Source organism: Pseudorca crassidens, chromosome 17 (assembly GCF_039906515.1).
Source record: "Pseudorca crassidens isolate mPseCra1 chromosome 17, mPseCra1.hap1, whole genome shotgun sequence".
In the NCBI taxonomy this organism is placed as follows: Eukaryota; Metazoa; Chordata; class Mammalia; order Artiodactyla; family Delphinidae; genus Pseudorca; species Pseudorca crassidens.
Genome location: NC_090312.1, coordinates 22,099,972 through 22,162,091, shown reverse-complemented (window position 1 = coordinate 22,162,091; position 62,120 = coordinate 22,099,972). Strand labels below are relative to the sequence as shown.

Below are 62,120 nucleotides of genomic sequence, written 5' to 3'. Positions count from 1 at the left end.
AGTAACAGCCTCTCTGTGCTTTCGGTTTCTCACCTGAGGATTGTTGTGAGGATTCATGAATACGTGTAGAAGCATTTGGAATGGTGCATGGCATGTTACAAGTAATCTAAGTTATTTTTATTACTATCTTCATTGTCATTATCACAATTATTCTCCCCTATAAATTTTTTTTTTTTCCCTAAAGAATGGCACCCTGAGCTAGACAAAATGCTCCTAGCCAGAGTAGAGGATAAGATTACCATCGTTTGATGTGGACACCTAGCAGTTTTAATCCAGCCCAGGTGTATGCTAGTTTTTCAACTGCCCTGGACCCTTCGAGGGTTTTAACACTATACAACACAACTCACTTTTAACCTTCCTATGTTGTAGCAACAGGTGGATAAGAAAGTGGGCAGCCTTGTGCTCCACTTATTCTGTGTCACCTGATTTTTGCTTGGGGCAGGGTTTAACTCACAGGCTGGAGTCCGTTAGCCAAGTGGTCATGGCAGCTGGAACTCAAAGCTTCATCAAGTGACTATCCTATTTTAATTGGGCAATTTTTTGTTTGTTTATTTGTTCTTTTCTTTGTGTTTTTTTTTTTTTTTTTTTTTTTTTTTTTTTTGCGGTACGCGGGCCTGTCACTGTTGTGGCCTCTCCAGTTGCGGAGCACAGGCTCCGGACGCGCAGGCTCAGCAGCCATGGCTCACGGGCCTAGCCGCTCCGCGGCATGTGGGATCTTCCCGGACCGGGGCCTGAACCCGTGTCCCCTGCATCGGCAGGCGGACTCTCAACCACTGCGCCACCAGGGAAGCCCCCTTTGTTTTTTTAATGGGGACTTTAAGAGGCTGCCATTAAGGATAGTTGTTGAAATCCCAAGCTAAGTAGGGAAGGGGTGCAAGCACTTTTATTATTTTCATTGTGACTTCCCTCAACCAATACAGATTAAATGTTTAAAACATTTAAATCCTTCCTGCTGGTGTGGCTTTTCATAAACTCAACTCTGGCAATTGTGTCATCATCTCCAAAAAACAAAACCAAAACCAAAAACCCACCCCCCAAAAAACAAACAAACAAAAACCCAACCAACCAACCAAACAAAAACACAGACTCACTCATTAACAAACTCTTTACAACAGAAAAATTCAATTTCTGCCAGTGAACGATTTACTTCAACACTTCGAAATAATTTAAGCGTATCAGCTACAAAGTGATCTAAAACTAATCGCCTGGGAAGAGTCTTGAGTCAGGTTAAGGATTACATGGATAAGACTACATTGCATGGTGAATCCTTCTTCATTGTTAATATTAAATTTCAGTTTAAATCTGTCTCCATTTCAAAATATGTTCAGATGAATATGCATTGCCACTTCCTGTCTTTCTTATATTACATTAGTTTTTAGAGTTTTTGTCAGTGGGACCACATACATTTCCTCTTAATTTGAATAAAAACAATTCTGTTTTACTAATTTCTAATAACAAATCTAACGTTTAAATCAACAGCTTATTTTTTTATCTAAGACTTTTTTCCCTCTATCTTTGAAGGATGGTTATGAATATGGGCTTTGGGTTCAAATCCATCTCTTCTACTTCCCAGCTGTTTTACCATATGCAATTTATTATACTTCTCTGGGTTTTGATTTCTTTATCTACAAAAATGGAGGCCATACTCTTTATGACTGATGAAAGAATTAAATAAGATCATATATATGAAATACTTAGCATAGTGGCTGAAACTGAGTAATTACTCAATAAATTGTGACTATTACTCTTGAACCTTCTAGCTTCTGAGTAATGAAATAGCTGGCAAGGTATGGCAAATATTTATCAAATATTCAGCTTTTAAGAACATCAGCAAATACCTAATACTCTAAATGCCCCTCTTAACTATACTTTGCTCTATGCCCATTTTGTAATCCTTATTTGATTACAATTGTAATGTCTCTTTCTCTCCAGTACTGAACTCCCAAGGCACTATCACTTCTTTTCTCTTGAACCATTTATTCTTACCCAGTAGCTCTCCACTGGAGCCCACTTTCCCTTTCATGGATTTCTTTAATATTTTCTTCACATATAACCCTAATTCCCTAAATCTGTGGATTTGATTCTTTTGAACAAGGTATATATTCTGTTCTGGCTTGAAGTCCCATCCTATCAACATATTCATTCATTTCCTTACACACAACGTTGAGCTAGTTAATTTTTCTTGCTACAGAACTTAGCTGCAGTTAATATCTCCTTTACCTGGAAATACTTATTTGGTGAGTGTGCAATTTTGCAATGTAAAATTTGCAATTTTAATAATTGTGAATTTGTTTGACTAAAACCACGGCAGGACAGATTTAAATTGCAGATCTAATCTTCCTCCAGTTGGAATACTCTGCTTTCCTTTCCTGCTTCCTCAGTTAATGACTTGTATGATTTGGGATAATCACTGTCTGAAGAACTGGATGCTGCCTCTGTCTTAAGCATGTTTATAAAGCAGCTGTGTTCTATGTCTTATTATTTCAGGAACACACACACACATTCACACAACTGAGACTTTTCATGAGATAAAAACTGTTACAGAAATAGATGATCAACACATAGTAACAGAGTTAAGGTTTAAACACAATTTCATAGATTTGTTTCTCTGAATTGCTAAACTTTCAAAACATAATGCTCTATGACATTAAAAAATATATCGTAAGTAGGAGGGGTTAGATTAAGAGAGGAATAAGGCAAATGGATAGATTTTCAGGAGTATTTCAATATTAATAATGGATGAGTATTAAGTATGTTGCACCAGAATTTAAAAATTATTTAAATAAAGAAAAATCAAAGTATAAAATATTTGTTGCCTGTGGTTTCTAAAGTTCATTAAAGTCCAGAAAGAGTGACTAGCCCCTTTCAGATTGTGGGCTAAATAGAGAAAAATGGACAGAAAATGACTGAAAAAAATTGTAGATTCTTGCTTTTCTTCTACTGTCAACAATATTTTTTTTATCCCTAAAAAGGATGGTAATATTTTGATCAAAAAGGGAACACATTTTAAGGACAACAGTCATAGTCAAAAATGTTATAATCAGATGCATTATATTTAAGAAGCGGCGGGATTAAAGACAAAACATTGGTATTCAATTCTTAATATTCTAGATATTAAATAAGTTAGTGATAACGGCATGTGTGAGAGAGGGTTTTATAAATCATAGAAATGGTAGATTTCATTCATAGTCACATGCTCAGCTTGAGGCATGTCATTTTGAATCAGGATTCTGCTCTGGAGAGGGGCTGCAAACATCCCTGTCAAGGCTGCACGGTCTGTTCAGACAGGTAGGTGTCAGCAAAGAAAAATTACTAGGGGCCAGGAGTGGCCTCAGGGATGTGCAGTTCTCTGGGCCTCATGGGAATGTGAATTTGTCAATGACTGAGGTTGAGGCCAGTGGAAGCTGCAGAGGCAGAAGCTGGGTCAGGGTCTATGATAATCACTTTGACTTTTCTTAGAAAATTTCATTATGCTAACAACATTTCCATGCTGGGAGCACTTTTAACTCCTTAGCTGGACGTTTTTGTCCTTGACTGTTTTGATGCATTTCCTCTACTTTTAAGCCCATGATCTCTTCTGTAATAATGAGGCATCTTTGGGCTTCCCTGGTGGCGCGGTGGTTGAGAGTCCGCCTGCCGATGCAGGGGACATGGGTTTGTGCCCCTGTCCGGGAAGATCCCACATGCCACGGAGCGGCTGGGTCCGTGTGCCACGGCTGCTGAGCCTGCGCGTCCGGAGCCTGTGCTCCGCAACGGGAGAGGCCACAACGGTGAGAGGCCCACGTACCGCAAAACAAAAAAAAAAAAAAAAAAAGAGACATCTTTGACAATAATGGGTGCTTACCCAAAAGCAGATGGATAGTGTTTCCTCTGAACCCCTCCAGTCATTCCAGAATGCAGGTGTTTTTGTTATAACGTAATATACATTGTTCTTTTCATCCTGCAAATTGCTTACTAAAAATAGTAGGGCAAACTGCAGGAAAATAGGGCTGGGGTAGAGCTCTTAAAACCAATGCAGAGAACAAAAATGGTAACATCTTAATTAAAAAATCCTTGCAAACTTCAAAGATGTTAAATTACCACTAATCAAGGAAGTAATATAGTAGATACAGTATAAAAATTAGGTGAGGGCTTCCCTGGTGGCGCAGTGGTTGAGAGTCCGCCTGCCGATGCAGGGGACACGGGTTCGTGCCCCGGTCCGGGAAGATCCCACATGCCGTGGAGCGGCTAGGCCCGTGAGCCATGGCTGCTGAGCCTGCGCGTCCGGAGCCTGTGCTCCGCAACTGGAGAGGCCACAACAGTGAGAGGCCCACGAAAAAAAGTAGGTGGAAGTAGCTTGATGGAAAAGGTGTAAAGAAAGGTAGAAGCTGCTAGGTTATGAGATAAGGGAAACTCCTGCAGTAAGCACTTGAAAGACACAGTGCGGGGCTCAATGGAGCCAAGAGCTGAGTGGAAGGAAATGGGCATCATGTACAGTCCTGTGTTAATGGGCTTTGCATTAACTGGATGGGGGCAAAAAATTAATGTGTTAGGGAAAAAAGAAATCACATCTGAACTAATGTAACTTCTGTGTCATTTGGAAATCATTCCCCTATCTGCTAACTGTAAGTGAGGAATTAATATTATTATAGAAACTCACACTGTAACAAAATAGATCAAAATTCTTTCCCTAAGACTAGAGTTGATGTTTTATTATCAGTGAGGCCTGATATATTCATAGTAGGGTGGAAGAGAGTGATTTTCCACTTTTAATGGGTTTAAAACTCATCCCGGTATTCTGTTAAATTGCAGATTTGCATTCAGCTGCTTGGGATGGGGCCCAAGAATTTGCTTTTTTTTTTTTTCCCTTCCTTTAGCAAGCTTCCAGGTAATTCAGAAGCTGTTGGTACGTGGACCACAGCAAGCGGAAAGGATTTTTAGAGAACAGACTTTGGAACCAGGTAGACCTGGGTTTGCATCATGGCTCTTTCCATTTAGTAGCTGTGTGACCTTGAGTAAGTTGCTTAACTTCATGAGGCTCAGTTTTTTCATCTGTAAAATCAGGCTACTTATATCTACACCTTCGCGGCTGTGGTGCTCATTACATGAGATGACATATCTAGACCATCTAGAATGGTGCTTGGCACATTGTTTGAGCTCAGGAAATAGTAGTTATTCTTTTAATATTATTGTAGTTACTATTAGTGATATTTGGATATCTAATGACATACTTATTTTCCTCAACACATTCCCCATTCATTTCTCCTGAGATCTGCTGATTTTCTCCTTTACTGTTGATCTTTATTCTATATTGAGTTCCATGACAAAAACTGTGTATTACTTCCCAATATCTTTCCCTTATTCTTTAGATTGGCATATGGCACCCAGCTAAAAGATAACATTTACCAACCTCCTATGCATCTAGGTGTGGCCAGGTTAATATGTCTTGCTCAGTGTTATGTGGGCATTCCTAGATTTCTTAAAAAGAGCAGCGTTTTCCAACTGGACAAACTCTTTATCCACTAGCTAATGGAAGGTAGGGTTCAAAAAGATGATACCAAGGAGTTGTTTATTTTAGGTGTGAAATGGTATTGTGGTTATATTTTAAAAGAGTGCCACTATCCTTTAGAGATTCATACTAAAATATTCACAGGTTAAAACATAAGATGTTTGGGATGTATTATAAAATAATCCTCAAGAAGTGGAAAGAGGAGTGGGTGAGGGGATAGAAACAGGATTAGCAGTGAGTTGACAATTGTTGAAGGTGGGTGAAGTGTACATGAGGAAATCACTCTCTCTACCTCTGCATATGTTTGAAATTTTCCAAAAGAAAACATAAAAAAAATTTTTTTAATGAAATCAAGACATGAAGAATAATTTTAATCTTTTTTTTTTTTTTGCGGTACGCGGGCCTCTCACCGTTGTGGCCTCTCCCATTGCGGAGCACAGGCTGTGGACACGCAGGCTCAGCGGCCATGGCTCATGGGCCCAGCCGCTCCGCGGCACGTGGGATCTTCCCGGACCGGGGCACGAACCCGTGTCCCCTGCATCGGCAGGCAGACTCTCAACCACTGCGCCACCAGGGAAGCCCTAATTTTAATCTTAAATAAGCAAATTTCCAAAGATTCACAGAACGTTTTTTTAACCAGCATTTATTCTAGAACATTTGGAATTTATAAAGTATATTTATATGTAACCATCCAATTCTCCAAGTTCTATCTGTTCTATTTGGCAATCTGTTCTATTTGGCAATGATTAATCAATTGGAAATGGGATTTCTCATTCATACATCTTACTGGTAGCACAAAATCAGTGACCTTTAGCCACACTTGGAAAGACAAACTGAGGTGAAATCTAATATTTTAAGCAACACATCAGTTAGTCTCTATGGTCTTCCATATTTTATCTTGCTTCCCGACTGTCATCACTCATTTCTTTCGCACAGTGAGACCATGAGTATCAGAGGCGAAGGTGGGTCATGGTATCTTCTGTTTAGGTTCTAACAGATCAATGGCTATTAATCCAATGCTGCCACCCTCTATGTCTGTCTGGTAACCATACACCACATTACCATTCACCAAGGACCTATTTGATAATTATTACATAACACTATTTTCAATATTTTAAAAACTTTCCTTTCTCTCTACATCCCCTTCCAGCTACGGCACCACTTCTCAACTACCCTTTACAGCAAAATTTCTTTAAAGAATTGTTCATGTTTTCTACCTCCAGTTCCTTCCCTTCCATAATCTTTTCATTGCAGTAAAATATATATAATACAGAAATCACCATTTTAACCACTTTAAAGTATACAGTTCAGTGGCATTTAGTATATTTACAGTGTTGTGCAACTATCACTATTATCTAATTCTAGAACATTCTTATCACCCAAAAAGGAAAACTTATACCCATTCAGCTATCTCTCCCTATTCCATCCTCCCTGCAGCCCCTGGACATCACTAATCTCTGGATTTTCCTGTTCTGGATTTTTTTTTTTTTTTTTTTTTTTTTGCGGTACGCGGGCCTCTCACTGTTGTGGCCTCTCCCGTTGCGGAGCACAGGCTCCGGATGCACAGGCTCAGTGGCCATGGCTCATGGGCCCAGCCACTCTGCAGCATGTGGGATCTTCCCAGAACGGGGCACGAACCCGTGATCCCTGCATCGGCAGGCAGACTCTCAACCACTGAGCCACCAGGGAAGCCCTGGATATTTTATATAAATGGAATTATGCAATATGTGACCTTTTGTACCTAATTCTTTAACTTAGCATAATGTTTTCTAGGTTCATCCACAATGTAGTGTATAGCTGTACTTCATTCCTTTTTTCTGGATATATAATATTCCATTGTATGGATATACCACATTTTGTTTAACCATTCATCAGCTGATGGACATTTGGGTTGTTTCAACCTTTTGGCTATTGTGAATAGTGTTGCTATGAACATATGCATACTGATATTTGTTTGAACACCTGTTTTCAATTCTTTGGGGTTTTTACCTAGGAGTGGAATTACTGAGTCATTTGGTAATTACTGAGTCATTTGGTAATTACTGAGTAATAGCCAAACTCTTTATCCAGTGTCTGTGCTATTTTGTATTCCTACCAGCAATGTATGAGGGTTCCAAGTTCTCTAGATCCTCACCACGACTAGTTATTTTCTGTTATTATTATTTCTTAATTCTATCCATCCAAGTGGGTGTGAAATGGTATCTCATTGTGGTTTTGATTTGTATTTCTTTAATGGCATTGAGCATTTTTTCATACGCTTGTTGGCCATTTATGTCTCCTCTTTGGAGAATGTGTATTCAAATACTTTGTCCACTTTTAATTGGGTTGTTTACCTTATGTTGTTGACTTGTATGAATTCTTAATATATTATGGACATGACTCTTATCAGGTATATTATTTGTAAATATTTTCTCTACTTGGGTCATTCTTGACAAAGGATAGCACAGAACCTAAAAATCTCAAATGTTCTGATATGCAATTGTGTGGGTTGAAAGTATAGCTTTTTAAAAATTTAGTTTGCCTATAGGCTCATTATTAGTAGAGATAAAAAATTTCAAATCCTTGAATTGTAGGCAATACCAGAGTCCATTTCTAATACCCAAATACTTCCCTAAACATTGAAGTATTTACATGTGCAATTTCGTTCTCAGACTATTTGAAATATTACCTTGGAACTACAATTAAAATAAATGTTAGTGGGTTTAAGGAAGGCTACCACAACAGAAATTCAATGTCTTTGAATCTTTCCTGATTCCTGGACCTTTGCAAAATAATATATACTATTTAATTTTAATGTACTGGATTACCAGGCTCGGAAATTTGGCCTTACATGTTTAACATTACAACTGATAGGCTGATTTATTTTGGAAGTCAGTAGACTCCTGACATTTTTGTAAAATAAAGATAGCCCATACAGAATTCCTATGAATGACCTAAAGAACATGTGTCAGTCAGGGTCTAGCCAGGAGACATAAATAGCTCAATAAATTGAGTGGAACATTTCAATATAAAGAATTATTATCTAATAATGAACTAATAGCAGGGAGTAACTATTAAGGGATAAATAATTAATAGTTAACTAAATAACAGGAGATTACAGCTTAGCAATAAAGTGAACTCAGCAGAACACAAGAATAGCAGAGGTAGGGAGGAGCTACTACTTCTTCAGCTGAGTCTCATACCCATGGAAGGAAAAGACTTGGAAGGAGGCCAACACTGCTATCCAGACCCTGTTGGAGAGGGTGTGGCTGTGGCCTACTTAGTAACAGAGAATTTGCTGAAGTGCCACCAGCCAGGTCTGGCTGGAAACCACCTGTTGGGGCCCTAGTAAAACTAGTTGGGAATCAGCCCTCTGGGATGCTGGTGAGGCTCACTGGTAAGTCACTTTCTGAGCTGCTAGTGAGATTCTGCATGGTGCTGGCTAAACTTGTTGGTGCATGAGTGCCACTGGGTGTCCCATATGCTGCTTTCTGTTCCACGCCCCCTGCTGACAAAGCCTAACATTGCACTAGCTGACAAGAGAAAATATTTGCATGGTCCAGCTCCTGTATCACAAAGCAAAACAAAGGTGAACTTGGAGCTCAGAGACAATAAATTGATAACTGGCACAGATGGTGATCTATGACTATTTGAGGGAAGAACCCAGGTTTATGGTTTATGAGGGGAAGTTTTAGAGGTGGTTATTTATGTAATACAAAGAAGCAGAGTGATTAGTTTGAGAACAAAAGCTTAGCAATGGCTGAACCAGGAAACCTGTAATAACCGAAAAATAGATATGTTGAGGGTTATCTGAATTTGCAAGCCCAGAAGTTCCTAAAACAGGAAATTCTCTCTTGGAGCAGACCCAAAGATAATGCCAAAAGCAGGTGCTATACAATTAAGTATGAGTCAATATCACATGTTCTAGATAAAGTGTTCTGTTGCATGAAGAATTGCAGTCATCAGCAAACAGGTGATTTTGTTTGTTTGTTTGTTTATCTGGGGGTGCTGCTGTGAAATCAGACCAGGCCTATTTTTCAGGACCTGGAAAAAAGATACAGTTTTCCTTTTAGGGGTGTATCAATGAAGAATGCTTTTTTCTGCAAGTAATAAATAACCTTTTTTTTTTTCCTACAAGTAATAAATAACAGTGGTTTCAGGGAAAAAGAATATCCAACATTTATGTTGGATATTAATCCCTTATGGGTCATATCATTTGCAAATATTTTCTCCCATTCAGTAGTTTGTCTTTTCATTTTGCTGATGGTTTCCTTTGTTGCATAAAATCTTTTAAGTTTAATTAGGTCCAATTTGTTTATTTTTGTTTTTATTTCCTTTGCTTTAAGAGATGGATCCAAAAAAATACTGCTACAATTTATGTCAAAGAGTGTTCTGCCTATGTTTTCCTCTAGGAGTTTTATAGTATCTGGTCTTACACTTAGGTCTTTAATCCATTTTGAATTTATTTTTGTATATGGTGGTATAGAATGTTCTAATTTCATTCTTTTACATGTAGCTGTCCCATTTTCCCAGCATCACTTGTTGAAGAGACTGTCTTTTCTCCATTGTGTATTCTTGCCTCCTTCGTCATAGATTAATTGACCATAAGTGTGTGGGTTTATTTTGGGGGGCTCTCTATCCTGTTTCATTGATCTATGTGTTTGTTTTTGTTCTAGTACCATACTGTTTTGATTGCTGTAGTTTTGTAGTATAGTCTGAAGCCAGGAAGTGTGATTTCTTCAGATCTGTTCTGCTTTCTCAAGATTGTTTTGGCTATTCGGGGTCTTCTGTGTTTCCATACAAATTTTAAAATTATTTGTTCTAGTTCTATGAAAAATGCCATTAGTATTTTGATAGGGATTGCACTGAATCTGTAGATTGCCTTGGGTAGTATGGTCATTTGAATAATACTGATTCTTCCAGTGCAAGAGCATGGTATATCTTTCCATCTATTTGTATCGTCTTCAATTTCTTTCATCAGTGTCTTACAGTTTTCTGAGTACAGGTCTTTTACCTCCACAGCTCATACAGCTCAACAACAAAAAAACAAACAACCCAATTAAAAATTGGGCAGAAGGACTGAATAGATATTTTTCCAAAGAAGAAATGCAGATGGCTAACAGGCACATGAAAAGGTGCTCAACATTGCTAATTAGCAGGGAAATACAAATCAAAATCACAATGAGATATCAAATCATCCCTGTCAGAATGGCTATCATAAAAAAGTCTACAAATTACAAATGTTGGTGAGAATGTGGAGAAGGAAAACTTGTATGATGTTGGTAGGAATGTAAATTGGTGCAGCCACTGTGAAAAACAGTATGGAGGTTTCTTAAAAGACTAAAAATAGAACTACCATATGACTCAGCAATTCCACTCCTGGGTATACATCCAAAAAAAACAAAAACAGTATTTCAAAAAGATATATGCACCCCAATGTTCATAGCAGCACTATTTATAATTGCCAAGATATGGAAGCAACCTAAGTGTCCATCAACAGATGAATGGATAAAAAGATGTCATACACACACACACACACACACAATGGAACACTACTCAGCCATAAAAAAGAATGTAATTTTGCCATTCGCAGCAACATGGATGGACTTTATGCTAAGTGAAATAACTCAGAGAAAGATAAATACTGTGTGATATCACTTATATGTGGAATCTAAAAAATACAACAAAATAGTGAATATAATAAAAAAGAAGCAGATTCACAAATACAGAGAACAAACTAGTGCTTACCAATGGGGAGAGGGAAGAGGGGAGGGGCAAAATAGGGTAGGGAATTAAGGGGCACAAACTGTTAGGTATAAAATAAGCTACAAGGATATATTGTACAACATAGGGAATAGAGTCAGTATTTTATAATATATAAACTATAAACTATAAAACTATAGTTTTATAATATAAAACTATAATAACTATAAAGGAAGTATAACCCTTAAAATTTGTGAATCACTATATTGTACACCTGTAACATGTAATATTGTACAGCAACTATACTTCAATAAAAAAGAGGAAAAAAACCCCAAATATAAATTTGCACTCAAAAGGAAAAAAAAAAAGGGGGAATAAAACATTTAAGTACTCACATAACAAAACATCTGGAGGAAACAGCTCCTTGATAACCTCAAAGACCAACATTTTTTACATCTTCCTGCCCTATCATCCTTGGAATACTGGCTTTATGGTTGGAACATGATGCCTGTTGCTCTAGGTATCATTTCACCATTTAAGACAAGAAGAAGCAAGAAAGGAGTTGACATCTACGTACGTGCTCAACAGACATCATTGGTATCAAACTGCTTGACAAATATTTATTGAACCATCGTGTGTGGCAATGTGTCAGGCTGTGGAATTTAATGATTAATTTAAAAAATGTATATTCCGGGCCCTTTAGCAAATCCTACAGACTCAAATATGAGACTTCTCCTTCCTAGGGTTTCCTTTTCCATAATGCTCATGCCTGACTCTTCACAAAGGAGAATCTTTCTCCAACTCCTGCACACTCGCTGTAGTTCCTCTGCCCTGAGTCCACCTGATACATTCTGGGAGTTACCCTATTTATTTATACTTACAATATCATATGTTTAGGATAATATTTTATCTAACGGTGTTTTGCGACAGAATTCTCTAATATAAAACCTTTTTTAGAGATATAATTTTTATTGATGGTAGCCAAGGTATTTATTCTCTCTCTTTCCCTCTTTCTCTCTTCTTCTCTCTTTTAAACCTAATAAGCTATTATGTTAGACGCTATGAGACCGCCATTTTTTTTTTGTTTTTGTTTCTGCGGTACGCGGGCCTTTCACTGTTGTGGCCTCTCCCGTTGAGGAGCACAGGCTCTAGACGCGCAGGCTCAGCGGCCACGGCTCACGGGCCCAGCTGCTCCGCGGCATGTGGGATCTTCCCGGACTGGGGCACGAACCCGTGTCCCCTGCATCGGCAGGCGGACTCTCAACCACTGCGCCACCAAGGAAGCCCAAGAGACTGCCATTTTTAAAGAGCATTCTCTTTGTGGTAAAGGTCTGATTTCCGTCTGAGTAGTGGGAAATGTATTGACTTTGACAACCAAGAGAGAAACTCTATTTTTAAAAATAACTTTCAATAATACTGACAATTTCTCATGATCTAACTTACAACTTTGGAAGGGACCGTTCCTTCTGTACGTTTTGGGACCCAATTCTTTTTTTTTTTTTTTGGCCACACCATGTGGCTTGTGGGTTCTTAATTCCCCAACCAGGGATTGAACCTGGGCCCTTGGCAGTGAAAGCGCCAAGTCCTAACCACTGGACCGCCCAGGAATTCCCTGGGAACCAATTCTTAAAAACTCATGGAATAACTCTTTAAATAAATGGGAAAAAAAACACAGTGTGTTAAAACTGCAATATATAAAGAAAAAAAGTATATATATATATATAATATATTAATTAACTCACAGGTTATTTAATAGTTTTGTATTACTAACTTTCATACCCCTGAAAATATGTTGGTCCTTTTCATCCTCTGATCCCTTCAGCTTCATTTGCTTTCTATATTATGGAATCTCCTCTTACCAGGTTTGTCTTTTCAGAGGAGCAGCCTGTCCTTGGCTTGCCTATATAATATTATACAAATAATGGAGAGGATTTTCCCTCTATGATGTTTTTCTGAGATGGTTTTCTCTTTGAAAAATGTTTTCAGTTTCAAAAACAAACTCCACAGATGGACAAAAAAAACCCCCCAAAACCAACTAGACACAGAGTTTAGCTGCTTCAACAGAATGTGCAAAAGACAGGAAGCAGCAGCCAGATTCTCAGGCTCTGATTGTCCCAAATCACACAAGTCATCAACTGAGTAATCAGAAAAGGAAAACAAGCCATTTTTAGTTGAAAGAAGATTTGAATCCATAATATGCACTGTAAGCCCACAATGGATGGTTTATAACCAAACAGCCGATTTTTTGTGACTTAATTTGAGTTTCCCGGTACAACATATCTTGAAAATTGCACAAAAATATCATACAGAATATATTATGCAAAATGCTCAAATACTGAGATGCAAGATTTTCTTGCCTCTTGGGAGCAGTCTTAACAGTCATCCGTACCAGGTGCAAACTATTCCAGGCAGAGGGTTGGGCTGGAAAGAATATATTTTTTCATCAGTTCCAGAAATCTATCTTTCTGAGGGATTAGGAGGAGAAATTTCTAGAACTGTGTAGGTGTTTCTGAGTCATTGGAAGAGGAATCTAGAATTGTTCATTTAGTTTGTGGGATCATATAAACTCAGGCTTGACTTACTGCTGTCATCTAGTGTTCCTGGTGATCAGTTTTCTTGATGTAAAATGGGGGTATATTCAGGGCTCAGTTGTAGATAATAGGAAACATTTGGGTAAACTAAGATGAATAAGATAGATTGTGAAGAAGAGCTGACTCTCTCTGGGTCTCCAGGAGAGACTCCCAGAATAACTGAGAGCTACCTTCTAAAGAAAGGGCTACCTCTGCAACTGTCAGGAAGCTGGGGAATCAGGAAGGCACTGTTGGTACACTTTGTTCCAGAATCACACTACCTTAGCTATGGACCCGTGTTAGAAGTGTTCACCAGCATTAGAGCTCCAGAGACAGACCACGCCTACTAAATCCACTCCAGCAAAACCATGTTATTGGCATCCCCACCTTTCCTTCCTTTTATTTACTAAATGAACACAACACATATTTGCTGAGTCTTATTACAACAAATGAGTAAAATATATAGTACATTAGAAGGTGACAACTGCCATGGAGAAAAATAGTGTACAGGATGAGAGTAGAGAGTATTGAGGGGGTGAAGGAAGTCTCCCTGAGAAAATGCTATTTATGTGAAGATCTGAAGGAAACCAGAGGATGAGCCCTGTGAGTCCCTAGGGAAGAAGTGTCTGGGAGAGGGAACAGAAAGTACAAAGGCTCTGAGACAAGAGGTTCCCTGGAAGTTTCAAGGAACAGAAAGGAGATCCGCTTGGCTGAAGTGGAGTCAGTTAGGGGATGAGCCCTCTTTCAGAGATTACACTTATTCCAAAGTACAAATTTCTTAAGAGGTTTCTTAAGTAATTTATTCCTTGGTTTGCTATATAGACCATGTATATATTTTGAACTAGGATATTCAAAGACTTGAATAGAATTTAAACTAATACATGCTTCTTGAAATGAAAGAACAGATCTATTAATACTAATATATTTGAAGCTACTGCTTTCAAATAATATTCTGTGCTATTAAAGATGTCATATCTAGTTTGGCATTGTTTCTTTATATTTTTTAGATTTTTATCATCATAAAAAATTTAAAAACACGTATCTGTCTTTGATGCAACATGTTTGTGTGAAGCGTTAATGAGTTACATGATTGAATTCTACATTTTGGAAGATTCTTACAATAGGTTTCATCTTTATTATAGTACAACTATTACATCCAAAAGAGTATAAGTTGTCAGATGCATCACTGAAACACATCTTAAGGATGGAGAATAATGAGTAGGCTGGCTTTGACAAATACTTCTTTTCAAAGGAAGGCTAAAAGTGAACAAAATAAACTCATTTCTGTGGGAGATAGCAACTTACATTTACCTTCCTTTGACAAAATACTTCACCCTCACAAATAATTTGCATATCCTAAGAATACTGGTTTTTTTCTGAGACACAACTGATCTTATTGTAAAAACCATTGCACTGCCATTATAATCAGGTGTTACCCTAGGGATTTAGAGGAACACATGGAAGGTGGGCTGAGGAGAAAACTACACAAAAGACGTCTAAGAGACAGAAGGTGCTAGAGCACGGGTTCTCAAACTTGGCATAATTATCATTGTGCCATTTGTGGCAGCTGTCTGGTATCCAGGATATTTAGCAGCATCTCTGGCCTCTGTCTACTAGTAACATCTCCCTCCTCCTCCTTATGTGACAACCCAAAAAGTCTCCAGATTGAGGACCACTGACTTAGAATCAGAAGAGTGAAACAACTTAAAAAACTGATCTGAGCTTGAAATCTGGAAGAGACAGCTCCACCTACGGATCTGGGAACAAAAGGACTCACTGGGGCTTCCCTGGTGGCGCAGTGGTTGAGAGTCCTCCTGCCGATAAAGGGGACGCGGGTTCGTGCCCCGGTCCAGGAGCATCCCACATGCCGCGGAGCGGCTGGGCCCGTGAGTCATGGCCGCTGAGCCTGCGCATCCGGAGCCTGTGCTCCACAACGGGAGAAGCCACGGCAGTGAGAGGCCCGCGTACCGCAAAAAAAAAAAAAAAAAAAAAAAAGGACTCACTGAACGGAGACACAAAGAATTTAAAATTAAATCTTAGAGGAAATTTTAGTATGATTTGCAACTCCAGTTAAATAATTATTGGTAATAATCATTAGTTTAACATGTGTACAAGTTTTTGTGTAGACATGTTTTTAACTCTTTTGAGTAAATACCAGGGGAGTAGGATTTCTGGATCATATGGTAGAATGTGTTTAGTTTTGTAAGAAGTTGCCAAACTGTCTTCCAAAGTGGGTGTACCATTTTCATTCCTATCAGCAATGAAAGTTCCTGTTGCTCCACATCTTAACCAGCATTTGGTGAGGTCAATGTTGTAGATTTTGGCCATTCTAATAGGCGTGTAGTGGTGTCTCACTGGTGTTTTAATTTGCATCTTCCTGATGACATATGATGTGGACCATTTTTTCATATGCTTATTTGCCATCTCTATATCTTCTTTGGTGAGGTATCTGTTAAGGTCTTTGGCTCATTTTCTAATTGAGTAGTTTTCTTATTGTTGAGTTTAAAGTTCTTTGTATATTTTGGATAAAAGCCCTTTATCAGATACGTATTTAGCAAGCATTTTCTCCTAGTCTTTTTTATTTTCTTAATAATATCTTTTGCAGAGCAGAAATTTTTAATTTTAATGAAGTCCAGCTTATCGATTATTTCTTTCATGGATTGTGCTTGTTGCTTTATCTAAAAAGGCATCACCAGGACTTCCCTGGTGGTCCAGTGGTGAAGAATCTGTCTTAGAATGCAGGGGACACGGGTTCGATCCCTGGTCGGGGAACTAAGATCCCACATGCCACGGGGCAACTAAGCCCGCACGCCACAACTATTGAGCTCGTGCACCTCAACTAGAACCCACGTGCCACAAACTACAGAGCCCACGCGCTCTGGAACCCGAGCGCCACAACTACAGAGCCCATGTGCTCTGGCATCTGCGCGCCACAGACAGAGAAGAAAAAAACCCACATGCCACAACTAGAGAGAAGCCCGCGCACTGCAAAGAAAGATCCCACATGCCTCAATGAAGATCTGGTGTGCCACAACTAAGACCCGACGCAGCCAAAAATTTTAAAACTAACTAAATAAATAAAATAATAAATAAATCTTTAAAAAGTCATCACCAAAACTAAGGTCATTTAATTTTCTTCTATGTTATCTTCCAGGAGTTTCGTGTTTTGCATTTAAGTCTGTGATCCATTTTGAGTTAATTTCTGTGCAGAGTGTGAGGTCTAACTTTTTTTTTTTTTTTGGCATGTGGATACAGTATCCAGTTGTTCCAGCACCATTTGTTGAATGGTGAAAATTGACAGCAGAGAGGCTTAGTAATATCCAAGATCACTAGGAAAGGGTAGAATTTATATTTATTTATTTATATATATACTTATTTATTTATTTAAAAATTTTAATTTGTTTATTCACTTGGCTGCGCCAGGTCTTAGTTGCAGCACGTGGGATCTTCGTTAACACATGCAGGATCTTCGTTGCGGCATGTGGGCTCTTAGTTGTGGCATAGGGTATCTAGTTCCCTGACCAGGGATCGAACCTGGGTCCCCTGCATTGGGAGTGTGGAGTCTTAACTGCTGGACCGTCAGGGAAGTCCCAGAAGTTATATTTAAACACTGAAAGTCTAGCTTTGAAGACCGTAGTTTTTTTTTTTTTTGGCTGTGGTGGGTCTTCATTGCTGCAGGTGGGCTTTCTCTAGTTGCGGTGAGCCAGAGCTACTCTTCATTGCAGTGTGTGGGCTTCTCATTGCGGTGGCTTCTCTCGTTGTGGAGCACGGGCTCTAGGCACACAGGCTTCAGTAGTTGTGGCTCATGGGCTCTAGAGCGCAGGCTCAGTAGTTGTGGCGCATGGGTTTAGTTGCTCCACAGCATGTGGGATCTTCCTGGACCAGGGATTGAACCTGTGTCCCCTGCACTGGCAGGCGGATTCTTAACCACTGCAGCACCAGGGAAGTCCCATGTAGACTGTACTTTTAACTGCTGGGCTAATGTTGGTAATTCTTGCCAATAATTATAATAATGATATGGATAATCACTGCTATTTCTTAAGCATTTGCTACGTTAAAGGCATTTTGATAGGTGGTGAGTGAAACTAGACATGGTACCATTTAGTTTCTAGAAATAAATATTATATTTCCATATATATTATTTATTATGCTATAGGTAATATTTTTTATCCCATTTCAATGATGGAGAAACTAAGACTTAGGGAGGTTTAGTATCTGCTAGTGAGTGGCAGACGCACTCTTTGAACAGAGGTCTGACTCCCTAGCCCATGGGTTCAACTGTCAGCTAATAACTTACTTAACTTTTGGAAATTTAGTTTTGCCAGTGGTCTCTGCTGCATCCTGCAGGTCCTTCCTACGAAAGGGAAATAAAACAACTCTTTGCCTGAGTCCAAAGATAGGATCAAAATCCCCATGTCTCCTTTAAATTGTTCAACCCATCCCAGATTGCATTTATTACTCTTATTTTAAATACAGGCCACAGAGACCAAGTAGTCTGCTTCATGAAATATGGAATAGCAGGAGGAGACGTTTGTTTTCTAATGGGGAAGTGGAGGATGCCAGCAATAACTTCCCATGTTTCCATTAAGATGTACTATTGGTGCTTGCATTCATAGAGTTGAATCCATAAATTTATAGAAAATTATACTCATTTTCTTCATCTCAGAAATCAGAAGTTTCCAAGTAGGAAAGCAAATTGACTTTCACGTAATTTTCTTAGCTCATTTCAGTTGAGGAGCCTTTTACTATCTGAAGTTTTCTGAGTGTAGCTCAGAGGCAAATGAATCTTTCACTTTAAATAGCATGAAACATCTGAGAGTTAGTTCTTATCTGTTAAATTAATAGTTCATGGAATTCCATGCACTGTAGAGTTTGTCCTAAATTCACGGTAGAATGAAAGTCCTTCTCTCTAATGGAAAAACTTTCACTGCTGTGCTGCGATTGGTTTTGCCCAAGATTGCATTTTGCACATTGATTTAATTAGGTGATTCTCATTCTGTTTTACTTTAAGATGATGTCTCTATGGGATGAAGTGAATGTTTTTTAACAGAGATATGATGCAGACAAGAATTAGTTATTAGCTAATATCAGAGATTGTTGATCCAGTCATTAGACTGCCAGGCTGAAGTGACCGAGATTAAGAGATACTTTTCAAGAGCACTCTTCAGATGGTAAAAATTGAACAATGTTCCACATGAGTTCTTCCCTTTATATTACAATTTCACATTTTAGAATTCAAAACAAATGGTAAATGTGAAATTCTCTATTAAAAACTTTCTATAATATATACTCTGTTAAAAATTTTCTGTGAAAAATTTATTTCACTAAAAACTTGCAAGCCCAAACACGCAACTCCAACATACAAAACTGTTCCCTTTTGTTCTGAACATAGCACTGTTCTCCAGATGGGGCCCAACCTTCACAGAAAAAACCTTATTGATCCCCTCTCTCATTATAAATCTTTAATAATGATACGGAAGACCCAAACATAGTGAAAAATAAGAACTGACTGAATGTTAATTGCATTTGAAAGTAGGTTGTGTTCATATTAGTTTTTTGGACCACTTTTAACCCACACTAAGCTTACTGTCAATAAAAGCCCTTCTGATTGTAAAAAATTTATTATTATACTTGCTGCTGCTAAGTCACATCTTCCTATATTTGTGCAATTGTTTCTTACGTTTATCCTTAGTTAATTTCTTATTGGTGTATTTTTGGTTCATCTTAGTACATGGAGATATTTTTTTAGTTTTGATTTTGTCAACAGTGTTATCTGGAAGTTTTGGGGGTATAACTTTATCCAAGTCATTAACAATAAACAATGAAGCATATAAATATTAACCAGCCAGCACCAAGGACAGAGTCAATATATAGTTAGAGCAGTTGGATTGATTCTGTTATCATGTGTATATTTACGTGGACTCAACTTTAGCATTGATGTACACTTTTCTAACAAAAGACTAACTCATACCCCAGAAGGCCAAGGGACTGATTTGTAACGGAAGATTTAACTGCTGTGACTAATGTTATCATCATATCCACCAGCTGAAATTCTTCCTATTGTCAAGATATCTGGGACTCCAACTCAATAATCAGAATGATTCTCATTCTGAGAATGATCTTGCAGAGCTAAATCAAGCTGAACTCACCTAAGAATTATTTCATCTTTTTGTATTCACCCATATAGATTATCAAGAAATCTTGATTTACCAATTGGTTGTGTATCATACGTCAATTTGGGATTTTTTTGGTTTGAATTTGTAACCTATTTTCCCCTAGTAATGATATTACCATGGTGGTTAAATTCCCAGCTATTCCAATAAAACTTGTTTGAGCTGTAATGTGGATAAAACAATGTACTTTTAGCAAAAACAGATAGAAAATGGTAGCTGTCTTAAAACTAATAATTAAACAAAATAAACACAATGAATGAAAACTTGCTCATAAAATATTCACAAAAATTCTCCTACCTTCAATTTCTCTTGTGGTAAGCTGGTCCCAGTCTGCTTTCAACAGTTTTGCTCCATCCTCACGGCATACTGGGTATACCTACGAAGTGGAATTTATTACACTGCACTGTAATTATCAACTTATTTTGCACTCTTCCTTACTAGGAGAATCTTCTGTAAACTCTGACTTGCTAATGGAGGTTTTCAGACATTAAAAAAAAAGGTTTTGGAGGATTTAATTATGAGCATGATGCAAGCAAAAAGGCCTCTAGAAGGCCAGTTCAAAGATTCACTCTTGGCAAGAACACTTACAGGAAAAGAGGATGGTTGTCTAATATTTGTTGAACTATATAAAATAATGTTTCATAACAACCACCAAGTGAGAGTCAGCTGGGAGGGTAGATGACTGGTTTCTCAGTATTAAACCCGTTAAGCCCTAAAATTGCTTATGCATTTTATCAGGAGGGCTAATTTCTTCCCAGAGGAAGGGTTGGAATAATGTAACAGAATAGGGTTCTGTACCATACCGGGTTTTGGACAATTTGTTTTTTACAGACATAATGGGGTCTTGTATATATAAACAACCCTGATTAAAAAAAAATATGTGGTTTGGTTCAGTCTTGTTAATGAACCCAAATTTAGCTCCCCATTCTTAGAGATCACAGGTATGTATTTATGAGGATATTACAGAGAGAGAATTTGCGTGTGTGTGGATGCTACACCCTTTCTATATATGGAATCAAAATCAGGAAGACTGTGCCCTCAAGCACTGTGATCATTTATGACAAAGCAGGTGTTACGGAGCATGTTGAAACAAAACAGAAAGAATGCAAGTGTTAATAGCATTACATTTCAAGCCAGTAAGACTAGTTCAAAAATATGAAGACCTGAAAGACCTGCACCATATTAAAACTGTGGGGAAATCAATTTTGCCTTAAGAAAACAATACCACAGCAATGTATCCTGAACCACAGAAGAAGGCAATTAATAGGAAGGTTTATCCAATATGACTGGGTTTTAATTCTATGAATCTGATTTGTTTTGGAAGAAGATCTCTTTTGGAATATTTATTTATTCTTTTAAAAATATATTTAATGACATTCAAATCATTTTAACTCCCTATTTTATATGAGACCTTAATTTGTGCCAACCTACAGTTTGATTAAGTAAGATTTTTCAGGAAGGTAGACCCCAAGGTTGACAAGATATTACTATGCAGGGCCAGGATCACGCTTAATTTGTTTTTACTTAGTAGGCAGTTGGAAATTTTTTGTTGGGTGAACTTACTGGATAAAGGATAAAATGTGTTCTGCATGTCTGTTTGATCTATTAGGGGCTAACCAGTGTGTGCTACTGTGCCGAGTCCTTTGATGAATGAGTGAATGAATAAATGAATGAGTAAATGAATGAATAGAATTATCTGTTGGTCACCATCTGAGAGATGAGGATTCTGAGGTCACAAAGGTGGTTGCATCACTATTACCGTATTTGTCTTATCTTTAGTTACCACTCAATACTTTTTTGCTGATTTAAATCGAACATTCCTTATTCCTGTTTCAGGTGCCGTAACATTTTACATTTCCTGTTCTCTTTTTAATATATCATTTTAACTAAAATATTTTATTGATACTTTCTATATTACTCCCCCTTTTCTATTTTTTAATGGCTTAACTACAGCTGCTAAGAAGATCAGAGGAATATATTGATGTTAAAGCAAGGTGATGCGATTAAAGTTGTGCTTTATGATTTTTATATTTTTCTACAGCTAGACTACAATACTTTTTATATAAAAATATGTAAAACTATCTTACACCTGAAGTTTAGTTGCTTTTCAGTTGCTAAGTTTTCTCATACCCGAAGCTAAATACCTCATCTCCAAACCCTAAGCCCACACTTAGCTTGCAAGAGATATACTAGAATTGTAGAGCTGTAGAAGGGATTCAAACAGAATAAGACTGGACTAGATTTTATGATTCTACAACATTTATTATAGAGCCTGCATTCTTTTAAGGTTCATAACTGGCTAAATCCTAGGAAGAACAAGATAAATAAAATGCCAGTATTGTCTCCATGGAGCTTATATGTAGGCAAGTAGATATATCGTCTAAAATACATGTAGTGAGTGCTAGATGAGGGAAGTTCCTGGAGCTCTATGGAGTCAAGTGGATGGTGTGACACATTTCATCTCCCAAGAGGATCAGAGCATGCTTTTAAAAATAGGCAATTGGATCCTCTTAAACTGAGTCTTGAAGGGTTGAGAGCTGTGAGGTACACAAGGGGGGAGGGTTCAGTCCAGATTAAGGGAAAGGAACCTGTACAAACATGTAGCCAGAGTCACAGATGGCTATGGTCGTAATGTGGTCAGTTTAGACCTCATGGCTCTTGTAATTTCTGGCTTGAGTTGTTACCACTGAATGAAAGTGACTCTCTCAGAGGAAATGTCAACTGTCAAAATGTCTGAGACTCTGTGGCCCAATGGAAGAACTTAATGCTTGTGCCTCTGTTCTCAAGCCATTGGAATCCCCGTCACAAAGATTGTGAAGTGAGGCAGACAGTAGTTTTAAATGTAGGTTCTAGAGTCAAAATGCCTGGCTTCACATTTACAGCCCACCAACTGGTACATCTTTGAACACGAGCAGATTTCCTGACTTCTCTCTGCTTCAGTTTCCTCATCTATAAAAGGAGGGGAGTAATAGTGACTACCTTATAGGGTGCTTGTGAGCACTGAAAAGTGCAGTTTAAGAAAGATCATCGTGGCTGCACTTCCAAGCCTTGTCCTCCAATAAAGTTTTTGTCAGTAATCCCATCTCTTAGTGGCTGCCAAGCTCAAGAGTTGGAAGCAAGTAGTGTCATTTATTGGACTCTTAAAACCTCTCTACAAGGCTGCCGCGTGGGGTAGAAAAGATCTGATAGTTGGCTTTCCCGGTTAGACTTTTTTCTTCTTGGAAAATGACAAATGAACTGATAGGAACATTCTAATTGGCTTGATAGTTGTATTTCTTATTGCAAATTAACAGGTGACTCTTTTGGTTTATCAAGTCAGAAAGCAAAAATGTGGCTCGTATTTTATGGAATCAGTTTGAGGATCAAATAAATTTCCTTTTGTACAGCATCTCTCTCTAAACATGATACATAAACGTATTAATTGTGAGTCTTTCTTCCACTGCCAGCATTATAAAAGGCTCTATTTTATATTTTAAACCAGAATGGGAACATTTCTACTTAAATAGAAAAGCTAAAAGCCAAAGATATTCTTCCAGGAGTTATTTTAATTACTAAGCACCTTTCAGTAGATATTTATGGTTCTTGGACTATGGAATCAAATTTTGTCTTTCTAATAACTACTTGAGATTATGAATCCCAGTAGAAATAATTTGTTATATTAATTAAGAGACACTGTAGTGACATGTTGAATGGTAATAGGAATCAGACAGTATTATTAAGGATGAGGTGGATATATAAAATAATGCTTTTCATGACTAAAATTTATCTTGATTCACTTGCTAAAAATAACTCTTGATATATTTCATTTCTGATACTTTTATTATAATTCTCTATGAATATCATTTAGCCTAGGTAGGATATTTCATTAAGTATAAATTGTACTATGTCAAGGCAGGAAATAATAAAGTTATGTGTAAGCATTAACACATCTGAGAGTAAATGAAATAAAATTAATCTAACCAAGATGCCAAGCATAAAAATAAATTACATGGGTTGAAAAAAAATGTGAATGTCAAATAAAGAAGAGGAATTGCATTCTACAACTAGCAAGGTGGATGAATAGAATTGAGATCCAGATAAAGAAAGTCTTAAACTCATAACTATTACTAGACTTAACTTCAAAACGAGCAAATTTCAATTTAGACTTTTTCTTACCCTGAGCTGCAGCAGTATGTCTCCACTTCATGATGAATACTGTCAAGAATGACAATGGAAGATGAATTAAACCATCAGGATGCTCCTCCTAGGATAGGATGCCATGTGAGGGAAAAGAAGACAAATTCAGTCTAAAATTAATGCACATCACCAGCATCCTCAAAACACTGACTCATAATCAGGCTGAAGTAAACTGTGTGCTATATATTTTTTCAATTTTCAATTGTCAGTAAACATGGGGTTTTTCCAACAGAAAACTAATGTCTCTCCAAGCAGGCTAAGGTAGTAATAGTAAATTGTCAAAAGATACATTCAATGAAAGCAAAAAAATTACACTGGGCTATTTTTATTTAATTTTTTTCATTCAATTTTAAATTATAATTTATTTCAAATATTTTGCGAAATTTTCCCTTAATTAATAAGGGGAAGTTATTTGATTATAGAAAAACATTTAAAATAAAGAGAAATCAAAAGCAGAAAAGTAGCCTGTGAAATGTTTACTACTTAGAGAAAAGCACTGTTATTCCACACCCTCTTAAACTTTTATTGTTTTTTAACTTAATTGTGCCTATATTGAATATACATTCAAAATGTGTATTGTATTCTGTATTCAATATATATGTATATATGCATATTGTCATCTATATTTTTATTCACTTAGTATAACATAAGCATGCTTGCATGTTATAACACACTCTTGATAAAGATAATTCTTAACAAGTTCACAGTATTCTGACAAGTGTATACAGTCCCAAAAGATATAAAAATTTTTCTCAACTTGATACATATAAACAAATAGCTTTCCAAGGATTGTACTAATTTACACCATGATGACACCATCATATTGTGTGAGAGTGCTTATTTCACTCTTCTTTCTAACATTAGTCTATTTCTGGACTGTTTGCTCCATTTCTTAGGTCTCTTTATCAATTCCTACACAAGTACCACAGTTTAAATAACAAAGCTTTAGAGTGTGTTTTGATATTGGACAGGCAAATGTCCCCAAAGATTCCTCCTTTTTCATCAGGTCTATAAAAAGTTTATTAGGCCTCACCCCATATTAACATTGCAATTACTTCTAAAAGCAATAAAAATAATCTTGCAATTTTGGTTGTGTCTTATTGCTTCAAGCCCTATCAATGACTTACCTTTTGTCTAGGGCAGTGGTGCTCAACTAGGGTCGATCCTGTCCCCCAGGGGAAATCTGGTAATATCTGGAGGCATTCTGGTTGTTGCAACTGGAGGGGGTGGAGTGCTGCTACTGACATCTAGTGGTTCAAGTCTAGGGATGCTGCTGAACATTCTTTACTGCAGTGCAGAGGATGACCTCCCCAAACGACAAAGAATTTCCCCCAATTTCCAAAATGTCAATAGTGTGGGGTTTCAGAAACCTTTGTAAATGGGATAAATTGAAAATCCCTTTGCTTGGCACAGCAGCCTCTCTTTCATCTAAGTTAACAGTCTTCAAACTGGGGAACATTTATTGATGGTCAGAGTCCAGATCCTCAAGCTGATCTTCTGGATAACGTGCCCAAGTTCAAAATAATACTTCTACATTAGAGGCAGGGGGAGGGGGAGGAGTGGGAAGGGGGAAGAGAGAGGCATATTTTTCTTTTTTTTTTTAAAGACTTAATTTTATTTATTTTTGGCTGCGTTGGGTCTTTGTTGTTGCACGCGGGCTTTCTCTAGTTGTGGCGAGCAGGGGCTACTCTTCGTTGCGGTGCGCGGGCTTCTCATTGCGATGGCTTCTCTTGTTGTGGAGCACGGGCTCTAGGTGAGCAGGCTTCAGTAGGTGCGGCACGCGGGCTCAGTAGTCGTGGCTCACAGGCTCTAGAGCGCAGGCTCAGTAGTTGTGGCATACGGGCTTAGTTGCTCCGCGGCATGTGGGATCTTCCCTAACCAGGGCTCGAACCCATGTCCCCTGCATTTGCAGACAGATTCTTATCCGCTGAGCCACCAGGGAAGTCGGAGAGGCATATTTTCCATCCATTCCAAATCATACTATGTTGCAATGCCCCTAGGGTAAAAAGAGAAAACAAACTAGGAAGCCTGCTTTAAAGATTAATCAAGATAATCAAGACAGTGCATAAACCCACATGGCTACAACCATGTGGCTTCAGCCTTTTTTTTTTAATGGAATACAGTTGTATATTTAATAAAAGCTAAACTTATCTCAATGCTTGTTTTAATTTTTTCTAGACATTTCACAGGTTTATGATTCCATTTGAACTCGAAAACTGGTTTAGTTAAAAATACCCCAGTCCACTGGGCATATTTTAATTGGATTACATCGACTTTATGGATTAAATTAGGGCGTGCTGATGGCCATGCATTTGTCTTCTTTTATATCCCTTAGTAAAGTAGCAGAGCTTTCTCCCCCTTTCTTACTAAGTTACTTGAATCAGATCTTTTCCCCCTTGATATTTTAAAATGATTAGTCTCTAAACATGTAGTTGACCTAATACAGAAGCCCCTCCCTGTGACTCGTGATTACCCATACGCGTTTGCCTTGTGGGCTGGTTAGGTCTCACTCATCTTTGTATTCCCAAGTACCGGGCAGGGTGCCTTGGACATTGCAGGGAGGCCACAAATGTCTACTGAATGAAGAACTAGTTACAGGATTGAGGCATTGAAAGGCAGGGTGTGTGAGTTCTAGTACCAAGTACTCCACATGGTGCCTTCTCCTTCCCCTTCTTTTTTTTTTTTTTAAAAAAACAAGTATATAGATTATTTCATTATTATTATGGGGAAATAGATGTAGAGATTAAAGCAATTCCTGCCATCGTTTATGTTTTCTCTTACAACAGTGATAAACATTGCTTGAGCAGTTACATGCTTGGCATTATGCTAAGTGTTTTGCCCACATTTAATTAATCACATTCAATTTTTCCCAAAGCCTGTGATGGAGGTAGTATTGCTCACTTTTATAAAAAATAGATGTTAGCTCTTAGAGAAGTTTCAGGTTCACAGCAAATGGAGCAGAAGGTACAGAGACGTGCCATATACGCTTTACCCCCCCCCCCACATACACACAGCCTTCTGCACTATCACTGTCCCCTACTAGAGGAGTACATCTGTTACAATGGATGAACCTACATTGACACATTACTATAAGCTTACATACCTTAACATTTTCATTACTAGCTTTGTGACTTTCAAGAACTGTATAATGTGTCTTGTCTTTCTAGTTATAAAAGGCAAATAATCTTTCGTTTCTGAGGATCCGCTTCTCTTAGTCCCAGGAACTCTAATGCTGCTATGGGCAAGGCTTGGTGTGAGACTTTTCTAGAATTATCCTAGGAAGCTGGTGGAAGGGCACCAGGTGGGAGTGGTTGTACTTGAATACTGGAAGGGTGACAGGCAACTGGAAATACCAGGCTCCCAAAATACATTCTTGAAGTCGAATAGAAGAGTTGACTCCCATCAAAAGAGAAGAACAAACCAAAGACTGGCCTTTTCTTCCCCTAAAAGAACAAAATGAAGGAAAAAAAAAAGAAAAAATCATTAAATTGCTGAAGCAATGAGGGCTTTATTGAGAAAACATTTGTGATCATGTTACATTCAAAGGTGATATACTGACCAGAAATTGCATTTCTAGAAATTTGTCCTAAGTAATGAAGTAGAGTTGGGTATAAAGACATGCAAATAATACAAACATCTGTAGCATGCTCACAGTGTGCCAGCTATTCTGCTACGCAGTTAATGTACTTACTGAGATTGGTGATATAGTCCTCATTTTACGAGGGAAACTGAGGCTCAGAGCAGCAGCTTGCCCCAAGATGTGAATCTAGGGAGGCAGAGTCTAGATCAACGCAAAATCTGTCTGATGACCTTGCCTATGCCCAGTTTTTTCACAAAGAGCAGTCTTTTGGGCTCCACCTTTGCGTGTGTGTGTGTGTGTGTGTGTGTGTGTGTGTGTGTGTTTCAAAGTAATTTTGTGCCAAGCAACAATATCAGGGAAATCATGGTTTGAATATCAGTTATATTTCCCCACAACCAGTTTGAACACATTCCATCTACAATCTTCTCGGAGAGGCCAGCTCTTCGTTTTATGTATGGTCACCAGCACTTGCCTGAAAGGCTAACGTGACAACGGCAAGCAGGCAGGACTGTGAGTGTAGAGTCCAACAGGCTTCAAGGTCTGTCATGGATGGAGAGACTAGTGACCAAAGGGAACCTTGACCTGAAATACTTTACTGATGGCATTGGATTCCTGGCTGTGTCCTATTCCTACACTTCTGGCATCCAAGAGCAGTGCGTCTTCTAACTTACTCCTTATCAGTCACTTATGGGAAACATCACTCATTAGACCAATGAAAAAAATTTTTAATGTCACTTATGCTAATTAACACACTCTCTGGTGTAGATCTCAATAAGACTACCTTAAGTACCAGATAAACTACTCTAAAAATGCTGATCTTTTTTAGGATATTTCAATTGCTATTTAACTGTCCCTAGGATGTGGATTAGGGATAATCTGCATTAGGCCTTCATGTACAAGCCTACACACAGATGCATACACGCACACACACCCCAAAATGCTTATATTGATGCAACTTAACATAAATTATCATGCAGACCACAGAACAGCCTCAGCAAATAGGAACTACCATGATTTTCATTCCAGTGTTACTTACAATAATAAAAAATTATTTAAATGTTGACTAAGAATGGCTTGCTTCAAAAAAAAATCCTGACACATTCTTGGATTTCTCAATGGCAGCACTTTAATATTTTGGGCTGTAGAATTCTTTGTTGTGGGAGATTGTCTTGTGCTTTGTAGGATGTTTAGCAGCACCCCAGCTTCTAACTCACTAGATGCCAGTAGTACTTCATTTCTCCCAGTTGTGCCAATCAAAAATGACATTGCAAAATGTCCACTGGGGGCAAAATTGCACTTTTAAAAACGTTTCTTTTTTTTTAATTGAGGTATAATTAACATATAACATTGTATTCATTTCGGATGTACGAAGTGATTTGATATCTGTATATATTGCAAAATGATCACCACAGTAAGTCTAGTGACAGTTTTTTTCTTGTGATGAGAACTTCTGTATATGTATATGTGTGTATATATGTATATACACACACACGCGTGCACACAATGCAATATTATTCAGTCATAAGAAAGAATGAAATTCTGCCATTTTCAACAACATGGATGGACCTAGAGGATATTATGCTACTGCTACTGATACAAGTCAGACAAAGAAATATAAATAGTCTATGTCATCACTTACATGTGGAATTAAAAAAAATAAAACAGGGGGCTTCCCTGGTGGCGCAGTTGTTGAGAATCTGCCTGCCAATGCAGGGGACACGGGTTCGATCCCTGGTCTGGGAAGATCCCACATGCCGTGGAGCAACTAGGCCTGTGAGCCATGGCCGCTGAGCCTGCGCATCTGGAGCCTGTGCTCCGCAACAAGAGAGGCCGCGATAATGAGAAGCCTGCGCACCGCGATGAAGAGCGGCCCCTGCTTGCCACAACTAGAGAACGCCCTCGCACAGAAACGAAGACCCAACACAGCAAAAATAAATAAATTAATAAACTCCTACCCCCAACATCTTCTTTAAAAAAAAAAAAAAAAATAAAACGAATGAATGTAACAAAACAGAAACAGACTCACAGAGAACAAACTAGTACTTATTAGTGGGGAGAGGGGAGAGGAGAGGGACAAGAGAGGGGTAGGGCAGTGGTCCCCAACCGTTTTGGCACCAGGGACCAGTTTCGTGGTAGACAATTTTTCCACAGGCCAGGGTGGGAGGATGGTTCAGGCGGGAATGCGAGCGGTGGGGAGCGGCAGATGACGCTTCACTCACTCACCGCTCACCTCCTGCTGTGCGGCCCAGTCCCTAACAGGCTGCAGACCGCTATTGGTCCATGGCCTAGGGGTTGGGGACCCCTGGGGTAGGGGACTAGGATGCAAACTACTACGCATAAAATAAACAAGCAACCAAGATATATTATACAGCACCGGAAAATATAGACATGATTTTGTAGTAACTTTAAATGAAGTATAATCTATAAAAATGTTGAATCACTATGTTGTACACCTGAAACTAATATACTATTGTACGTCAACTGTACTTCAATTAAAAAAAGATCTACTCTCTTAGGAACTTTCAAATACACAATATTATTACTATATTCACCATGCTGTACCTTGACTTCTTTTTTAATAACATTTTCTTCCTAATTATTTGATCACTGAAACCTGTACTGAAGAATCTTCCCCATTATTCTAGCTTAGATGAATATTTACTGCTTCAGCTTAAAGCCTTGAATCACTGAAATAAAACCTTGATGAAACTCCTTCTAGAAAAATAAGGTAGCCAGATACCTTGAAACATTTTTTGCTCACTTAGAATTAACTAGAAAACTCAAAAATCCTTGTTGAAGATCTTTTGAAAATATATCAGCCAATTTCCCTCTCCTTGGTGAAGTACATTAACAGGCAGAGCAGATAAAAACAGCTTTAGTATCTTTGAAGATGGGGAGTCCCCGAGCCTGTGGAAACTCAGGTTTCTGATCGTGCATGATCAAGACACAATATGGACGTTTAGGAAAGTAAGCCATTTCTGACCACTGGGAGATACTTTTATCTTGCTACTTGCCGGTTTGAGGCTTATTCAAAGTAGCAAAATCAAAATCCAAACAAGATCCATTATACATAGAATGGATGAACAACAAGGTCCTATTGTATAGCACAGGGAACTATATTGAACATCTTGGAATAAACCATAATGGGAAATAATATGAAAATGAATATATATATGTATAACTGAATCACTCTGCTGTACACCAGAAACTAACACAACATTGTAAATCAACTATACTTCAGTAAAAAATAAATAAATAAAGTGGCCAACACAGTTGGTTTCTGATTATTAATTAAAGCATTTTCTGCATACTGCTTATTTATGTTACTCTCCTGGTTTGGTAGAGAAGAGCCTTCATGACTGGCCTCTGCCTACTCTTCTGGCCTTGACGTTTCTTCACTATTCTTCTAAGTTCCCGACCCTCATTCAGTTTGCATTCGTTTTCCTCCCTCCTTGTATTTTCCTAGAACCCAGTGACCTACCATCAGAGATTTCTCACAGTGCTATTGGTGGAAACTCACCAACTTCATAAGCTGCCTCTTTCTGGAAGTAGATGGGGTTTTAATGATGAATAGGTATCACTACTGAGCAGTAAACATCACCCAAAGCTCACACTGTTTTTCATGTATTTTTCTGATAAAAAATGACCATATGATATTTGACTCTAAGCTTCAAGTCAAGTTCCAACTTATGGAACATTCAGTTCTACTTTCCAGTCCCCATTCCAACAACACACTCACCAAGAAGGTATTTCTCAATAATAAACATCAAACAAATACAGCTTTCACATGTATACTAGGTCCTTGTCCAATATTCTCTTCATCCAAGTCTTCTTTCTTTGGAGTCAGTCTATAAGAAAACAAAAGTTAGGTATACAATTTTCACCAAAGGTGCTTTAAAATAGACAACCACAGATGGAAGAGCTAGACTCAATACTAGCAATTTCATTATAATACATTTGAGCAACCTTAGAATCAGTGAGGTGTTCTCAGATTGGTTTCTGCCTCGAAAACAAACCTGTATCAGCTGCACGGAAAGTTATGTGAGGTCTGCTACATGAGAGGCTCAGACCGTCTTTGTCCATCACTTGTTCCCTTCTTTCCTATCCCCCATCCCTTCTTCCTGGCTAGGTGTGAGAAATCTGGAGCCATGCTGGTATGCGTGATGGGAATGGGAAGGTCATTTGGGGATTGAGGAAGGAGAATTAGCTCAGCATACCCAAGTGTATTGAAATGTGTATTCTATAGAAATAAAAAAAAATCAAATCAAAATGCTCCTCAAGTGTGTGTGCTAGTCCTTTGTTAGAAATTATCTTTTAAAAGATGTTAGGTTAAAATTTAACAAAGTGAATAATTGTTCAATCTATATTCAACCAGCATGCATTTACTAATGCATTTTTCTAGTAAAACAGTTTAAGCATTCAAAAACTTAAGGCAAATTACTTTACCATCCTAAGCCTCAGTTTTCCTTTCACTAAAAGGAAAATTTTTTTTTTTTTTGTTAAATTACGTTTCACTAAAAGGAACATAATTGCCTGCCTCATAAGGGTTATTGTGAGATTAAATGATACGTAATGCATGTGAAGAGTCTAGCACAGAGCCTGACACAGCAAAACTTCAATACATGGTAATGATACTGCTGAAAAAGAAGAGAAGCAGCAGCAGGAGGGAGAGTTTGAGCCCAGATGGTGGTAAAGGATCATGGTGGTACCATTAAGAAAAATTGAAAACCCAGAAAGAGGACTTGGTTGATTTAGAATAAGGATGATAAAAGCATATGATAATGATGATCTGGCGTATGAAATGGTAAAAGCAAGTTTTTAAGGTTGCATGTTAGGTGCCTAACACTGCCCTATTAGCCTGGGGAGAGGTTGTAGTGTCTTTTTGTGGACAGCAGGGGGCTCCCAGGTACTGGAATGCAGCGAGCAAGGCTCCTACTGTTTTCTGTACTTTGCTCAGTTAACTTTCTTATTGCTGGCAAAAGCGAGCTAGCCTCGTTTGATGCCATGGTTTAAAAGTTGTGTATTACAAAAAGTTGTGTATTCACCTCCATATATCAGAACTTTTATGTTTACGTTTCCATTATACCTTCCAGTCCCTTCTCTTTTATGAAACTGCAACAGAAACAACCCATAGGAATCTTTCCTTCTTAACTCAATATATTTGTGTAAATAGCCATTTTATTATTAATCACACATTGACTTTTAAAGTAAAATTTCATTATTTTCTGAATGTAAAAAGAAAGCACTGTCATTAAGAAAAACATACTGAATGAAAGAAAAATCATTAATTACCTCATTGTGCAAAATATTAATAATGCTCACTGATACCCCACGATCATTGTACTCAAAATTATGTGTTACTGCTTCAATGTGTCTTGGCATGTTTTCTTTCAGGATTTTCTCAATAGGAGGTAATAGTAATAGTAATAATAATAATAAATAAAGTGGAAATCAAGGCAAATAGATGACTTTGAATTTTTTTTTGAAGTTTGTATTCCTAGAATCATAAATGTACAATTTTCTCTACTAGGTATTTGAAATCCACTCAAATCCCATGGAGATGGGGTACATGTCAGTCTTTAGCTTAACATTCATCCATCCTTCCCACAGCATTTATGGAACAGTGGGCTGGATCCCATAAATAAGACAAGGTGTTTGCATCAGAAACTCATGGACTAAAGGAGATAACAAAGAAATAAAGTCTACCACAAAAAGCACTAAGAGTTGGAGTTATGGACACAGCAGTGGGAACACACAATGGAGAGAGGTTCTATTCCTGCCTAGGGAATTTGGGGAAGACTCACTAGAATTGCTGGCAGGGTGAGAAGGAAATTCCATGCATAGGAACTGCACATGTGAAGTCATGGAGCAGTGAAAAGTGTTCAAGAAATATTCAGGAGCAGCAAATATTGTTTGTACAAAAGTAACAAGGAAAGGAGAAGTCAAATCCAAGTGAGTAAAGAGCACGTCTATAGATCTGTAATACACTTCTCCCTTCCCCGCACTGTCCTTCTTCCCACTATAGGGTAACAGAGCTTTGTGTCATTAAGTTACTAATTCTGCAATTTCTAGACATAGTATTTCTACTAGTGTATTTTTTTAGTTAGTAATTAGTTTCTTTCTTCAAAGAATCACATCTCAGAAGTCACTTTCCTTCCTCTGATTCTGATTTTTTTTTTAAAGATTTTTCCGTAATTAAAAAAAGAGTTCTTTGAAAAGTGGATATCTGTGTAATCTCTACCCTAAAATTGCAAACAAGCAGCATCCACTCCAGGTACTACTCACTTTTCATCATCTTGGTTCACACCTAGCACTTACTGTCCTAAGCAATGTGAGTGTACCTGTAGTCAAAGAAATTCATAATTCAACCAAGAAGCCAGGTATCTATGAAAACTTGTCTCTAATCATTAATTTAAAAGAGAGATGTTGTTTATTGTTTTATTAATGGAGTCGTTTCAGGGATGTACATTAATTTCCAGGATTATTAGTTTTTGGAAATTCCTTTGTTCTTCATTGAATGTGGATTTGAAAGGATGGAAGAAAATAAACAGTTAGTAGGGACAATCTAATGCAAAAAAGGCAAGAGTAACAAGAAAAATGTCCACACTAGCATCTGGCACTATTAATACACAGATAAATACTCCAAAATACTTCTTGAATGAATGAATGAATGTTGAATGAATGAAAGTTGGTGCTCTGCCCCTCACTTCCACATACATTAAACTCAGTGTGTGTTGGTGCACGTGACTTTAGATGCTAGGCTGTTTCAATATTATATAGAGACTAATATAGTCTCGATAGTCCACTTGATAGCCTTGGTGTGTTTTTTTTAGAACAACAAACTGTAACTTGAAGTACAACTTGTTTCTTCTTATCTTCATGTCCATCTAAAATATCTGGCTCTTCTCCTCTATTATATGCATAATCTTTTCTCAAGTGTTTTTCTATTCTGTGCCTGCCAGCATTTGTTGTTTGTCGATTTTCTGATGATGCCCATTCTAACTGGTGTGAGGTGGTACCTCATTGTAGTTTTGATTTTCATTTCTCTAATAATTAGTGATGTTGAGCAGCTTTTCATGTGCTTCTTGGCCATCTGTATGTCTTCTTTGGAGAAATGTCTATTTAGATCTTCTGCCCACTTTTGGACTGGGTTGTTTGTGTTTTTAATATTGAGCTGCATGTGCTGTTTATGTATTTTGGAGATTAATCCTTTGTCCGTTGATTTGTTTGCAAATACTTTCTCCCATTCTGAGGGTTGTCTATTTGTCTTGTTTATAGTTTCCTTTGCTGTGCAAAAGCTTTTAAGTTTCATTAGGTCCCACTTGTTTATTTTTGTTTTTATTTCCATTACTCTAGGAGGCGGGTCAAGAAAGATATCGCTGTGATTTATATCAAAGAGTGTTCTTCCTATGTTTTCCTCTAAGAGTTTTATAGTGTCCGGTCTTACATTTAGGTCTCTAATCCATTTTGAGTTTATTTTTGTGTATGGTGTTAGGGAGTGTTCCAATTTCATTCTTTTACATGTAGGTGTCCAGTTTTCCCAGCACCACTTATGGAAGAGACTGTTTTTTCTCCATTGTATATCCTTGCCTCGTTTGTCATAGATTAGTTGATCATAGGTGCGTGGGTTTATCTCTGGGCTTTTTATCCTGTTCCATTGATCTATTTCTGTTTTTGTGCCAGTACCATATTGTCTTGATTATTGTAGCTTTGTAGTATAGTCTGAAGTCAGGGAGTCTGATTCCTCCAGCTCTGTTTTTTTCCCTCCAGATTGCTTTGGCTATTCGGGGTCCTTTGTGTCTCCATACAAATTTTTAAGATTTTTTGTTCAAGTCTGTAAAAAATGCCATTGGTAATTTGATAGAATAGTAGTATTTTGAAAGATATCTTTTTCTTGTTTTCTGAGCAATAGGCCTCAGCAGTGGGCTTAAAATATTCAGTAAACCATGTTGTAAAGAGATGTGCTGTCATCCAGCCTTTCTGATTCTATTTGCAGAGTACAGCCAGAGTAGGAGCATAATTTTTTTTTAATTGTTCTCTGTGCTATACAGTAGGACCTTGTTGTTTATCCATTCTCTATATAATAGCTTACATCTGCTAACCCCAACCTCTCACTCCTTCCCTTCCCCAACTCCCTCTCCCTGGGCAACCACAAGTCTATTCTCTATGTCCATGAGTCTGTTTCTGTTTTGTAGATAGGGTGATCTGTGCTGTATTTTAGATTCCACATATAACTGATATCATATGACTTTTGTCTTTCTCTTTTTGACTTACTTCACTTAGTACGATAATCTCTAGTTGCAACCATGTTGCTGCAAATGGCATTATTTTGTTCTTTTTTATGGCTACATAGTGTTCCATTGTATATATGTACCACTTCTTCTTTGTCCATTCAGATGTTGATGGACATTTAGGTTGTTTCCATGTCTTGGCTATTGTGAATAGTGCTGCTGTGAACATAGGGGTGCATGTAACGTTTTGAATTAGAGTTTTGTCTGCATATATGCCCACGAGTGAGATTTCTAGATCATATGGTAATTCTATTTTTAGTTTTCTGAGGAATCTCCATAATGGAAAAAAATGAGGTTGCTATTTCTACCACATCTGCAGGTATTTCCTCCACTGAAGTCTTGAACCCCTCAAAGTCATCCATGAAGGCTGGAATCAACTTCTTCCAAATTCCTATTAATGTTGATGTTTTGACCTCTTCCCACAAAACACAAATGTTCTTAATGGCGTCTAGAGTGGTGAATCCTTTCCAGAAGGTTTTCAATTTACTTTTCTCAGATCCATCAGAGGAATCACTATCTATGGTAGTGTTAGCTTTATGAAATGTAGCTCTTAAATAATAAGACTTGAAAGTCTAAATTACTCCTAGATCTATGGGCTGCAGAATGGATGTTATATTAGCAGACATGAGAACAACATTAATCTCATTGTTCATCTCCATCAGAGCTCTTGGGTGACCAGGTGCATTGTCAATGAGCAGTAATATTTTGAAAGCAATCTTTTTTTTTCTAAGCAGTAGTTCTCAACAGTGGGCTTAAAACATCCAGTAAACCATGTTTACTGGATGTGCTGTCATCCAGGCTTTGTTGTTCCATTTATAGAGCACAGGCAGAGTAGATTGAGCATAATTCTTAGAGGCCCTAGGATTTTTGGAATGGTAAATGAACTCCAGCTTCAACTTAAAATCACCAGCTGCATTAGTCCTTAACACAGCCTGGAGCCAAGCATTGACTTCTCCTCTCTAGTTATGAAAGTCTTAGATGACATTTACTTCCAATATAAGGCTGTTTAATTTACAATGAAAATGTGTTGTTTAGTGTAGCCTCCTTCACTAATGATCTTCGCTAGATGTTCTATATAACTTGCTGCAGCTTCTACATCAGCACTTGCTGCTTCATGTTGTACTTTTATGTGATGGAGACGGCTTCTTTCCTTATATCTGATGAGCCAACCTCTGCTAGCTTCAAACTTTTTTCTGCCGCTTCCTCACCCCTCTCAGCCTTCTTAGGATTGAAGAGAATTAGGTTCTTGCTCTGGATTAGGCTTTGGCTTAAGAGAACACTGTGGTTGTTTTGATCTTCTATCCAGACAACTAAAACTTTCTCCATGGAAGCAATAAGGCTGTTTTCCTTTCTTATCATTCTTATGTTCACTAGAGTACCACTTTTAATTTCCTTCAAAACATATGTCCTTTTATATTTAGTGTGGAAATAAAGCTGTGATGTTCTTCTCGGACTATAAACTGACAGTCTAAAATTATACAGTGTCCTGCATATCTGCTTTTATATATTGTCAATAAAAAAGTTACAGTTATCTATATTTCATATATACTCATAATTCATTTAATCTAATGAGAGAGCAAATGTATTTGGACAGTTACTAGAAATCTTTTGTACCTTCCAACAACTAGATTTTTCTTGTTTGAGGCAAGTAAGCTTCAGCACATCTCTGCTCAGAAACGACACAGCAAAATTTCAATGTACCAGAACTCGTAGTCCTCTGGATGCTTTCATCTGCATTCTATTTTTAGAAAAAGGAAAGAGATCAAAAGGATAATCAGATATCAAGGCTCTCAAAAAAGTAAACACACTAGTCCTTTTGGATTTCTACATTTATTTCTCAATCGAACTACACACCCAAGATAGCCCAGCTTCCTCTCTGCTCCATGATATCTTTATTCTAGGACCCAGGGTGAAGGAACTGCCTGCCCTGGGACATCACTAGAAAACAGAAGAGGGTAGATTGTGTGATGGCGCCTATAGATTTCGCTGGGAAATCACACATGCCCCATCTGCTCGCAGTTCATTGGCTTAAGCAAGTCCTACGGCTAAGCCTGAGGTCAGCGGAGTGGAGAAATATAATCTCCCCACTGCCAAGAGGCAGACAATATTGTGAACAATAATACAACTCACCATACACACTTAGAAGATGTGATCGACATGATTATACTTGTTCCATACGATCACTGACAATTTTAAATGGTCATCCAACCTATTGGAATGAGCACTGTCCAGCCTGGATTCACTGTTGTAGTTCAGACCTGACTCAGTTTCCCTTGCAATCCTAATACCAATTCTCCTGTATCTTTTAGATACACAGTACTATGATGCTCACTAATGCGACGCTTAGAAACATGTCTCTACAGCAAGAACCCCATCACATCCATTGCGTGAGAGCAGAGATAACATTTATGAAGGGCCTACTTGGGGTAAGCCAGACCTACTTGGTTCAGAGCACTCCTGTGTGCTTTAGTTAATCTACTCAGCAACTGAGTGAGGAGGAAAAGATTATTTTCATTTTACTTGTGAACAAACTGACCCAGAGAGCTAACACAAAGTCAAATGGCCAGCAAGGAGTGAAGCTGGGATTTGAAATCAGCATTTTGACTCCAGAGTTCTGGCAAATCAAGCTAGAAAGACAATGACTACATCTTGGACATTCCACAACTAAAAAGGACTTTTTGCCAACTATTAGCCAGAGAACAGAATGACCACGCTCCCCACAGACTCTCAAATGATTCAAATCACTAAGCTGTTCACTGAAAAACTTACAAATATTTATTTTAAGGCTTATAAGGAAAAATCTCCTTTCTCTGAAGCCTAGAGAAATATTTTTCTTTTTTTTTGCACAGAACACTCGGGGACATTCTGTTTGCAGTGGGAACACGTGGAACCCATTGCTTAAAAGAATAATTGTTCAGAGTGGATGGTTGAAGAGGAAGCGAAGAAGTGGAATTAAAGCTAAGGTTCCCAAGGTACAGCTAAAGAACACATAAAAGAATTGGTATCCAGGTTTCCCAGGGAACAGTGAACAGGCAGGAAAAAAAAAAGTAGAAATGAGTTGCAACAAAGGTAGATATTAACTGACGAATTTATGTAAAAACATTTAGAGAGATTAGGCTTCTGCGTAAGGAATTTCAGACTTTCGTTTTGCTGCTGTTCTGCGTGAATTAGGAGGATGACATGTGCATTCAACCTCCTGTTTTTCAAAAGGACTGAGAGAAGGTGTCCTTGCTAAACGTAAGGGTGGAAGCAGGATGACACTTAGGCTAGGGAAGAATTGGTTTAGGTAACTGGAATAAAAGAAATACAAAGTTTTAACCTTCTTTAGCTCATTTTTAATGATTCTGCAACTGTATACTGTCTGATATGGTATAAAGGAAAGAGCATAACCCTTGGAGACATATAGATCTGGAATCAACTCTCTCAGCCATTTCCTTGTCTACTATATGACCTTAAACAAGTCTCTTGCTTTCTTTGAACTTCAGGTTCCCATATGAAAAACAGAACAAAACAAACTTAACACAGGATTTTCGTGAAGATTAAGTAAATTGTATACAATTTATATCTGTATCTATATCTATACTTTTGTCTATATCGATAAGTAATCTATATCTGCATCTATACTTGTGTCCATGTCTATATCTATATAGTATTTAAGAGGTGCTCTATGAATGTTAATTGCCTTCTGCCTTGCTGTATTAATCAATTTATTAATGAATTTAACCAGTATTTGTTAAGTGTTTGTTTCATGCCAGCATGGAGGTGATGAAAAGGTGATGAAGACCCAGGCGCTGTCCTTAAGAAGCTAAAGAGAGAAACAGACATACAGACCACATGATTCCAGAAATCACATGGTTTCAGAAACTTAGCTGAGACTGTTGGGTTCAGGCACTGTCAGCTGGCTGGACTGGGGGGTTGATGTCATGACCTGTCATTGCATCACGTGCACTTTGCACAAATGCACTGAAGAAATACGCTACAAGGACAGGGGTTATTTTTCTTTTCATTAGCAGATACTGTGCTCTTTTCAAGCAGGCCTGATTTATCATTTTGGAGTCACTCTGGAGAATTTCATGAACTGACATGATATTCCACGTTTGTTTCAGCTGCCTGGCTGGTCTACTCAGCTCCTTCCTCCTTATCTCTCTCCCCTTCATCCTTCTCTTTGTCCTGATGCCTTCTGTTTCTTTCTCTCTCTTCTTTTCATTCATTTCACAAAGTTTTATGTACTGCCTGCTAAATGCCAGATACCATTTTAGGCACTATTTTAGGGATATAGCAGTTAACAAGAGAAAGTACCTGTTCTCATGGAGATTATATTCTATTAGCAGACAAGAGAAGATAGATGAGAAAACAAATAAATATACAGTATGACAGTTGGTGTAAGTATTAAGGAATAAAACGAAGGGCAAAAACACAGAGAATGACGGGAGTGGAGGGGTGTATATATGCTAATTTAGATCAAGGGAGGTCTATCTGATGAAGTGACATTTGAGCAGAGACTTGAACACAGTAAGGGAACTAGCCACTCATGTATCTGGGAGGAGAGAATCCTAGGAAAAAGGAATAACAAAGCAAAGGCCCTGAAAGGAGAACAGTAAAGAGACCAGGGTGGCAAGATGGAGTAAGCAAAGGAGAGAGAGGAAGGAGATAAGATCAGAGAAATGGACGGAAAGCCATTTGGGATGAATTATAAAGGGCTTTGTAGGCTATGGTAGAACATTGGATTTTGTTCTAAGTAAGGTGGGAACACACTGGAGGATCTTGAATGAAGAAATGACATGATCTGCCGCAAGGAGAATAAAATAGGGAAGAAAAAGAGGGCAATTATAGAGTATGGAGATGTGTTGGAGGCTATGACAATAGTCTAGGGGACAGGGAGTGGGAAGATTAGGATGATAGGAGTTAGATGCTCTTTGATTCTGGATATACTGCAAGGTAGAGCCTACAGGATATGCTGATGAATTGCATGTAGGGTGAAAGAGGGAGAAGAAAATTGTGAGTGATTCCAAGATTGATGGTTTGGGTAACTGACAGAATAGAATTTCCATTTACTGAATTGGGTTGGGGGTACTGAAAAAAGAATATATTAAGGGATGCAGGTAATCAATGTTTAAGAATGAGATATATTAAGTTGGACATCCAAGTAGAGATAGAGTTAGAAGAGAGGTCTGACCTAAAGATAAGATTTTGAGATGTCAGCATTTCATATAGATCATAATAAAAGCCATGGAAAAAACAAGAATATATATACATATATGTATCACCAAATCACTTTGCTGTACACTTGAAACTAACACAATATTGTAAATCAACTATACTTCAATAAAAAAGAAATAAAATACTTGCATATCATAAACCTGATAAAGGGTTAATATTGAAAATACATAAAGAACTCAAACAACTCAGTGACCGAAAATAAAAAGCCGTGGAACAAGACGAAATCACTTTGCAGTGAAGGGAGATAAAGGGGCGAAGTGGTCCAAGGACACAGCCTGAGACGTTCTAAAGTCCTCAAGGATGAGAGGAATCAGTAAACAAGACTGAGAAGGCTGTTTGACAAAAAGCTTTCAGGGATCACTGTCTTTCATTGCCTGGTGTTCAGTGTTTTGAATTCTGAAGTCCTCAAGGATGAGGGGAATCAGTAAACAAGACTGAGAAGGCTGTTTGAAAAAAATTCTCCCAGGGGTCACTGTCTTTCATTGCCTGATGTCCAGTGTTTTGAAGTCAGTTCAATAATATATTTGGTGCTTCTTGGCTGTTTCAGATAGGAGGATAAATCCAGTTCATGTTACTCCATCTTTACAGGTCACAGAAGTCCTGTATTTGTATTTAAAGTATATCTCTTTTAGGAAGAATATATTTGGTTCTTGCTTTTGCTTAATCCAGTTGAACACCTCTGCCTTTTAATTGGAGTATTTAGTACATTAAGGCTTAACGTAATTTTTGATATGATCTAATTTAGGCCTACCATTTACCAAATGTTTTATATTTGCTCTCTCTGTGTTTTAAGCTGTATCTCTTTTCCTGCTTCATTTTGGATTAATTTAATGTTTTTAGAAGCACATTTTAGTTTATCTGCTGGCTTTAAAAGATAGACTTTATCTTTAGAGCAGTTTTAGGGTCACAGAAAAATTAAGCTGGAAGTACAGAGAGTTCCCATCACCCCCTGCCTCTCCCCAACCACATAACCTCTCCCACTATCAGCATCTTGCACCAGAGTGGTACATTTGTTATAATCGATGAACCTATATTGGCATATCACTATCACTCAAAGTCCACAGTTTACATTAGGGTTCATTTTTGGTGGTATACATTCCATGAGTTTTGACAAGTGTATAATGACATGTCTCCACCATTTCAGTAACATACAGAATAGTTTTACTGCTCTAAAAATCCTGTGCTCTGTCTACTCATCCCTCCCCACCCCCCAATCCTGGTAACCACTGATCTTTTTACTGTCACCATAGTTTTGCCTTTTCTAGAATGTCATATAATTGGAATTATACAGCATGAACCATTTTCAGATTGGCTTCTCTCAATTAGCACTATGCATTTAAGATTCCTCTATGTTTTTCCATGGCTTGATAGCACATTTGTTTTTAGCTGAATAATATCCAACTGTCTGGACGTACCACAGTTTGTTTCTGTATCCACCTACTAAGGGACATCTTGGCTGTTTCCAAGTTTTGGCAATTATGAAGAAATCTGCTATAAATATTTGTGTTCAGGTTTTCATGTGGACGTAAGTTTTCAACTCCTTTAGATATAATACCAAGGAGCATGCTTGTTGTATCAGAAGGTAGGGGTACGTTTAGTTTTGTAGGAAACTGCCAGTGTCCTCCAAAGTAGCTGCGCCATTTTACATTCCCACCAGCAAAGAATGAGAGTTCCTATTGCTCCACTTCCCTGTTAACATTTGGTGTTGTCAGTGTTTTAAATTTTGGCCACAGAATGGCCAAATAGACATGTAATGATACATTATTGTTTTAATTTGCATTTCCCTACTGACATGTGATGTTGAGCATCTTTTCATATGCTTGTTTTTCATATATGTTGATGGTGTCTGGTGTCCAGGTCATTTGCTCACATTTTAATTGGGTTATTTTCTTACTGTTGAGTTTTAAGAGTAGTTTGTATAGTTTGGATAACCGTCCTTTGTTAGATATGTCTTCGGCAAATATTTTCTCCTAGTCTGTGGCTTGTCTTTTCATTTACTTGACAGTATATTTTGCAGAGCAGAAGTTTTCTGTTTTAATGAAGTTCAAGTTATTATTTCTTTCATGGATCATGCCTTTGGTGTTGTATCTAAAATGACATCAACGTACCCAAAGTCATGTAAATTTTCTCTTACATTATCTTCCAGGAATTATAGTTATGCATTTTGGTCTATGATCCGTTTTGAATTAATTTTTGTGAAGGGTATCTGTGTTTAGACTCATTTTTTTTTTTTTTTGCATACAGATGTCCAGTCATTCCAACACCACTTGTGTGTATGTCTTTTCTCCATTGTGTTGCCTTTGCTCGTCTGTCAAAGATCAGTTATGTGGGTATATCTCTTGGCTATGGTCCATGGATCTATATGTCCATTCTTTTGCCAATACCACATTGCCTTGATTACTGGAGCTTTATATAGTAAGCCTTGTGGTCAAGTACTGTCAGTCCTCAATGCTCTTCTCCTTTAATATTATGTGGGCTATTGGGCATTTTGCCTCTCTACATAAACTTTAAAATCTGTTTGTGTATATCCACAAAAAACTTGCTGGGATTTTGATTGGCATTGCATTGAACCTATAGGTCAAGTTGGGAAGAACTGATATCTTGACAATACTGAGTCTTCCTATCTATGAACATGGAGTATCTCTCCATTTACTTAGTTAAGTTGTGAGTTCTTTCAGCAGAATTTTGTAGTTTTCCCCATATGGATATTTTGTTAGATTTATACCTAAGTGTTTTTCTTTTTTGGGTGCTAATGTAAAAGGTAATGTGTGTTTGAAATATCAAATTCCAGGGACTTCCCTGGCGGTCCAGTGGTTAGGACTCTGTGCTCTCACTGCTGAGGGCCTGGGTTCAATCCCTGGTCGGGGAACTAAGATCCCACAAGCCATGCAGTGTGGCCTCCCCCCGCAAAAAAATCAAATTCCACTTGCTTATTGCTGGTTTATAGGAAAGTGATTAGCTTTTGTATATTCAACTTGTATCCTGCAACTTTGATATAATTGTTTATTAGTATCAGAAGGGTGTTTTTTGTTGATTGTTTCAGATTTTCTACATAGACACTCATTCTAATGGCTTTTTAGCTATACCGCTTTGCACCATTTTTTTTTAGTGATTGCTCTAGGCTTTAAAATATATATACCCTTAATCTTTTACAGTGTACCTAGAGTTAATACCTTATCACTTCATATAAAATGTACAGCTCCATTCATCCTCAAGATCACTTATTCTGTAGTTACTATATTATATTGATACATCTAAATTCATTATAAAGCACAGAAGACAATGTTATAATTTTTTCATTAAACAGTCATGTGTTTTTTAAAAAAAATTAAGAGGACTGTAAGTCATTTATATGTATATATCTAGGTATTTACAATTTCCTATACTCTCATTCCTTCCTAAAGATTTGAGTTTCCCTCTATTACCATTTTACTTCAGCCTGAGGTGTTTCCTTTAGTATTTCTAACAGCATAGGTTGGCTGGTAACAAATTCTTCTAATTTTCTCTTATGTCATAACACGTTTATTTTGTCTTTGAAGGATATTTTTGCTGGATATAGAAATCTATGTTAATTTTTTCCTTCCTGAACCTAAAAAAATATTGTTCTAATATCTCTGGCCTTCATTTTTTTTTCTGACAGGAAGTCAGCAGTCATTTGATTCACTGTTTACATGTCTATACCATATTTTTCCTGTGGCAGATTAAAAATCTGTCTGCATATTTTTTGATACTCCTTACTTCAAAAGAAGGAGCCTAATTCCCCTCCACTTAAATGGGGTCCAGACTTAGATACTTGATTCTAATAAACAGAATGTGGTGATGCCGTGTGACTTCCAAGACTAGATCATTAAAATATGGTTCAGAACACATATAAAGAGCTTCCATCTGGCTGTCTCTCTCTCTCTCTCTCTCTCTCTCTCTGTCTTGTTCTGAGGTAGGCTGGCCACTACATCATGAGGGCACTCAAGCAGTCCTGGTAAAGGGTCCACATGGAGAGAAACTAAGGCTTCCCACCAAACACCAGCACCAATTTGCCAGCTATGTGAATGGTCCACCTTGCAAGCAGACCCTCCAGCTCCAATCACATCCAGCTTCGGATAACATTTGACTACAATGTCATGAAAGTCCCAGATCACAATCTAAGCTGTTCCCAAACTCTTGTCCACAGAAAAGGTAAGAAATGATGTTTATTGTTGTTTTAAGCCACTAAATTTGGGGATAATCTGTTATGTAGCAATGGATAACTAATACATTTCCTAACGCAAATGTCTCTGCATATTATATTCACTCCGATTCACCAATGCTTCCATTCATTTTACTCGTATAAAAGAAAAAAAAATTGTAAAATTCAAGATGCACCATGGCTGAAAAAATTGATCTATGGAAAATAATTAATTTGTGATAAAACCAATCTATTCTAAAACACCATTTTGTCTTACTGGTTTACTTTCACAGCCTGAGCACTCTGTATAATACTTGGTATATAAATAAGATATTAAATAACTACTGCTGAATGAATGAATGAATTTGTTCTTTCAGGCTTTAAGCTTCTGGAGGGCAATAATTGTGCTTTATTCACCTTTTTATCTCCCTTACATGGGACAGTGCTTAAATGAACATGCACCGTTCACTGTTTGTTGAATTAAATCAAACTTAACTGAAATTCTTGTTGAAGAAAATGATCTGGAAACAGAAGTGAAAAATCACGGCAGAAAACTAATTTTAAATATTTCTGGACTTCCCTGGTGGTGCAGTGGTTAAGAATCCGCCTGCCAATGCAGGGGACATGGGTTCGAGCCCTGGTCCGGGAAGATCCCACATGCCGCGGAGCAACTAAGCCCGAGCGCCACAACTGCTGAGCCTGTGCTCTAGAGCCCGCGAGACACAACTACTGAGCCCATGTGCCACAACTACGGAAGCCCGCGCGCCTAGAGCTCATGCTCCGCAACAAAAGCCACCGCAATGAGAAGCCAATGCACCGCAACAAAGAGTAGCCTCCGCTCGCCGCAACTAGAAAAAGCCTGGGCGCGGCAACAAAGATCCAATGCAGCCAAAAATAAATAAATAAATTTATATACAAAAAAATATTTCTACTGCACATTGACTGGTGCTGGTTTTCAAGCCCCACCACCTATCACATATATGCATAAAAACCACAAATTTAAAAAACTTAAATATTTATATTCAGTTAATTTCTAGTAGACCATATGGATTTTCATAATTTCCACCAATAGAACACACCTTCAAATGTTTCTAGAGAATCTTTGTGACAAATATACAATGATAGGTATATGACTGTGCTTAGGTTGTAAACTATTGTAAGGGGGCAGAGTGAATTCGGCAGATTATCGGCAGAATTGGTAACCTGCACTGCTCCTTATCCAGTTGAGCCTTAAGCCATTTCCGTAGAGTTGTCTTTTATGAGCACAGGGAATTTGAACATTCAGTCATACAACTGAGCAACTTCTTTTCCTCTTTGGGAGGTAGTGTGTATCCAAGGTGTGTCTCAGTGGTTCAGAGCACAAGCCAGACTTCCTAGGTGCAAATCCCAGGCCCACCATTTACCAGTTTTGTGATCTTTGCCTTACAGCTTAGCATCTGCCTTAGTTTCCTCACCTGTTAAATACAGAAACTAATAGTACCTTCCTCACAGGGTTATTGTGAAGATAAAATGGGTTAACATATGAAAAGTGCCTGACACACAGGAAACACTAATCACAATTAGCTCTTACTGCCCTCAATACCAATCAGGGACTTGGAACATTGCAGGTGACTTGTAAATCATTATTAAATGAATGATTAATTCTGGGAGTACTGTATGGACATCTCTGCCCCCTTTCTGGATGGGGGGGTAGGTATTTGCATTCTATGATCACACAAAAATTTTGATTGTTTATTCCTTTTTAGAAATTCTCGATTAGATCCAAAAGAGGCAGCTGATTCTGTTCACTGATAAAGGATATACAAGTAATACTGGCACCTGATTACACTGAGTTGGGAATTAGAAAATAACACACTCTGGAGTAAGAGGCATTTTTATTTTTCATTTTAACCCCTTCACAATGTGAAAGTGGCAGAAGGGTGTCAAGTATAGAAAAGAACACGGAGTTTCAGAATCAAAGTGTCTTCTGCATTGTTGGGCTTGTGGAAAGATCATTCTAAGTTTCAAACAGGGCCCAGCTTCTCCCACTTGACTGTGGGCAACGCCTGGGATTGGTACGAGGCCTAATCAGACTTTATATCCACAACACCTGTCACAGTGCCTCAGTCGGTAGAAAGCCAGAGAAAAATATTTTACAGGGCTGAAATATTAATACTCGAGGCAACCCGGGCCTCAAACTTTCCATCCGTACCTCAACTTCCACCTACCTGGATGGACCCAAGTCTTCCCTTAGAACGACATTCCAAGGAGCAAGAAAAAGGGGGCCAGTTGAAACCTCTTCTCGGAGTTATGGGAACCACTTCCTTCGTCTGTTGCTAAGGAGGGAAGAAGGACAGAGAGATGAGGCTGGGGGAAAGGAGCGCCTCTACACAGCGGAGCAATAGCCCCGTCCCACTTGGCAGTGGTCCCGCCGGTTCCATGAGTTACCCCGCCCCCAATCTCACCCGCCCTCATCTCGTACTTGGAAACAAACCCTTAGCAATTCAAGCCTGGAAGCCTGGAACCCGGCGTCTCCGAGATGTCCCTGGGGAACGCCAGCCGCCGCAGAGAGGGAACTTCCCGGGGGCCCCACGGCATCCTAGTTGGCGCCGGGCTCAGGCCCTCAACCCTGCCTCCCTCACGAGGCTTTCCCGGAGGCGGCGAGAGCGTGGCCGGCCCGGAGGAGGCCCCAGCCGCCAGCCCGCTGCTAGAAGACCTCAGGCGGCGGCTGGCGAGCGCCTTCCAGCGGGCGGCGCCGCGCGGCGTCTCGAGGCGCTCGCGGGAGGAGGCGGCGGCGGAGGCGGCGCGGGAGGAGCGGAGCCGGGCGCGCGTCGAGAGCGCCCTGGCCGGGCTGCGCGCCGAGCTGGTGAGCCCGCTGGCGGCCGGCTCTCGGGGCCGCCTCTCCTTCGTCCTCTCCCGGGGCCCCCGGCCGCGGGCCGCGCACGCGCCCCACCGAGGGCTTGGGAGGCCGAGCGCCGCTTTTCCCAGGGAGAGGGTGAGGCCGTGCCGCGTGGGCGAGCTGGGCACCGGCCGTCGATCTTCCCCGACCGTGCCGATGCTCCTGCCTCCCAGGCAGCATCCAGGAGGGAAGCGGGGGAGGGGAGGGGTCCGGCAGGGCCCGAGGTGCTGGCTGGCTGTCGAGGGCTGAGTCTACTAGTGACACACCCGAGACCTCCGTCACCACCCCTCCCCAACTTGTTCTATATTTTTCTACCGCATAGAAAGTTCCCTCTAGGGAACTCATAGTACGTGCATGTTATGGGGCTCGGAGGCGGAAGTTTCAATGAAATGAAATCACAGGATGCATGGAGCGAGTCCATCAGCAACTGTTTCTTTTATTCTGCAAGTTTTATCTTTCCCCTGGGTAAGAATTCAGAAAACCAAAAATGATAAGGTATTTTGTAAAATTGTAGCTTTTTAACATTAGGCAGGAGGAACTGTAGGTAAATATTTTAGTTACTGTTTTGTGATTTAAACAATTTCCAAGTTAGGTACAATTTGAAAGAGACAAAATGAATAAGAGCAATTTAAGCTTTAAAACGGTGCTGCCCATGAATATGTGTAGTGGAGATTTGGAAAGTTCTAGTCTTTTGCATTGAATACTAATAAAATGTTAACCGCTACTTTAGAACGGATTCAGCCATCAGTCAGTTGCCTGATTTAAGAACCTTAACAGTTTATCTTGTTTCTGAGTTTAAGAAGGTAGTCAATTTAATTTTACCTGTGTTAACAATTTGAATTTGACAAGGTATGTATTAATTCTGACCCAGCCATATCGGAGAAACACATGGTTTTCTTCAGATACCTGAGCAGTGGCTGGGCGAGACCCCTCATTAGTAGAGATGGCCTGGAGGGGGGTGCTATGGATAAGGATGCCCACTAGAAGGCTGAGACCGGGCTTAGTCACTCTGTGCTGCTGACCTGGGGTGTCACCATCCCTCCCATACCTCAGCTGACTCTTCTTTTTTTTTTTTTTTGCGGTACGCGGGCCCCTCACTGCTGTGGCCTCTCCCGTTGCGGAGCACAGGCTCCGGATGCGCAGGCTCAGCGGCCATGGCTCACGGGCCCAGCCGCTCCGCGGCATGTGGGATCTTCCCGGACCGGGGCACGAACCCGTGTCCCCTGCATCGGCAGGCGGACTCCCAACCACTGCGCCACCAGGGAAGCCCTCAGCTGACTCATTTAAATCAAGTGAAGAAATGACATTCAGTAAGCTCCGAGGCATTTGAACCTTCACATTCTAACTAGTCGTTCCACTAGTAGGAGTTTTAAGCAAGTAATGCACCGGGGGTGGGGAAGAGGTGGAGAATAAAATTCCAAATAGATGAGGGTTCAAATCCCAGCATTAACATTTACAGGCTCTGCTCTCACTGTTCCTATTACTTTAGGAATGCTAATTAGCAAGTTTGGGTTTCAGCTGTAAAATGGAAATAATAAACTCATAGATCACTGTAAGTATTGTATGAGTTAATGTTATATAAAGTGCATAGAACATAGACACTACTCAGTGGCTCTTACTGTGTTTTGGTTGTGCCCCCAAAGTGACAGATACATAGGCATGGAAGATCAAGGGTTTTTCTGGAAAGGATGCAAAGAATGTCACACACACACAGATGCTGTGTTCCTGGGATATAGATCATGGTCAACATCTTGGCCAACCATTTCACCATTGTGTGTGACCAGTCATGAAGAAGCAAAAGAATGTGGATCCTCAACACCATCACCACTAGAAGAAGCCGTTTTTGATAATGGGCCATTAGCCAGTTTTCTGTAGGAACTGGCACCTATCCATACATGTATGTCCACACATCATCTGTTAGGGTGGTATTTGTGTAAGGAACAATGATGAACAGGTTCAGTTCATTTAGAGACATGTTGCTACTTATGAAATGTTATTTATGCTATTATTTGTTGTTTGAATTGGTCTTCTTAGTGGCTTGCATTGAATTCCAGGGCCTGGGAGTGAATTCCAGGGGTTCTATATACCTAAAATTGTATGCCAAATTTTGTATGCACATAAAATGCACTTCTTTCATAGCTTTCATTAGATTCTCAGTGGGATCCACGAGGAAAGGAAATTAAGGAATCATTGGTGTTTGACTTTCCTAAACAGGTGTGAGTTACACATACTTTGTTTTGCTTAGATGGTGAGCCATTATCAATAATTCAACTGCTTGATTCTTGGCATGAAAGTATAGGGTGGGTGTTCATCAGTTTCTCCATTTAGTCATTCCTTCACTCAGTCTTTTAACAAACACACAGAGAACCCACCATGTTGCGTGAGCAGGCAGTGCACCCCTAGCTGGGGATACAGTTATGAATAAGAACAAACTGTGCTCAAAATCATCAGTCTAGTGTAGGCTGTGTGCTAGGAGAGGCACATGTACAGAACACTGTGGAAGCACAGATAAGGCGAGACAGAGAAGGCTTCTAAGAAGAGCTGGCATCTGGCTGAGCTCAACAGGAAGTGGGTGGCAAGGGGCAGAGCGGGCAGAAGATGTGGCTCAGTACGACGTGTTTATTCTGGGACAGGCAAAGTTTCTGACCAGCTGCAGTGGGAGCTTGTGTGGGAAGAGGGCCAGGAAATAAAGCTGGAAGCATAGGGCAGGTTTATAGGGCATCCGTTGCACACTGGAGAACAGAAGCTTCCTGTAGGCAAGGTGCCAGGGCTTCTTGTGCTAGTGGTTGTGTTGTTACTGTCTGTTTGCTGGATGTTCATTTCCTTTATTCTTTGCAAATTCTTGCTATCAAAGAAATGGTTCCAGGTGCTGAAGAATGAAGAAAAATATGTCAGAGGAAAACTGAAAGAAATTTTATCCAGTGACTTTATTTTGCAAATTAGGAGGGGACCGCCCATATTTGCTTTTTACCAGTGGAATGTCCTGGTTCACCCTGGGGTGGTTTCTTTTGGTGAGTTGATGAGGGGTTTTCAGCAGAGAGAACAGGGTTCTCATGAACTGCATTAAACAAGACCCTAATTGAAGAAATATGCAAATAGTTGATTACTAGTTTTCAACTATAATGCAAATATTATGTTGGACTAAGCTTTTGTCAGACTGCCTCTTAGGTACATTGCCCGAGAGATCGATCTATTTCTTAATACACGAGGACCTTCACAAACTCCCACTGGAGGGAGGGTATAAATCAGCCTTGCTGTATAACAGATTTCACTCTACAGTGAAAATTGTTAGATTCTGTAAGTACATGCAAAGGGGTCGTTAAATGTTTTGCTCAACAGGGAGACCATTTAAAATCCTAAAAACTTGAAATGACAAGTAATCAAGTAAATGGGCCCAGGTCCTGAAAGTTCAGGGGGCCCTGAGCAGTTATCCTGGAGCTCAGAAAGCTCATAGAGATAAATGACTCCTTCGCAGATCACATGCCATTGCTTGGAAACAGCCTTCTATGCACAGGAATTTTTCAAATGGATGGCTCTGTGCATGAGCTTTTTTTGTTTTCATTGCAAGGCCATTTTGAAAGCTATTTGTATATCTGGATTTTATCTTATCGTAGAGAAAGTCAGTTTTATAGTCAGGCCAAACAGTCAGAACTGGAGAATAAGATGAGAAATACGTCTTTCTTGATATCTTATTTTCCTTTCCTACAAAGTCCTTATTTTTCCTGTGCAGAGAGCAGTTTCATTTGATCCATATCTCAGGCTAATAAAAATCCTTATTTTTTTCTAACTTTTAGCTGGAAATGCATTTCCAGAATTGCCAGCTGGCCAGAACTTTGCTGGATTTAAACGTGAAAATGCAGCAATTGAAAAAGTATGAACTGGAAATTGCATCAGAATTGCAAAGCTCGGAAGATAATGTCGTGAATATGGAATGAGGAAACGCACAGAAGAAGATCTGAACCCTAAAAATAACATAGACAGCTCTGAAACAATTCTGACAGTAACATTATGGATGCTTTGTGTAAGACTTTAGGGGCAATTTTTAGGCCAAAAGCTTTGATGCCATGGGGAAGTGACAGAAAACATCTACAAGAGGGGAGAGAAAATGGTATGTTGTCAAGTTTTACAGTTATGTATTCATTGTTTTGGCTGGGAAATAGAAGTAAAAAGAATGTACTGAAGAATGCCTTAATGCCAATTTCCAGCGTTCTGTCTTGTGCCATCTTAACTTTCTGATGTTATCTGAACTTTCAGAATCTGTGTTTGCTTTTGTTCTACTTGATTATTCTTGGTTTGTCTGCCCAGTTAGCTGTTCAGTAGCCTTTCCTTCCCGTCCTGTCCCCTTTTTGGAGAATTACTCCTGCCTAGATTCCAACCATACCCTTCAGGTAGAGTCTACCATTAAGGGTGTCTCACCTCATTGGATATAGTCACGCAGATCGAGGCAGTTTGATCAACTTGTCCTCAGGAGTTTTTGAACTTGAGCTAAGGGAGCAGATGAGTATTAGAAGCTGATGGGAGAAGCTGTGGAACAGAGGGGCTTGGAAGCTGCTGGTGGCCACCATGTGAGAGAACGGAATCTCTAATATAGGCAGTCAAAACAGCACCACTGAGAGCCCAAAAGGGGAGGGAGAGAGCTGCTCTTCCTTGTCTTAGGTGCAACTTCTTAAATCCCCAGCCCTTGCTGTCATTTGGGTACATGAAAATCCTCCAATAGCCTCCTAATACCATCTCCTTTTGCCTAAGTCAATTGAGTTGGAGTTTTATGACTTGTACACAAATGGTTCCCAACTAACACAATTCCTTTGTTAAGCTTTTAGGAGTTAAAATGGTTCATGTTGAATTAGAATATCTACCTCTACCTTAAAAGTGGTTCCTTCTTAATGTAAAAAATAAAGTTCTTAAAAAAATAGTTGCAGGTCTCAGCGATATTCATAATGGTCATTGTCTGTAAAAATAAATATTAATTTATAAAATGGAAGTCATTTGCATATTTAATTAACAATAAAAATTAGTTCTGGAAGACAAAGGAGAACAGAATGGACATGGTCTTTCTCTTAAATACAAGTCGTTTTATGTGTGTGAGGGTTTGAGGATTATCTGAACAAGTTTAGTTTGTCCTTAACTTTTTTTGATCACTCTAAGTGAATTATTTCAGCTCTTTGGTACTTAATTTCTTCCCTCTGTACAACTGAGGTATTACTACTATGTTCAACTTACAGGACATTGTCAGTGAGCTGTCAGCGATATCCTGATATCTAACCCCTGGATTTCTTGAGAAGTTCTGCATATAAGCCCTTGGCTTATAAACATACAGACTGGTTTCTTAACTTATACTTGTAAAAGAGATTTCCTATAAGTCTCTTCCTCAAAGTTATAGAAATTCTGAGGAAAGAGGCAGTGGAATTCCTGTGATCTGTTCTTCGAAAAAGAGTCTACTCAAATGTTGGAGCAGTCATTCTAAAGTACATTTTACAATTTATTATTTACAAATTCTTGTGATTTTGTGTTTAGCAAATACTCAGGATGATTCATTTTATAAGCTCAATTCCTTACAGAATACAGAGTGGCTGACATTGGTTAGCATTCATGTGAATAATTCAATTCTACTAAAAATGTGCTCTCTTGGGAATCAAAAGAAAGAAACAAAAAGAGAACTTTTGAAAATGGATGCATTATTTTTCCCTTTTTTCAGACAGAAAAAAGTCCACCATTTATCGTAAAGTTTTTGTCACCAGTTTTTTGTCCTATCTTTCAGCGATAAACTTTGGATCACTGTATCTTTTAGGAGTGACAAATGGAGAAACAGAATAAGAAAGTCTTTGTTTGGAAGCCCTCATCGGTGGAGGTGGCCTGTGATATCAGCTGTCGATAGAGAGATACAGTGAGAACTTGATACTTGGGACACTATTGCTATTAAATGTTTTTTGCTTTGTTTCCCCTCATAAAGTGAATTCTGCTCTCATACCATATCCCTCATCTTTTTTTTTTTTAAGTAGAAGCCAGACTGTGGTTTTTTTTTTTTTTTTTTTTTTTTGCGACTGCAATCAGCTGTTTTTTTTAGCTTGCTGGATCCTGGTCCTGTCTGCTGCACACGGAAAGACAACAGGGACTCCCTTCTAAGGGATGTGGGGATGCACTTCCAATGGCTACACTTCTTCACTTTCCAGAGTGTTTAAATAAGCTAGAGCAACAGTGTGACATTTTAAAGAACTACGAGGTGGAAGGGACCAAACTACTGCCAGCTGGAGGGGAAAATGAGAAAATAATTATAACCTAAATTATGCAACAGGAAAGCAGTAACTGGATAAGTCGAAGAAAGTAAAATGTTCACCTCAGTAGTGGATAGAGAGGACCAAAGAAGAGAAAATGACAAAAACAGTTTAGCGAGGAAAATATGGCACTTAGATTTTTCAAATGACGATTCCTCACAGCTTTAATTATGGGGGGGCTAACCACGTTATCAGGGAATGGGCTTTCACTCTACGGTACTTGGTTAGCATCTACCACTGAAGAGGCGCCAAATTAATTATGACAATTAGGAGCTTTGCATAGGTTGTTAGGCTTCACATCCCTTTACAGGTGGCCTGGATGAATCCACGTCTTGTTTGGCTGGCGAAACTACTGCTGCTGTAACAGGTGATTCTGGAGCGCCCAGCCGGGGGACGGATCACAGTCTGATGTGGGTAAACCCGTGATGGCTGGGCCTACACCAGTGGGATGGGATGCACAAGAATCCCATCTCCCCTGGTCCCTTCCCAGGCAGGGTATGGGGCCCCACTCCAGCCATCAATCCTGTTTATTTAGCACTGTCATCACTGCCGGAGTCCCTCCCGGCCGTGAGTCTGGCATGAGGCCCTCCGGTGCCAGCTGCTTCCTCGCTTGCATTTTTGCTGCTGCCATCACTGCCGCTGCCTCTTCTGCCTCTTTGGCTGTATTATTAATGAGGGTTATGGACGGATTAGAAATATGGGGAGGTTTCGGGTCGAACCTCTGCCACTCTGCCTACCTCTGGGTCTGGCAGCCTCTTGTTTCACCTGGACCAAGGGGGCCACGCACCATCAGCGCTTCTGGGTCCTGCCTCCAATAAATGCTGGGGCTTACGAGGCTCCACTTCTTCCTTAGGAACCACAGTGCCGCCATCCTTCTCTTCTGGGACCAGTGAAGGGGGGGACCCTTGGAATGTAATGATAAACCAGCAATGACATGAGCCACCTCTCCTGTGCCCCGTGTTGGGCCAAGAATGCCACGTGTATTAGCTTATTTAATCCCGTGATGATTCGTATGCACGTAGAACATGGTTTTGAGGTCATCTAGCCTTCGTATTTAGTCCTGGCTTGGCCACTTACCAGCTTTATAACCTAAAGCAAATTGCTTCAATCTCTTTAGATCTGTCTAAAGAAGCTAGTCAAAACGGTACCTGTCTTATTGAAATCTTGAGGAGCCCAAGCTGAAGAACCTCGAGGCAGGTTTGGGAGACAGAGTTCGTGGTGAAGGCTCTTCTACTTTCTGTTTCTTGTACATCTTCAGTTCTATGTGATCTCACTACCCTTTTGGACTCAGACCTTGCCTGTGCCTGCTTCTTTCTTCATCACGTCTTTATGTCTCTCTAACGTTCTGCTACCTGCTCTCTGTTGTGATGTTGACTCTTCCGCTGGTTGATAAATTGATTTACTCAACTTGAGAGGAGGCACCAGGGAGATATGAAATGGCCAATAAATGCTACTTACCAACCGCTGAATCTGCCTGGCACACAGTGCCATGTGCGTTTAAAACGCGATCATCCCAGCAACACTGTGAGGTTGGAACTATTGCTTTTTCCATTTTATCAAGGAGGAAATGATCATCAGAGGGGCCATGCACGTGGAGCTGTCAAGATTCTTGTCCAGAGCTGAGTGTAGTCGGGCTTTTGAGACGCTCCCAAGGTAATCAGGGAGACCCAGACATAAGTGAATAAATTTGATATTATAACAGAAAGTGTTAACAGAAGCCTGTATGAAGCACTAGGGATGCTTTCTACAAGGGTCAGACAAAGAAGGCTTCCTTGAGGACCTGACCCCAGGTTCTTTCTGTTTCACCTGGAAAAAGGCCCTCATTTTGTGCCTCACATTCTCCATAGACAAGTTGGGTGATCTGGAACACATTACTCCACTCTATTTGGGCCTCATTTCACTCATTTGAAAATGAGAGAGAGAGTGGAGCGGCCTCTAAAACATTCCTCTAACTTGGAAACTCTATTCTCCGCCAATCCTGCCTGCTTGTAACTGGACTCTGCATCACTCCCCTCTGACTTGCCCAGATGTCCTGACACCTGTGATGGCGCAGTGGGCCGCTGACTATTTATCACTGGCCCTTGGCCGTGACTTGTACTCTCCTGGTCCCAGCCCTGGCCCCGACCATGGCCCTGGCTGTTGATGCAGCCTTGATGATGATGAAAAGCAATTCTTGTCACTCCTGGATGCCTCTCTGCTCTTCTCACCCACACCGTGACTGCAGCCAGGGGAAAATGTCACATTTGCACTTCACAAGGAGATAAGCATGGCTCAGACCTTTTATGTGTTAGACTTTTGGAAGCAGCCTGGCCGATCGCCTGCCGAGGCGGTCGCTGCAGGCTGCGAGCAGTGTAATGTGTCGTTAGCAGTGCAGCCTCCGGAGTCTGGCGATGGCGTTGGAATCCTGGCTCCTTCACTGCCTCACTATGTTATTATCGCTGAAGTTCCGTTTGCTTCTGTGTAAAGTAATATTATAATAATCACACCTACCCACCCCAGGGACTTGCCGTGAGGATCTAATGGATTAATGTATGGTAAGTGTTTAGAATGCTCTCAAGTAGTGTTTAATATTCTGACAGCCCCCCTAACAAACATTTTGCTCATCCTTCTTGTCTGCTGGAAGCACCCAATTCCAGGAGAGATTGAGAATGACAGCTTCACTTTTCTCAGCCCTTCTGGGAGCTCAGAATGGCCACAGAATCCAGTTTTGTCCACTAAGACATAAGGGAAGTTTGCTGGGGTTTTTCTGAGAAACATTTTCTTTTCCTACAAAAGGAGAAAGAGGAGGTAAGCTCTCTTCTTTCTTGCTTAGGAACACTGTCACGTGAGGTTGTAAAGCTTGCACCTGCTGCAGACACCCTGTGACCAAGGTAGGAGATACACAGACACTTTGAGGATGGCAAGACAGAGAGATGAAGAGAAGTAATGTCGCTGATGGCAACACTGAGCTTGTGAGCCAACCCTGAGACTGCCCACCTATGGCTAGTCTTGTTCTCTAAGGAACAACAGTAAAAAGACTCTTTTGTTTAAGCCACTTTTATTTACGTATTTAGTTCCATGCACCCAACGAAGCATCACTAACTGACACACTTGAACCCCGACAACCTCCTGGGATGAAGGTTCAGGATGATGCATTGTCTGACTGCAACTGTGGATATTAGAAACGATAGGCAAAGGACTCCAGAAAGATCATTTTGTCACTTAGGACCCATCTAACGCAATAGGAGACCAATCAAAGCATATTGGAGGGAAATGTATCTGAGAGAAAGCCCCTGTTGAACCCTGTGGAGACTCTGGAATTCCACAGTAAAGGTTCTGATTATTAAAAACATTTCCAGGGCTTCCCTGGTGGCGCAGTGGTTGAGAGTCCGCCTGCCGATGCAGGGGACACGGGTTCATGCCCCGATCCGGGAAGATCCCACATGCCGCGGAGCGGCTGGGCCCGGGAGCCATGGCCGCTGAGCCTGCGCGTCCGGAGCCTGTGCTCCGCAACGGGAGAGGCCACAACAGTGAGAGACCCGCATACCCGCAAAAAAAACACCCCCAAAAAAAAACATTTCCACATGATCACACTTGTTAAGAGAAAGACAACACGTCCAAAATGGAGTCACTTATGCTAAGCCCCACACCACCAAACTGAGATTTAACTTGATTACAGTTTTGGCTCTCCCAGAAATGGAATTTTAAACCAGTCAACCAGTAATCACGTGATCAGCACTCGTCAGGTAATCTGCCTGATAGACCCCTGCCATCCCCCTAAAAGAAAGTGACGGTGCAATAACCCACCCCCTTTTTTTTGGCCTAGTATAGCTTCCTTGTGCCTGCTTCCTTCTGGCTATAAAAGTCTTCCATTTTGTACACCACCTCAGAACCCTTTTCTATCTGCAAGATTGGATGCTGCGTGCTTTGAATCGATTTTTGCTCAAACAAACTTAACATTTTTAATATATCTTGGTTTATCTTTTAACACACTCCATCAAGGATATCCAAATGCCTATGGAACCTGCTACGTATCTGATTCCGTCACAGAAGCCATTTTATTTTTCAGCAACTGAAAGAAATTGGGATGAAATAATTTCCTAAAGTGTTTCAGGAGTGAACTGGCAGTAAAATACAATGACGTGTTCATCAGCTTTTAAATTTTTATATCAGGGACGTTTAGGGAACTGTCAAAAAACAGCCTAAAATCAAGGCTGTACAAAAAATTGCTTCTGAATTGGTATGAAGGATGCTTGTCTCTCTAAACTTCTACAGGATTCAGTTAGGAATTGTCAAGCAAAGAAATTTCTCAAGATTCCTAGGTGAGACTGTCAGGTTACTGAGAGCACGACCAATGTCCTCTCAGTCTACTATGACTCGATGGTTTACTGTTTACCCCCAGCCCTACAGCTTACCCAGCGCTTTACAGTTTACAATATACCAGGTGCTGTCATAGGCAATAGCTCATTAAACCCACAGTAACCCTCTGGGGTAGGTGATGCTTATGGCTGTTGAAATTTGAGGGGCAGCAGGAAATCTTGCCTGCCTGACTTTGGGAATATCACCCTCATCCTGCTTCCCCAAAACATCACTCTCCCTAAGTGGCTGGTGTTTCCCCCAGGAGGAAGTGCAGTTTAGGAAGTCAGAAAACCCAGCTGTGGGTGTCAGCTCTGAGCTGAACTTGCTGTGTGATATCTGGTGAGTCTCTGGGCTTCAATTTTCTCATTTATAAAGTGAGGGGCTGAACTCAAAATGATCTTTAAGACTCTTTGGGTTACGCATTATTGTCTCCAACTAATGCTTTTGGAATCACCCTTTGAAACAATGCTGTCATCACTTCTTTAGTATGAATTATTTTAGGTTGTGATATGAAAACACTGACCTTTAGAGCAGTGGTCCCCAACATTTTTGGCACCAGGGACTGATTTCGTGGAAGACAAGTTTTCCACGGATGGGGGTGGGGGTGGGGTGATGGTTCAGGCAGTAATGCCAGCGATGCGGAGTGGTGGGGAGTGGCAGATGAAGCTTTGCTTGCTCCCCTGTCACTCACCTCCTGCTGTGTGGCCCAGTTCCTAACAGGCCGTGGACCCGTACCGGTCTGCGGCCTGGAGCTTGGGGACCCCTGCTTTAGACTGTCTAGAGTGAATAATTAAACAACGGAAGGGAATAGAAAAAGAAAAAAAATACTAAATTTAAATACTTTGTACCTTATAATTTTGCCTTAAGTTCAATTAGCAGCGTGAATCTAACAGTCCAAACATTCTTTGTTTCTCTCTTTCTCCCTCTCTCTGCCCCCTCTCCCCACACTTCCTCCTTCCCTTTTTTTCTTCCCTTTTTTATTCAGCTTTATTGTTGTGCCTCCTGGGTGTCAGGCACTATTCTAGGAATGTGTTGAGCATCAACTTTGAAATGAACATCTTGCAATGAACATGAAAGATGGGGTTCTAGCTCTCATGGTGTTTATGCCCTGGATGGGAGGAGGGGCAGATAAGTCAATAAGATACTCTAGTATAATGTGATCAATGCTGTAGTGGGGGGAAATTCAGAGTGCTAAGGGGGCAAACGGGAGGCACACAAATGACAAAATCAACATCCATTCATGATAAAAACTCTCATCAAAGGGGGTACAGAGGGAACATATCTCAACATAATAAAGGCCATTTATGACAAACCCACAGCTTACATCATACTCAATGGTGAAAAGCTGAAAGATTTTCCTCTAAAATCAGGAAAAAGACAAGAATGCCCACTCTTGCCACTTCTATTTAACATAGTATTGGAAGTCCTAGACACAGCAATCAGATAAGAAAAAGAAATGAAAGCCATCCAAGTTGGAAGGGAACAAGTAAAACTGTCACTATTTGCAGTTGATGTGGTACTATATCAAGAAACCCCCCTAAACTCTCCACCAAAAAACTGTCAAAACTAATATATGAATTCAGTAAAGTTGCAGGATACAGGATTAATGTGCAGAAATCTGTTGCTTTTCTATGCACTAATAATGAACTATCAAGTTCAAGCAAGTAATAAATCCCATTTAATATCACATCAAAAAGAATAAAATATCTAGGAATAAAATTAACCAAGGAGGTGAAAGACCTATACTCTGAAAACAATAAAACACTGATGAAGGAAACTGAAGATGATACAAAGAAATGGAAAGATATCTCATGTTCATGGATTGGAAGAATTAATATTGTTAAAATGTCCATACTACCCAAAGCAATCTACAGATTAAATGCAATCCTTATCAAAATACCTATGACATTTTTCACATAAATAGAACAAACAACCCTAAAATTTATATGGAACCACAAAAGACCCTGAATAGCCAAAGCAATCTTGAGAAAGAAAACAAAGCTGGAGGTATCATGCCCCCTGACTTCAGACTATACTACAAAGCTATAGTAATCAAATCAGTATGGCACTGGCAAAAAACAGACACATAGATCAATGGAACAGAAATAAACTCACACACTTATGGTCAATTAACCTATGACAAAGGAGGCAAGAATACACAATGGAGAAAAGATATTCTTCTCTATAAGTGGTGCTGGGAAAACTGGACAGTTATATGTAAAAGAGTGAAATTTGAACATTTTCTCAAACTGAATACAAAAAGAAACTCAAAATGGTTATTAAAGGCCTAAACGTAAGACCAGAAACAATAACACAGGCAGAACACTCTTTGACATAAACTGTAGCAGTATTTTTTTGGATCTGTCTCCCAAGGCAAAGGAAACAACAGCAAAAATAAACAAATGCGGCTTAATTAAACTTAAAACCGTTTGCACTGCCAAGGACACCATCAACAAAATGAAACAGCAGCCTACTGAATGAGAGAAAATATTTGCAATAATGGGTTAATATTCGAAATATATAATTAGCTATACAACTCAATATCAAAAAAATAAACAACTTGATTAAAAAACGGGCAGAAGACCTGAAGAGACAGTTTTCCAAGAAGATACACAGACAGCCAACAGGCACATGAAAAGATGCTCAAAATTGCTAACCATCAGAGAAATGAAAATCAAAACCACAATGATATAACACCTCACACATGTCAGAATGGCTATCATCGAAAAGACCAGAAATAGGAACTGTGGGTGAAGATGTGGAGAAAAAGGGACCCTCCTACGCTTTTGGTGGGAATGTAAATTGGTGTAGCCACTATGGAAAACAATATGGAGGCATACATAGTGGCAGTCCCATTTTCCATTCCTACCAGTAATACAGTAATTCAGTTTCATCATGCCCTCGCCAATTTGGGTATTGTCACTATTTTTTATTTTAGCCATTCTGATAGGTATGTAGTGATATCTCACTGCAGTTCTAATTTGCATTTCCCTTATGGCTAGTGATGTTGAACATCTTCCATGCATTTATTTTCATGTGTTATGTTCTTCAGAGAAATGTATGTTCATATCTTTTGCCCATTTTCTAATTGGATTATTTGCTTTCTTCTTAAAAAAAAAAAACCTGTTGAGCTTGGAGGGCTGTTTATATGTTCTACATACAACCTTTGTCCTATATGTAATTTGCAAATGTTTTCTCCAAGTCTACTGCTAATCTTTTCATCTTCATTGGGTCTTTTACAGAGGAAGTTTTTAATCTTGATATAAACCAATTTTTCATTTTTTTCTTTT

At 39.3% G+C, this 62,120-nt stretch overlaps 1 protein-coding gene and 1 long non-coding RNA gene across 3 annotated transcripts; one reads left to right on the top strand and one right to left on the bottom strand.

The window, feature by feature from the left end:
- Positions 1-20,208: 20,208 nt before the first annotated feature.
- On the bottom strand, positions 20,209-47,659 carry LOC137210506 (uncharacterized). Its single transcript, XR_010936588.1, has 7 exons — positions 47,550-47,659; positions 37,575-37,698; positions 31,409-31,517; positions 27,193-27,532; positions 25,217-26,085; positions 24,069-24,156; positions 20,209-20,289 (listed from the first exon to the last, which is right to left on the bottom strand). It is a non-coding gene; the product is annotated as an uncharacterized lncRNA (long non-coding RNA).
- Positions 47,660-47,817: 158 nt separating this feature from the next.
- Positions 47,818-53,181, top strand: AARD (alanine and arginine rich domain containing protein). Of its 2 annotated transcripts, none has more exons than XR_010936587.1 (2): positions 47,818-48,685; positions 52,015-52,103. XR_010936587.1 is itself a non-coding variant. In XM_067712404.1 (2 exons), the coding sequence occupies exons 1-2, from the start codon at positions 47,861-47,863 to the stop codon at positions 52,153-52,155; spliced, it is 468 nt and encodes a 155-aa protein (XP_067568505.1). In that variant the 5' UTR covers positions 47,818-47,860; the 3' UTR covers positions 52,156-53,181. The 2 variants fall into 2 exon arrangements, 1 of the variants encoding a protein (XP_067568505.1); XM_067712404.1 differs by having other exon boundaries at positions 47,818-48,187; positions 52,015-53,181.
- The last annotated feature ends 8,939 nt before the right edge of the window (positions 53,182-62,120 follow it).

Bases quoted from the DNA above. Each gene is read 5' to 3' on its own strand.
- AARD (XM_067712404.1), top strand. From the start codon at position 47,861: ATGTCCCTGGGGAACGCCAGCCGCCGCAGAGAGGGAACTTCCCGGGGG. The intron at 48,188-52,014 runs GTGAGCCCGCTG...TCTAACTTTTAG, and splicing joins CCGGGCTGCGCGCCGAGCTG to CTGGAAATGCATTTCCAGAA.